Source organism: Enhydra lutris, unplaced genomic scaffold (assembly GCF_002288905.1).
Source record: "Enhydra lutris kenyoni isolate GAN:26980312 unplaced genomic scaffold, ASM228890v2 scaffoldscaffold26, whole genome shotgun sequence".
Classification (NCBI taxonomy): Eukaryota; Metazoa; Chordata; class Mammalia; order Carnivora; family Mustelidae; genus Enhydra; species Enhydra lutris.
Window position 1 is genome coordinate 9724549 of NW_019154110.1, and position 68985 is coordinate 9793533.

A 68985-nucleotide genomic window follows, 5' to 3' on the forward strand; every position below is an offset into this window, starting at 1 on the left:
CAACACCTATTTCACAGGGCTGTCCAGAATATTAAAAGAAATAATGAATATAAAAAACTAAATGTCACTCCTTTGATTAGATTCCTCAGAAGTTTCATATTGGTTTTTTGTTTGTTTGTTTTTTGTTTTTTTTAGGATTTTATTTTTTAAGTAATCTCTACCCCCAGCATGGGGCTTGAGCTCACCACCCAAGGCCAAGAGCCCCATGCTCTTTGGATTGAGCAAGCCAGGCGCCCCTTCCCTATTGATTTTGATTTAGTATCCAACCCCCCTGCCAGGCACACAAGGCTCTTTAAGATATGGCCTCTGTGTACTTCTTTCACTCATCATTTATCACCACTGTCCACCCCTGCACATGCACAGAGTTGCCAGCCAGAACTACTTCCAATTCCTGGCACTTGGCTCTCTTGTAGTCTTTGCAAATACAGCCCTTTCTGCCTGGAGCATGCTGTTCCTGATATACATCCGGGGCCTAATTCCTGCTTTTTCTTCAAAATGTAGTTTAGAAGGTATCTCCTTCACAAAGCCTTCCTTAATACCCTGTCCACCCTTCCTGAGGATTAGATGCTCATACTCTATTTTCAGAGCACCCTCTGCATCCTCTGATTCTAGCACATTCCATAGTTATTGGAATTAAAGGTTTGTACTGTCCCTTTTATGAGACTACAGCTCCTGGAGGGCAGTGGCTATGGTGCTTCCTCTTTCTCTACCTCCAGATCTTCCAGGGCCTGACGTCCTGTAGACCTCAGAAGATGGCAGTGGAGTGAAGATTGCATGCATGCATGAATGAATGAATTGAAGGTACAAACTTCAGGGAGCAATGATGAGCAACACTTTCTGCATTCCATCTTAAAAAAAAAAAAAGATGGGGCGCCTGGGTGGCTCAGTGGGTTAAAGCCTCTGCCTTCGCCTCAGGTCATGATCCCAGGGTCCTGGGATAGAGCCCCGAATCAGGCTCTCTGCTCAGCGGCGAGCCTGCTTCCCCCTCTCTCTCTGTCTGCCTCTCTGCCTACTTGTGATCTCTGTCTGTCAAATAAATGAAAAAAAAAAAAAAAAACCCAATTGTAAAATAAATAAATAAATAAATAAATAAATAAATGAATAAAGAGGAGGAACAATCTAGAAGTTTTCCCCCATCCCTAACCCAATTCTTTCCTGCGATTGCACATGTCTATTGTCTCCTCTTCTGGGTTACCTTTCTCAATGTACATGCTGATTGGCTGAATCATTTTTAGTCATGAAGGAATTTTTATTCCTTTAACCTTGCCTGTTTGGACTTATCTAGAGAGCTCTGTGACCCTCAATATTGTATAATGGAGAGAGATGACCTCATGTCTTTGTTCTGACCCGAAGGTGTTAATTCTGAACTTATCCCTCTACCTCCACCCCCAACTTGCTCCTCCTCCTCTTCCCTACCACAGTGAATGGTACCACTATCTGACCACCCCTCTAAGTGGGAAACTCAGAATTCACTTCTCACTCTCCCCTAGCTCCTCCCTCCCAAACTGGTCACCAGATCTTGTCCAGTCTACTATGCAACTATTTCAAGGCTCTCTTCACTTACTCCATCTCCACAGCTAAAACCTAAGTCCAGGCCATGGTGATCTCTCACCAGAATGATTGCATCGGCCACCCAATTGGTCTCCCTGCTTTTAGGCACCTTTCATCTCCATACATTTTTCATACTGCAGCCTGAAGATGCAAATGTGACTGACCTTCCTTTAAAATCCTCTGGCTTCCCAGTGCCCTCAAGATAAAGCACAAATCCTAATGCACTGTATTTTGCAAGGTATGGATTATTTAGCATTCTACTTTTCTGGCCTCATCTACCATTCTCCCCTGGAGGGTGAACTCCAAACATACAGAATTACTTGTTTTACAGCTAGTTGAAAGCCCTTTACTCCACTTCACTTGGTTTGCTTCCGCTCCTTGCCTCTGGCTTGACTCAGATGTTGCGTCGCCCTCGGGGGTGGGGGAGTGGGGGGATGGGGGGAAGGTCCTTGTGTGCTCTCTGAGCTTTCAGGCCTCATTTCATACTCCAGAGCTCCATCCCACACTAGGCAATGCTGCACAATGGTTAAACCCACAGACAACAGTGTCTGGTTTCTAGGATTCGAATTCCACGTTGGCCATGTACTAGCTGTGCGACCTAGGGCAAGTGAATAATCACGCCCGTAACGTCGGGATAATATTTATTTCATCATTGTGTTGTGAGAATTAAATGAGATGATGTAAGGTGCCTGATAATTAGAGTTGGCCATTACAACAGCACTGAAATCTAAAGCTCGACCTCCCACCCACTATATTCTCAAGGCCGGGTTTGCGTGTGGTTTCGTTTTAATGCAGACGTTTGTTTCAGTATCACCTTGTAGTCTATGTTTTACTTGACAAGGTAGTTAGACCGGGAGGCGATCACGACTTTCGTCCCCGAGCTCGCCGACACCCAACGCCCCCAGGTGGCTCCAGCTGTCTGCAACCAAAGCTGAGCGAACTAGGGCATACCACTCGAAATTTCACGGGAAGAAAGGCCTTTTCTAACCAAATAGTCTGTGTTTATAACCCCTCCCCTCTTTCGCTTCCTAACCTCGAATTCTGTCAGATGCTATAAAAGTCAGAAACAGGGCTCTAATTGGGACGGAAAAAGTAGGCTCAGCCTCCTCCCCCATGCTAATGGCTGCATTGGTACTTTCTCCTCTCGATTCCCTCTCAATAATGGTACCGCCCGCGGGGGGGAGAACAGAGAGGGTTTCTGAAGACCTCAGGGTTCAGAGGCCGGTATTCGTACAGAACCACCCCTCGCGCGCTGGCATGGTGGTACCGTCCACTGTCCTCTGATTGGCTGCGGAGGCCCCGCAGTCGGGCTCAGCCTGCCGCGCCGCGTTCAGTACAGCTTCGGCCGCCGCGCCGCCTGGCTCTCGTATTCCTTGTTGTCGGCGGGCTCTGGGGGCTCCGCGCTGCGGCCGTTAGTCATGTCGGGTAGGTGACTTCTTCAGTGAGCAGCGGCAGCGACGAGAAGGGGCCTGGCGGGGTTGGGCCGTTTTCCCGCCCACCGGAGGGCCCTGAGGGAGAGCCTCCGGCCCTGAGGGAGGCTTGGGGTGGGGGGGCGGCCGTGGCCGCCGCCATGTTGGACTGAAGGGACGCACGCTCCCAACGCTCTCCGACTGCAAATCTCCGCGGGAGCGCTTCGGGCCCCCCCTTTTGACCCTGTCCTTGGAACCTGAGGAGACGTGCGGCTCCCGGGGAGGGTGTGTGAGTTGGGGGGGGCGGAGGCCGATTACGCCATCACGGGGGCGGGGGGAAGCCCGTGATTAGAGCATCCGCCTGAGAGAATCGGTGCTTCTGGTTCTCCGCTCCGCCTCAGATCTTTCAGCGAGGCCTCGGGCCAGTCATCTCGCCGCCTCGTACCTCAGTTTCCCCATCTGTGAAGTGGAGCTGGGCCTTCCTGACTCACCCATTCATCAGGTGGGGGTCTTGACGCTCTGGGAGCCCTTTCAAAGGACGTTGCCTTGCACAAAATCCTACTTACCGTCATTCCCTCTACCGTAACCACCCGGATTCGAGTGGGGGTGTTAGCATGTAATTCAGCTTTCTCCTCACCCTCCTCTTATTTTTCTCCCTTCTCCAGTTATTTATCTCCTATAAGAGCCCTGCAAGTGAGCCTTTTCTGGTCTGGATAGAGTCCTGTAGGTACATGAGTCATTTACCTTAAAGCATACAGGCCAAAGGAAAGGCAATCTTACACGAAACATTTAAAGTGGTAGACAACCCCCCTCCCCCCCGGTGTGGAAGAGTTAAAAAAAAAAAAAAAGGCATCGATCTCTTTAGGTCAGTTTAGGTCCTGCTAATAAACCCGAACATAAAGTCTGGAACACGAATGCTTCCTAGATTTAGCAGTCCTAGCTAACACACAAGGTCCTGTCTGTTGTGGGTACCTTCCAGGCTGCAAAGACCCAGCTATCCACTTGCTAGAAAACATCATGAGAGATCACATTTCATGTGGAAAAGCAGAACATTTCCTTGAAGCCATATGATGGGGATCAAAGGGATGCCTGGCACAGTCTTCTACATTTTTAAAGGGAGGACCTGTTGGTATTAAAAAAAAAAACAAACCGCAAACAACAACCCCCCGCCCCCACCCCCCATCCAGTCTTGTGGAAGGATGGAAATCTGTGACAAAAAGCAAGTAGCAGGCTGAGATGAGGCCAAATTAACAGGACTGGCTGGACAGGAGAATAACTAATATTCCTTAGATTAACCTTAATATTAAGTCTGAATATTGAGTTTTTGTAGGACAGGGCACCTACCTGATGAAAGAGGCTTTTAATTGCACAGGATTTCTCTCTTTAAATATTTAATCCTTGCTCCAAGAAAAAAAAAAGTTTCTTATTCCAAGTAGACATTGGTACATCTTTTACCAGGTACATAATTTGGAATGAAGTCTGGTAAAGCTCCACAGAAGTATGTAGAAGTTTATCCTTAAGAGATGTGTTACCCATCCATGGTTTAAAAAAAAAAAAAAAAATGAAAAGAGTCTCCTACCCTTATGGGGAAATTTACCGTTTCAATGGACATTAAAAACTATTGGCATGTGTTGATTTTTAACATCTTTATTGGTGTAAAACAATGGCTGTTTTTAATAGGACTGCATAGCTTTTATGGAAGATTAAATTTTAGAGGTTACCATTTGTAAAATCCAGGATTTTCAGCTGTCATATTAGTGTGTGAGCTCATTTATCCATTAGTACTGATCTTTGAAGTACCAAGACACTAATTTGTCACTTTGTAAATTAAGTTTTTTAAATATCAAGATTGGCTTTCACATGTGAAAAGGACCTTATTTGATTGTTTCTAAATTTTATGTCCATTAAAGCGAGAATCTTTAAGTTCTGCTTAGTGTTATATAGTGTTTATACATTTTGTAAAATATGTATACAAATATTTTGACTTATGTAAAAATAAGTATTATGCTTTTGACTTTTTTTTTTTTTGGTGAATGTTTCAGTTAATAAATGTAACAGTAAACTCCCCGTAAACAGCTAATTGCATTAACTTTAGTTAAATGCTTAAACATTCCAAACTCAACCACTCCAGATGCCTGACAGCAGACTTACAAACCTAATAAAATAAAAGTGCTTACATAGTCAATAAATAAGTAAAAATTATAAATATTGTAAGTCAAACTCATTCATACGTTGTTTACAAATGTGAATTATCTGACACCTTCAAGTTAGAATCAAATCTAATATCAGTTATACATACAAAAATTAAACTTAAGGTAGTTCTCATTTTGGCAGTATGGCAGTCCAAAATAAATTCAAATCTTCCATCTACAAACATCAGAAATGCAAGAATTTATTTAAAAAAGAGGGAAGGGAAGACCTAACTGCCAGAAATGAAGTAGAAGCCAGCATAGAGCTAGCTTGACAGTTGCCCTGAAGAGGTGGATGTAGGTCTCATCATTTAGAGACTTGGGGTTTTTGTTTGTTTTTTAAGATTTTATTTGAGAGAGTGAGCACAAGGAGGAAGGGAGAGGGAGAAACAGGCCCTCTGCTGAGTAGGGAACCTGACGGGTCTTGTTCCCAGGACTCCAGGATCAAGGCCCTGGGCTGAAGGCACACACTTAACTGACTGAGCCACCCAGGTGCTCTGAAACTTGGGTTTTATTACCCAAGTACCCAAGGAAATGAAGCCTTGAGACTATTAGAGCCAGATAATGGGAACTGAGACCTTACATAAAATCTAGATGTTTAAAAGATTGTCTTCAGTGAAAGAGTGAACTAGGAAAAATCCTTTGTATCAGCATAACAGATAACAAGGAAGCTTGGGTCCTGAGTAAAAAAGTTCTGTCCTGAGAATTTGTAACCTGGGAACTATGCTTCATACAATTTGGGTGTACATTTGGGCTAGTTAATGGAGAGTCCAGGAAAACGTAAGCCAAGAAATTAACATAAAAATTGGTTCTGCGCCTGTAATAACCTTGGGGCTCCTGGTAGAAATGAAAAATCTTTTCTGGGGGGAAATTTCACAGACTAGGTCACAGGAATCTTCTAGAAAAAAATAAGCCTTGCAAAAGGTAGGTTCACGTTAAAAAATTGTAGAACTTGAGGAAACAGTTCACCAAAATGAGAATTTATGGCAAATGGGGTTAGAACCCTAATAGTTAATCTGAAAGCAAGTAAGTTCGACATTACTAAAAACCTAAAGGAAGGAATCAACCCTAAGACCCAAGATGTTAATGAAGAAAGACCATATAGCTTTAAAAAGAACCTAGTATGAAATAGAAACAGTGGTTAAGTTGAATTGCAGACTTAGCAGAAGAAATAATTAGTGAAGTGGAAGACAGATACAGTTACTCACAGTTCAGTTCAGAAGGAGATGAAAAATAAGGTTTAGAAACAGATGGAGAAGTCCTATCATACTTATAGTATGTATGTAATGTCTCCTAAGAAAATGGGCTCAATATTACAGTTGAGATTTTTCCAAAATTGGTAAATATTTTGGGTCAAAAAGCAGTAGTTTGAAACATGAGACATAAAAATCAATTCATACCTAGATACATTGATGTGAAACTGTAGGTTATGAAATCCCAATTACCTACCAGAAGAAAATAGGAAACGGTTAAGTTTGGTAGACTTAAAAGTTCTAAGAAGTTGAAAAAATAATGAAATGATCCTTAGTCTAAAGACTAAGAGTACCACTTTCAGGCCTTTGCCAAAAGAACTAAAATAAAGTAAATCCAGAAAGGAGAAGTAGAATGCAAAAAAACAGTAGAAGGAGCAAACACAGTAAATAAAAGGCAGATATTATTAATAGTATGGAACATTGAAGATTAAAGTGATTACATTTGGAAGTTAAAAGGGAAGCAAAAAGAAGAAAAATTGAATGTTTAACTTCTAAGGCAATATGGGAAAAGAGTAAAGAAAATCTAGTAGGAGGCAGGAAAGGAGTTAAAAGGAAAAAGAAAATCCTAGTAAGTAGAGAAATCTAATAAAGCGCATAGGAATAAATGAAAAGTAGTAGTAGAAATAAGAAAATGCCAATTCAAAGAGTTTCATATTGGGAAAAAAATTGTTCAGAAATGTTATACCTAAAACATAAGATTAAGAGATGTTGGAAGTACCGAGATAGAAAAAGATAAACCAGACAATCAACAACCAAAAGGAAGATTGTTTTGTTATGTTACTAGTCAAAATAAAGTTTGGACCTTTTTAATCATGATATAATGTTAAAAGAGGATTCATCACGGATATATATAAACCTGTACTTTTTTTTTTTTTTAAAGATTTTATTTATTTATTTGTCAGAGAGAGAGAGAGGGAGAGCGAGCGAGCACAGGCAGGCAGAATGGCAGGCAGAGGCAGAGGGAGAAGCAGGCTCCCTGATGAGCAAGGAGCCTGATGTGGGACTCGATCCCAAGACACTGGGATCATGACCTGAGCCGAAGGCAGCTGCTTAACCAACTGAGCCACCCAGGCGTCCCTAAACCTGTACTTTTATGTGCCTAACAATATAGCCTCAGAATATAGAAACCAACAAAATATAAATGACAAGCCTGGTCAAATGGAGTTTTTTTTTAAGCATATCTTTCTGTGTAATTAATAGATGGGGCAGACCAAATGTTAAGAGTATGAATGGTATAACCAACAAGTATCATCTAGAGTTAGAGAGTTCACTCAACATTTAGGGAATATGTAGTTCTTTTCAAGCTCATAAGGGACATTTGTGCAAGTAGAATACTTACCAAGGGGAAAAGCGAGAAACAGCAAATCCTAGTGAGTACCAGGAATAATAGAGAAAATACCTTTTCTGGCTGCAATGGAATATAGTTAGAAAACAGCAGAATCAAAACCCTATACACTTGGAAATGAAAACATTTCTAAATCATGGATTCAGACACAAGGCTCAAGTGTCGAGTACTCCTAATTAGCAGTAGTTTGAAATGCCATAAATAACATTTACAAACTCAACTTCTCTAATGAATATAAGGGCCATACTAACTGGTCAGTATATCTTCTACAGTTTTAAAGTCAGCCAATGAAGGAAGTCAGATTTAAAATTTCAGAGGACCAAAGTGACTGGGTTAAATTATGGACTCTCATACTTAGATTTGAGCCAGGGTCACATGACCTATATGCTGTATACTTATATAATTTTGAGTGAAAGGGAAATAAACAGGTCTTGAACTCCATCCTCAGTGGGAGAACCCCCCCCCAATCCATGCCTTGGAGTATAATTGAAGCTCAAGCTTCATTTATCACCAGGGTACCTTAAGTTTTACTCATACATGCCCCCCCACACTTCATAATCCTTTTCAGTTTCTGATTTAGTTGAAGCGAATTTTCTTTCTCATTTGGTAGTTGTGTCTAATTTGTTTATGGTCCAGTGAGATTCTATGTGCTTTTCATATTTGGTTATTAGTGATAAATCTATGGTCATTTTATCATGGGTGTGGTGGTGATACAATTTTTTCTTCGTTTCAGCCTTATGTTCTTCACATTCATAGAAGTAGTTAGGATTTTAATCAATATTCTTACGATTAAGGATTTTAAAAAATCTTGTTTAGTCTGATTGTAGATCTCTGCTGCAAAAAAGTGGTGAAGCTCATGTCATCTACTTATACTGGCAATGGCAGTGTTTTCATATTGTAGCTTTATGTGAATTGAATGCAGATGTCACTGATTTGATTTCTGGTGGGTTTTCAGAAGAATTGTTTGACAGCAAATGATTTTGTTTCATGTTGGATGAGATTGGGATTAGTGGACAGCAGTTTCAGATGGAGTTATTTTTTGCAGTTTGAAAGAACATTTCATATAAATTGCTCGTATTCATCACTAATAAACTTAGGTCATTCATTTGACTCCAAAAACCCAAAGGATAGGGCCTCTTTAAAAGTTTTTGATACAACTGATGTTTTGAGGTACCGATAAAAGCTCATAATTCAGAGAAAGTTTTTTTTTTTACATTATTTAATTCGTGCCTTCCTTTGTAGTTTTTATTGCCAAAAAGGAAACTGGAAGTAGGTATTGCTGAGTTGGTATACCGATTGGCCAAGTCCCTGAATCCTTAGTAAAGTTGGAGATTAACAACTAACTTAACTGCTTTTACCAAAATCTTCAGCAATCTAGTTGTCGCTGCCGACAGCCAGAGCAGTCCAGTACAGGGAAATGATGTGTATGTTGGGCTGGTAAGGATTTACAAGTCAGTGTAATCCTGGGGATTTATCTTGTCCGAGTGTGTGTCTTTCCCCCTTTTTAGTCTCGATTAGTTTCAGTAGATGCCTTTTTGTGTATAAAGATAACTTGAGTTCTTGTTAAAAGGATGGATTTTTCATTGATTGTTTTATACTGGTTTACTTGGTTCTTGTGACCATTAGGAGCTATTTATAGATTAGTTGTTTTTCAAAGACGTAGTTACTGTAGGCAAATCCTTACACAGTAATTTTAACTAGTTTTCTTTCTGTAGGTAGTTTTATTACATTTTCTTACCAGATTTCATCTGTAAAAGCTAAAGTCAGCTTTTGAGGGAATCATAATTTTAAATAAGATTTAAAATTCTTTTTATGTGTTTTAGATTCTGGAACTTACGGTCAGTCTGGGGGTGAGCAGCAAAGGTAAAGTATACGTACGTTTTACTAACACCATGTAAGAGTAGAACTGAGGGGAAAAAAAGATGAATTTAGTCAAGTGTTCCTTTTGAGATTTGGTATGTGGATTTTTTAGAGTTAAATATTAGCTTGTCAAGGGGGAAAGGCCTGTGTACATATGTACTGAAACATTTTTTCCTTTTTTTAAAAAGTCTGCTTGAATCAGTAAATACAGATGCTCCCTAGAGATTAAAACAAATCTCATAGGTATTTTAAAGCATACTTTCTTTAAGAAATTTGTAAGATGAAACTATTAAAAGGATTTAGACAATTGAACGATATAACAGGTTCTTAGAGAAAGCATTTCAGTTTTTGCTTGTATATAATATGCGATTTTTTTTTCAGAGCAAATTTTCTTTAAGCACTATAATAGAAATGTTTAGCATTTTCAAAAGACTCCTTACCATGCTTACGATAAAAAGAAAAGTCTGATTTTACGTGACTATACATACAATAGGGTTCTCGTAAGTGCCAGAAACACAGCCTTCAACTTACACTATAAATATTTTGGAGCTCAGTGTGAGATATACAGAATAGCATCTCTGGTATCTTCTGTCTTCAGATTTTAAGCTTCATGAATACAAAACTGGTTTGACTTTTCTATTCTTACAGTGTAGTGCTAACTTCACAATAGGCAACAAGCAAATGTTTATTCAGTGAAATATGTTTTATAAAGTTAAATTCTGTTAGCACTTGATAGCTTTAGAATAATAAAAAGGTTTTCTTTTCAAGTATTTTGGGGGGCATATATTCAGAAGTTTGTTTCTGACTTGTTAGAATTTGCATGCTATCAAATGAAAGTTCAGATCTGAGGAAGTTACCTTTATTCAGTCGACAAACTATATGCCAGGCTGTGCTGTGTTACGGGGGGTACAATATATTAAAGGCAGATTTAAGGCAGATGGTAGGAAGAAATTAATCTGTCAAACAGCTAATTTGATTAAAGTGCTGACTTAAACAGTTAATTTTCTGTCTTGGATTTTTAAAAATCATGGGTTTTAGTTCCATGTAGTCACTCTCCACACCTGAGTATAATTCCCTTGAGATTTTCTGGTTCTGTTGAAATTGTATTTGTGTGAGACTGTCAAAGCTAAACTTTTGGTGCTTGCTTAGTATTCAAGAGTCTGGGAGTGATTCATTTATGTCTTAATAGTCTTTGGTCTTCACCTTTCAATTTAGACTCTAAGAGACAGGCAGATCGGCAGTTTTTCAGAAGAGAGGCTTGTGCGGAGTTGAAAGTTGAAACTGAAGATGGTTTTTTTTTTTTTTTTTTTTTTTTAAGCTTTTAAATTCTAACACATCTCTTTCAAGAACTACATTTTTCTTTTACAGTTATTCTTCCTATGGAAATCAAGGGAACCAAGCTTATGGACAAGCACCACAAGTAGGTTAAAATATAAATTGTGCTTTTTGTAAATAATTATTTTTATCTTAAGTAGGTGATGAAACTTGTATTTACCTAAATTTCAGAGCTATTCTGGCTATGGACAAACTACTGATTCCTCATATGGACAGAATTATGGCAGCTACTCCGGCTATGGACAAAGCCAATCAGGTTGGACTGGTTTGTTAAATTTGCTATTTTAGAAATTAAAAAATCAGAGCATTTACTAAATGGTATATCCATTCAATCTTTAGGTTATTCACAATCCTACAGTGGTTATGAGAATCAAAAGCAGAGCTCATATGGCCAGCAGCCTTATAATAACCAGGGACAGCAAAACACGGAATCATCAGGAGGGTAAGGAAAGCAATAATACTGTGTTGGGTAGTGGAAATAACACTTTGGATATTAAATAGACTTCACCATCAAACTAGCTTTACTTTTTTTTTTTTTTCCAGAAAAGTTTTGAAGTATGAATTTCACAGTTCTTTGTTAAGAAGAATATGGAAATTGTCTGCATTGTCATTTGATTCCTATGTGTTATTTGTAATATTGCTATTTAGCTGTTTATGAATACACATTATTTTTAAAGATTTTATTTATTTGGGAGAGAGAGAGCAAGTGAGCTAGCATGAGCAGTGGGAGGGGCAGAGGAAGAAGTAGACTCCCTGCTGAGTAGGGAGCATAATTTGGTACTTGATCCCAGGACCCTGGGATCATGACCTGAGCTGAAGACAGATGTTTAACCGACTGAGCTACCCAGGTGCCCTAAAGCACATGATTTAAATGTTAAAAAAAAATTTGGACCTTTGCTTTATATGTGAGATTAAATAAGAAACTGGGAGAGACTTTTAGTGCTTTCTTTTATTTCCATTTTATTTTTTAGCCATTTTAATATATTACCTTTTCGGGGACAAAAATACTTAAAGAGTGCCAAAACCTATCCACACATTTCAGATACTCTAAATTTGTCTTGTTAACATGGGTGGGTGAATATTTACCAAGAAGTTCATGGGTTTTATAGCTTGCCTTTTTTTTTTTCTTAAATTTTTGTTTGGTTTTATAGTTTTTTTTTAAAGTTTCAGATTTGAGGAGCTTGTTCTTGTTACTAATTTTAGTAATAGCAACTTAATTTTTTAAAATTGCGCTTTACATTTTGTGAAATACTTTTGCATTCTCTAATTGATCCTTAGCCATTATGAGTGTCAGTAATTATCCCCAGTTTGTTGAGGTAAAGAGAAATTAAGATTCTGTAGCCTGTTAAGTTACATAGCTAAAAAATCAGGCAAAAACTGAGATCCCAACAAGTATTCTCTCTATAGTGAAAAAAAATATTCTAAGTGAAATTCAGTTAAATAAAAGCACTGGGGAAAGATTTGTAAGGTCACATTGTCAGTCTTATAGATGTGAGACTGTTTTGAAAAAGTGAGTACACATGTAGAGAATAATTTTCAGAAAGCACGTTACATCAGAAAGATGAATTCTTCAAGCCCTGTTGGTTAGGTTTTTTTTTTTTTTTTAAGATTTTATTTATTTGAGACTGAGATATCAAGTAGGCAGAGGCAGGCAGAGAGAGAGGAGGAAGCAGGCTCCCCACTGAGCAGAGAGCCCGATGCAGGGCTGCATCCCAGGACTCTGGGATCATGACCTGAGCCAAAGGCAGAGGCTTTAACCCACTGAGCCACCCAGGTGCCCCAAGCCCTGTTGGTTAGTTTTAAAGTAAGAAGAATCCTTTTATAAGGATTCATTTTTGGAGGAATAAGGTATAAAGCAGGTATAAATATAAATATAATAATAAACACAAATATAAAAATATAAAATAAATATAAATGCAGGTATCAATGAGGTATACATGCAAAAGAAAAGTGTTAGATTTGGTTTGACAGCCATTTTACTTTTTTAATTTAATTTTTTATTATTTTTAAAATTTGTAAAAATTTACTTATTTGAGAGACAGAATGCATGTGCGTGTGTGCAAGTGGGGAGAGGGGCAGAAAGAGGGGGAGAGGGGCAGAAAGAGGGAGAGAGAATCTCAAGCAGACTCCCCACTGAGCATGGAGCCCGCAACAGGGGCTCCATCCCATGACCCTGAGATGCTTAATCGACTGAGCCACCCAGGTGCCCCTAGTTTTTTTTTTTTTCCCTCTCTTTGACAATTTTAAAGTGAAGCACTAAGGTTCTGACTGTTGATGTGAGACATCAACATGTCTCTCACATCAAAATACTCATGTTGGGGGAACATACTGATCTTTATTACATTGCTCTGGTCACCTGATGCAGAATAAGATGTCACTATTGAGTTATGAGACTTTTTGTTCCCTTTTTAAAAAAGTAAACATTAGAACTCAAATCCAATTAAATGTTCTTTCAACATTCCCATTCTGAGAACATGTAATTAATAGTCCTATTGCTTAGAAATTTCTTCTTGAATTGCCAGAGATAATAAAACAATCTCATTTTTTGGTAGACTAGTTTCAGATAAGAAATGCCATCACAGGGGCGCCTGGGTGGCTCAGTGGGTTAAAGCTTCTGCCTTCAGCTCAGGTCGTGATCCCAGGGTCCTGGGATCGAGCCTCACGTTGGGCTCTCTGCTCAGCATGGAACCTGCTTCCTCCTCTCTCCGCCTGCCTGTCTGCCTACTTGTGATCTCTGTCTGTCAAATAAATAAAATCTTAAAATAAAAATAAAAGTCCGATTTAGTATTGTTACTTTTTTTTGGGTAAGATTGTTTTTTAAGTAATCTCTACCCCCAGTGTGGGGCTCAGACCCACAACTCTTGCGATCAAAGTCTCACGCTCCACCGAGTAAGCCAGCCAGGAGCCCCTTATTACTGTTTTCTGAAATTTATCTTTGAAGATACTTAGAAGAATGTACTATAGGTTCCAAAGATAATTATAAGAAAATGGTACCCAAAATATTACGAGATAACAGTGTTAAAATTAAGTGATAGAGAGCCTTTTAATGTAACTATTAAAAGGACTCAGCACTTGCGGTGCCTGGGTGGCTCAGTTGGTTACACATCTGCCTTTGGCTCAAGTCATGATCCCAGGGTCCTGGGAACGAGCCCTGCATTGGGCTGCCTGCTCAGGGGCAGTCTGCTTCTCCTCCTTCCTCTCCGCCAGCTCGTTCACCCTCTCTCTCAAATAAATAAATCCTTAAAAAAAAAAAAAAAAAAAAAAAAAAAGACTCAGCACTGGTTGTGGTATATTTGTTAAAGAATGAGACATATTACTCTATTTTGTGGCACTTTTAATTTTTTTAAATTCAAGGAGATGGTAAAAGCCATAGTGATATTTTGTTTCACTAATGTTCTCAAAGACGCATGTGGTTTTTCTTAAAATGTGGCACCTCTTCAGTTCTAGTGAATTATTTGAAAGTCACTCCATTGTTCATAAGGAGATTTTGTAGATAAAATAACTAAATGATTTGTACTACGAAGTGATATGAGGGCCGTCTGGGTGGCTCAGTCAATTAAGTGTCCGACTCTTGATTTTGGCTCAGGTCATAATCTCAGGGTCATGAGATTGAGTCCTGTGTTGGGCTCTGTGCTCACTGGGGGAGTCTGCTTGAGATTCTCTCTCCCTCTGCCCCTTCCCTCTCTCTTCTCTCTCTTCTTTCTCTCCCTCTAGTAAATAAATAAATTTTTTTTTAACTTGTATTTTCTTTTCTTTTTTTTTTAAGATTTCATTTATTTATTTGACAGACAGAGATCACACGTAGGCAGAGAGGAAGGCAGAGAGAGAGGGGGAGGCAGGCTCCCTGCTGAGCAGAGAGCCTGATGCGGGGCTCAATCCCAGAACCCTGGGATCATGACCTGAGCCGAAGGCAGAGGCATAACCCACTGAGCCACCCAGGCGCCCCGCAAATAAATAAATCTTAAAAAGAGAAAGAAAAGAGAAAAGAAAGAAGTATTAAATGTGGTCGGGGTCTACCTGGTCTGGCCTTTCAGTCTTAGTCAGTTTACTACAGTGAAACCTAATCCTTCTATAAAATTTCAAATTCTTGATTTCTGTTTAGCCAAGGTGGAAGAGCGCCTTCATATGACCACTCAGACTATGGTCAACAAGATTCGTATGACCATCAGTCAGGCTATGATCAACATCAAGGTTCATATGATGATCAGTCAAATTATGGTCAGCAGCATGATTCCTATAATCAAAATCAGCAGTCCTACCATTCACAAAGGGAGAATTACAGCCACCACACACAAGGTATGGTATATTGACCTATTTTTTCTATTTTCCTCTCATAGAAGTATATTGAATTTTGGATTAAAAGACCTACATAGGATTTCAGCTGTAAAAATTTAGAGTGACTTTGAATATACATGCTTCTCTCTTATGGCCATCAAAGCTAGTTTATTAGATTTCTATTTCTGAACTTCTTAGACTCCCAAATGGTCATGTGGCTTTTTGATGACTGATGACATGAATTTCTTTGTTGTGTCACTTAACTGATCATTTGATAATGCTGTTGCTACCACTTATTTTGATAGTGGTGGTATACTTGATTTAGGGAAATTATGATCCTGTATTAGCTTTCTCACCTCATCTAAGAAGGACCAGCCATTCTTTTACTTGTTGTCTTACAGCGCTTAGAATATACTACTGATACTTAGGAATTGGTTTGTGCCATGGACGTGAATGCTTCAAGGGCACAAGTCTTGTTTTACTCATTTATACCCTCATTGCTTAGTATAGGTCCTGGTTCATAGTAAGTGCTTAATAAATATTTGTTGAATAATTGAATGAATGAATAAGTGAATGAGTAAATGTGGAAGCTCATTCACTGAATATCTTCAGTGAATATAATCACTGAATATGTCCAGTTTGAAAATGCAGTTACTTCTTGTCCATGTTTGATTTACATTTAAGTATTTTTGAGGTGAAGAAATAGAAAAGAAATTTTGGGGGTGAAGAAATTGTAGATTAGGGTTATGCTTTTCATCTAATTATTAAGATTACGTACCTAATATTGTACTGGTATCTCAAACTTCTTCATCACCATCACATCAGCTGGTGATATCCATGTCACCATTTTGCTGTCTGACTATAACAATGGAATTTGACACATATAATTCTCAAACATACTAAGTTTATGTTACAGGAAGCGTTTATCAGAAATGATAATATTTATTCACATATCTATTATTTTTTTTTGTAGATGACCGTCGTGATGTGAGTAGGTATGGAGAAGATAATAGAGGATATGGCGGGTCACAGGGAGGAGGTAGAGGGCGTGGGGGATATGACAAGGATGGAAGAGGTCCTATGACAGGATCAAGGTAAGTATTTAGGTATAGGTGCCTACATTTCTTCTCTCTCTCTTTTTTTATTTTAAAAAAAATTTGTTGTTTTACTTAGCTGGTTTGATTCCAGCATCTGATTTAGTTAAGAGGCTTACGTAGATTATGTTATAGAGAAAGAGGCAGAAATTCAAAATTTCTTTTCAGTCTTAAGATGTCGGTTAATTACCTCAGAATAGGCTATGTTAGCAGTTAGTTTTTGTGGTGTATATTAAACACCAGTGGAGAAAATTCCCCTTTTATGGTTGTGATTAAACCACTTAACTATGTTTTTCCTGCCAGAGCTATAGAGTCTAAACTCCTTTAAAAGATGACTCTGAGAATCCAAGTATATTATATATAAAACATAAAAGGTAAGTTAATTTTAGATTGGAGTGCAGAGAGGCTATTCCTTAATCTTGAATCCCCTTGGGAAGGGACAATATTAGGAGGCCATAGCAGAGTATATAAAGGTGGGGTTGGCAAATGAGAAAGATTTTATGTAAACTACTTTTGTCTTCTTTCTTAAGTAAATAATTATTGAAATAATTAGTGCAATATCCCCTGTCATTGCATATTTTATTCAGACTAAGCTATGGAAAAGATGACTTTTTAATTCAGCTTTTCTTTTCCTCATTGCTATCAGGTTTTGGTACTTAATTTTGGCATATGTTATGAAAGCTGGTTATAAAATTACTTTTAAATATATCTGTAAATTTAGCACTTTGGCCCTAAAAACAAGAATGAAAAAATAACTGACATTTGTTGTCCTCAGTTGAGGTTTGCAGGTTGCAAATTTATGTGTAAAATACACAGTGTTGAAGGATTAATTTGTGTTCCTTGGGAATTGAAATTGTTAGTGGCCTGTTAACTGACGCTTAATAACACATCAGTGCCAGTTTGCTCTTTTGCTCCTTAGGGACTGTCTGTCCCCTGAGGTGACCTGAGCAACAGAACTAGTTACATACAGCACTGTTACTTCTTTAAGTGAGCCAGGAATTTGATCACTGACTTGTGTTTCTCTGTGTTTAGTGTATGGTACTTTGATATTATGGCAAAATTAAAGCCTAAACGTATTTGATGAACTTTTATAACACTGAACATTAAGTCTTTCGATTGATAGCCAAAGTCAGTTTTCAACATTTAAATATATTACTGTATGCTCTTTATTATCAAAGTGAGCAGCCTGCCATCATGTGGATATAAATGAACAATGTAAAGTGACATGGTGCTTACTTTCTACCTAATAGCCTCTTTCCCATCTCAGAATCCCAAACAAAGTAGCTAACAGGTATATTTAATTTTCCGGTTAGTATGTTTTAGATAATTGGCTTTTTTGGAATGCTGTGTTTTATAGTATATCGTAGGTGTGATTTTCTTCATAAGGAAGTTATGTCCTGTACATTATTAATTAGACTATGACAGTGTGTGAGAATGGTAGAAACCCACTTTTCAGGAGGACGAGGGTAGAGAAATCTTTAAAAATGTGTTTTCATCTTTAAGAGATGACTCATCTTAGAGATTTGAGAGGACCTTGAATGAATCTCCTAATAACACAGGGGGGAGCTCTATACCTTAACCATCTTAAGAGTCCCATTTTTTAATAGCTTTCATAACCTTCTTGGCATCATATTTCAGTATAATTTTTGGTGCAAATACTTGATTTGAACCAAAGTTTTTGATTTTCAGATGTTTTTATTTAGCCTTAGAGCCTTTTCACACGCTATCTTTGTGGAAGCACCCTATATGTTAAGTCAAAATGATACTGATCTGGTTCAAGGTAGGACTGGGGGAGGGGGTCTTGCCTAATTGCTGTCACACCCTATTCTACCCCCCCCACCCCCCCGCCCCGGCCAATAAATGGGTTGTTCTTGAAAGGCCTTTTTTAGGAATCCATGTGGATGTTGATTCGATGATTCTGTATTTGGATTGGTAAATTTTTTATGTGAAAGGCCAAGTCGTAAATATTTTAGGCTTTTTGGGCCATATGATTTCTTTTATAACTGCTCATCTCTGCCCTTGTAGCACTGAAGCAGCCATAGACAATATATAAGTAAACATGGTTGTGTTCCAGTAAAACTTCATTTATGGGTATGGAAATTTGAAGTTCATATAATTTTCATATGTCACAATATCCTATTCAAGATGTGCTCTTTAGCTTATTTAAGGGGTAAAGTATTTTGAATTAGAGTAAAAATGCCTAGTTTTAGGACTTTAACACTTGTTTACATTTAAGTACCAAAAATATCCAGACATTTTTTGTTAGTTTTCATCAACACTCCCATTTGTGTTTCTGATCATCTTACTTAAAAAAATTATATCAAGGTTGAAAATGCTCTCAGGGCTGTTTGAAGGAAATCTGGCATTAGTTAGGTTTTTATTTAAAGAAGGGGCTTAGTTTGTGGGTGAGGGTGGGAGACGTGGTAAAGGATGGGACATTTTTAGACTAAGGATGTGTAATTGTTTGGCTGGAGGAAGAATATAGACCAAAAGGAAGCGCTGATTTTACAAATATGGAAGAAAAATGTGTGAAAATTGTAGGGACTATAGGAACCAATGTTTTTCTGTGAAAAAGCAGTTGTAAATAAATAAATAAGATTGAATTTCTAATTGTCATCTAAAATTGATAACTAACCTCCTAGTGGGTTAGAAGTTTAAGGCCATAAGTTCTCTCAGTGTTTTTAACTTCAGCGTTGTGATGAATGCATGACAAAATTGCCAGAACTTTATAGATAACTGTTATTTTTCATGATTAAGTCATCAAGTTATAGAGCTTTTTCAAGGCTTTAATATCTTGAGCCTAAAAAAGTCATTCTGAATTTTGACTGTCTTCTTAGAAGAGTTTTTGACTAGTTCCATTTTAATTGTGCATATGTTCTGGTAATAGTCTAGAATTATCACTGCCCAGTAGAAATGTAATATGGGTCACAAATGTGAGCCACATGTGTAATTTTAAATTTTGTAGTAGGCACATTAAAAGAACATCGGCAGGTAGGAGTGCCTGGGTGGCTCAGTTTGTTGGGTGTCTGCCTTCGGCTCAGATCATGGTCCCGGGGACCTGCATCGGGTTCCCGGCTTGGCAGGAAGCTTGCTTCTCCCTTTGCCTCTGCCTGCTGCCTCCCCTGCTTGTGTGCACGCACTCTCTCTGTCTCTGTCAGATGAATAAATTAAAAAATCCTAAAAACATAGGCAGGTAAAATTAATTTTAATAATACATTTTACTTAATCTAATATGCCCCCAGTATTTTATCATATAATCATTATAAAATTACTGAGATATTGTATATTGCCTTTTTCATACTAAGACTTTGAAATCTTTTTTTTTTTCTTTTTGTATTTTGACTACATCTAAATTTAGATTGTTCACATTTCAAAGGGTCAACAGCAGCATTTGGCTAGTGAATACTGTATTGGACAGGTAGCTCTATAATGAGAGGTTTTGGCTTCTTGAAATGTGGGTAAATGTTGAATCCAGAGAGCCTTTTTACCACACGTACAAGACATGGGAGGAAATAAGACGTAAATACAGCTACTGTTGAGAATGATATTTAAATCCATTGAGTCATTTACATTTGGAATTAATGTTAGTCTTCTTAACATCCAAAAAATTGTAATTTGGATTTACTCTGAAAATGCAAGCATAGCACAGTTTGTTTTTTTTTAACTAATCTTTTCTAATTTTTAGGTAAGTCTCTTTTTCTCTCTAGATAATGGATTTTCTGAAACAAAGGTTCCTGTATTGTCCTTTTACTATTTGGCAATCTAAGTCTTTCAGTAGATATATTTAGATTTTCTTTTAAATGAAAGATTCAAAGTAGAAATTCTGTCTGAAGAACTTTTTCTTGGCAAACACCTGAAATTAAATGACCATCACATTAAATGACTGTCTTCTCCTCTACATATGTGATACTGTAACAATGAAAGAACCCTCAGTCTACCTTGGGGTAGGCTGCTTATTGTGGTTTTGAACTTGGGACAATTTCTGTAGTTGAGTCAAGAATATATAGTTGGTTTTTTTACGCAGGGGACACTCAGCCATACAGTGGAGGATGTTAATCTCTAAATACCTCTACTACTTCACCTTCAGATGACCTTACTTCTGGAATTCTTTTGTGTACAAGTTTGCTGCTTTTTCTGGAAGACATTATTGTGGCAACGTCTTGACCCAGATGTTCCCATATCTTCATTGACTTAATTGGCTAGTGAAGCCTCAATTTGGCTTATGGAAAAAGGACTTGTAACCTGCTACAGGTTTGAAAGATTCTTAACCACAGACCCATCTTTTGTTAAATACTTAATATTGACTACTACTTGAGGTTTATTTAGTGTATTTAATATAATAAATTTGCTTATAAGGGATTGTAATTACTAGTTAATATGGGATTTCTTAATAAGAGAAGAGAAAAAGTTTGAAACATTTGAATTTGAAAGAAAGCTTCACCTATAATCCTAGGATTGTAGATCATCTAGACTGGTGCTTCTCAATCTTTATATATGAATTCCTTGGTTATCTTATTAAAATGCAGATTCTGATTTAGTAGATAAGAGGTGAGGCCTACGATCCTGGATCCTGCTTTTCTGGGATGCTCTCAGGCTCTGCCTGGACCACCCTTTGAGTAGCAGGGATGTATACCCTTACTGTGAAGGAGGAAACTGAAGCCTAGGGAGAATTACTGACATGTCCAAATTTTCGAGATTGATTAGCAGTACTAAAGACTATACCCTGAGTCTCTTAGTTTGAAGACTAGTACTTTTTCAAATGCACTGTGAGGTTTACATGTTTATGCCCATTGTGTTGAAATCTTCAGCTGCCATATTTTCAAAGGAAATGCTCAATGAAGGTGATTTAAGTTAAAATGTCATTATATGGAGAAATAGGAAATAACAAACCTATTTAAATATCATTTGTTTTATATAGCACTTTTATTTTGCAGTGGTATGTCCTTTTCTTATTGTTCAAAGTTATATTGATGGCCAGAGTAGAAAATACAGGAATTAGCTGATGTATGTAGTTGGGTATTTTCTCTCCACTGTGGCCAGATAAACAGTTTGGTACTTTGTTTAAGATGACAGTAAAATAAATAAGAGGTATCTTTTCCAGCACAAAAATTTCCTATTTAAAGAATCTACTTTATCCTGCGGACTTTAACCTCCTGACAGAATTGTGGGCTTAATATTTTCACTGGTTCTTTCCTCCTTTTTTTTTTTTTTTTTTTTGAGTTCTCGTGGTCATCTTTGAAGAAACCTAAGATATCTTGGTTTCTGATAACAAGATTTTTAGCAGATTAATCTCAAGAACTCTGTTGGCTTTCCTTAAAAGAGTTAAGCAGTGATACACAGGTCAATTAGAAGTGTAGGAAGGGCTTGGTTCTGAAAGAGGGATCTTAGAGACTCAATAGGAGACTATATGTATATAAAGGACCTGAGCACTGTATTGTCTGCATAGTCTTGAAATAGCCTTATTCTCCTTAGAGTCTTCCTGGAAATTAAATAAAATTAATAACAAATTAAGGTGCTTGTGTCTATACCTAAACTGGTTGCATGGGGAGATTTTACATCAAGGTAGTAGAATAGACTTATAAAAGAAGACTGCTTTCTCATTGAGTTAGAGCATTTTTTTCTCAGGATGTTTCAGAAAAGCCATCTGTCTAGAGGCTGGAGGGGCAGTGTTACCATTACAGGAAAGGCTTTTAAGCATTGGAGAGACCTTAGTGTGTTGGATTAGTTTCTTGGATGATAGTAGATGATGATTAATGGTAGTAGCATACTAGATGTCACCATCTGGAAACTGGTTGTTTTTATTTCCATGACAGTGTGTGAACCTTAGTGGCTTCCTTAGTTCACGCAAGAGAGACAAGCTTTTAATGTATGAGATTTCAACAGTTTCTTGGTGAGAGAGATCTCAGATTTCTTACATAGCTTTCATGCATACAAGGACCATTGTCAGTGGAAATTTGCCAGGTAGTCATTTTCTTGTGGGCAGCTGTGATGCTGGAGTGTGTTACATTCTGTTCTGTTGCATGGTCTGCTGATCGGTGTACAGAGCATTTGGCAGCATGAATCTCAGTAGCTCTGATATGAAGAGATCTCGTATATTATAGTGGGTATAGTGTAGGAGTTATGCTCTCTTTTAGTGCTCATTTTATCAGATTTCTGAATGATTTGAGATTAAGACTACTTTCAGGCTCACTTTCGTGTATATTTATACCTCACTTTTTTTCTTCATCTCATAAAACCCACAATTTGGTATCATAATAGAATATACTACTGAAGTCTTTACCTCCCATTCTATCAGAATCTTAGTCCTTTTCCTTTTTCCTCATATTTAAAAAAATAATCCCCCTTGGAAAGAATATTTGCTCCAGTTTAGCATTCTTCATTCTGTGCCTCCAGCTTTTAAGTTATGGTATGAATAGTATCCCTTTGGCTTGGGGTTGGGAAGATTTTAAAATAAGAGTATGTGAGATACATTCTGTAGTAAGCTTGAAAAGGCAACCTTGTGGAAATAGATCCTTGGGAAGACACTGAGGTGGAAACAACATTTTGGAGTCTATGAAATGGAATTTACTGGAAAGTTAGAGGTGCTACTGTTTCCCTAGGCACTCTACTTGTGACAGTTAAGTGTAGATTGAGCCCAGGGCTCAGCACATTAGAGACTTAAGGAAGAAATCATTTCTTCAATTTTTCCTCTGCAGTGGTGGTGACCGCGGTGGCTTCAAAAATTTTGGTGGTAAGTGCTGAGTATCCCAAAATGTTTCAGTGGAAATGCTATATAAATCTAAAAGCCACCAATATCCCGCAGACGCAGTTCTAAGCCCTTTCTTACTCTGTTGAGGCTGGTGTGTGTTGTGTGCTTTAAAAAAAAAAAATATATATATATATATATATACATAAATATATCAAAGAAAACATTAAAAAGCCAAAGTTGATCTCAAACAGTCCAATGGGTTTCTACACAGTGAATTTGCATGAAAGAGTCTGTGGTGACCGTTGAATGAGACTTTCACTGGATTTGACAATACATTTATTAATAAAGGCAGCTGACATGGTGTTGTTAAATTATTAGGGTTTTCCAATCAGCCTTCACAACCAGAGCTTAACAAAAGTGATACTAGCATAATGCCAAAGTGGTGGGTACCGTCTGGGACAAATTTAAGGAAATAATTGACTTTCATCTTGATTTCTAAACTTAGTAAAACTTAATTTATATATTTACTTTGTAAATCTGTGATGGTTGACTTTCAAGGATTTTGGAAGTATTGGCTTTCATGCCTTGGTTTTTATTACTATTTTTTCGTGATTTCTAATGAGTTGCCTTAAATAGCTTTTTTTTTTTCTTTTTCTTTTCTTTTCCCTTAGGTCACAGGGATTATGGACCCAGACCAGATGCTGGTAAGGTTTATGGTAGTTTGTGACTTTGCCATTAAATATTTGGTTAGTTTTCCAGTTTTTCAAGAAAAAAGTGTCTGTGTTGGAGGAGTTGGGGCAGGAGGAAGATTTAATTTGATAGTGTTTCCAGAATTAGGAAGCTTCACTTCTAAAAACATAGAAAGAAAAATTCAGGGAAATTGGAAAGTGTGCTGGGGAAAATTGCTATTGTGGTTTCCTATGCTCTGCTTTTTCTTTTATGAAGAAATACTCAATCTTGTATTCTAATTAACATTACTTATTTAAATACTACAGATCAAATTTGAGAGAGTTGGTATCATTGGGAATTTGAAGTAGAAAAACTGTTTAAGAAAATATTACATCAGATTGCTAGTCTGCTTAGTGGGCCTAAGAAACTTGAATTCATACATGGGGAGTATTATCTTACTCTGGGCAGAGGTCACTGATTTCGTGTGGCTTTTATTTTTAAATGAAATTCAAAGCTATCTGGAGCCTTTTGGAAGTTATAATTTAAATATTAAAAATCTATTTGAGGCAAAAAATTTTAATACGTATTGAAATCAGACTTTTGTTTTTATTAAGATGCCAAAATATTCTATATGGATGGCAATTTCTGAATTATCTCTTGATGGACTGAACTTTTGTACATCTTTCTTACTTTGTTGTACTAATCCAAAAGTGTGCGTGTAAGGTAAGGTGTCTGTCAAGGAGCCCTTACCCTCTGGTATATACAGGGCTTATTGCAATGATTGGGAAACCAGTAGTTGTGCTTGGCTTGCTTGGAGGTCCAGAGTGTCAGATTTGGGGAATTTTCTACTGGAGAGCCTTAGAAGTACTGATTAGCCATAAAGTGTTAAAGCTCTCCAAAGAAAGGAATGCTAATTAATACTGTCTTCATCTATTCATGAGCTTCAGCCCTGTATCTGAATGTAAAGAGGAAGATTTCTAAGATCTCCTTTAACTGGTCTGTATTTCACATAGTGTGGACTTGATCTACTTTAAATGAAGTTTGGTTGTCAGGATTGATCTACTACCAGATAACTATGGTGACCACTTCGCATGTTGATAGATTTTTTGTATATTGGTCCTTTTTTCTTTTGGTCATAGAAGTAGTTGAATATTGGACAATAAATTATTGCTCTTGATTACTGAACAGGATGTAGTAAGACCAAGGAATATGTATAATTAACCATGATTTTTTTCCCCTTAGATTCAGAATCTGATAATTCAGATAACAACACGATCTTTGTGCAAGGACTTGGGGAGGGTGTGTCTACAGATCAAGTGGGGGAGTTCTTTAAACAAATAGGAATTATCAAGGTGAGTAGAAAGTGTGGCTTATGTTGAAAATCTCATAATTATTAACATTCTAGTTACGCTACATAGATTACATAAGATTATGTCTCTTAAAATTCCCTGATACACATGCCCAACCATGTCTGTAGGTCTTTTGCTAAATTTGCTAAATACACGAAAATTTTATTCCTTGCTTGTTTATCTTCCCACAGCCTTCTACTTTAACTTTCAGTCTTGGGCTTTAGAAATAGTCTCTGCCTAGCTCCTAAAAATTGTGAGAACCAAACGAGGTTGTGAGAACATTTTAGTAGATTCCAAAAGGCCATTATATGCAGACTGTATTACATATTAGCCCAATACATGATGCTCTGTTTCATAACTGTATTGTTTATTGTATACTTAATGTGTCTCATGCACCATTTGTTTCATGCATATATTGCTCCTCTCTCTTTAACTTAGAAAGCAGCAGTTAGTGTTAGTAGATTGTAGCATTTGCCTGAAATCAGTTTGCATTTGTCCTTGTTTTGATGACTGTGGATTACTCATTTACCCATGACATGTAAAAAATTCACACCGTTCTGAAAAGTAAACGTTCTTATTTATCTTCCACTCCCACCCCAGCGAGCTGCAGGGTGTATCCCTTGGTAGTAATCTGTTAATTTGCCTGGTGTACATTCTTCCTGACTCTTTTTTATGCTTTACAAGGTATATATTTATATGAAGCATTATCTACATTTTTTTTGTGGGTTTAAAGAAATTATACATAGATAAAACAGTATACATTACAATACAATATACATAAAGTATCATTTTCATAGCGTGGGTTTTACTTAGTATATCTTAAGAGAGTTTTCCTTTTCAGAACCTATAAATAACTTAATTTTTATATTAGGTACGTACTATTTATAGTATGGATATGTGAATTCCTTTAAAAAAATCTTAATTTTTATGGTTTATGATCACTTTTTTAAAAAAAGCTATTACCATCTTGTTTGTTCCTCAGACAAATAAGAAGACGGGAAAACCAATGATCAATCTGTATACAGACAAGGACACAGGGAAGCCAAAAGGAGAGGCAACAGTGTCATTTGATGACCCTCCTTCAGCTAAGGCAGCCATTGACTGGTTTGATGGTATATCTACTCATACTGTTTCAGTATGCAGTTTGGATAAATGTTTTCTAGTCTTAAAGTCAAAATATATTCTGGTAGACTGGTTATTTTCGTGTTTACTTTTGTGGATATTTTATTAAAAATAAAGGCCAGAATTTTTACATACCTTCAGAAATGAGGTAGATGAGCTCTCTCCTTGTCTCCAATATTTCCTTATTATTCTACCTTGTGCTTAAAGCCACCCTGATGGAGATTTAGAGGGTTGGCATGCTTAACTGTCTTCTTTGTAAATTTAGATTAATTTCCCTTCAAATACGAAGTTAATACATATTTGGAATAAATATTAAGACTTTTTTCCCCTGAAAACAAAATGTCGGAAAGTAGAAGAAAACAGTAAAGCATCCATAGTACTCTACTCAGAAATAATCATTGAAGATATTTTTTATTAAATTTAATTTCACTCTTTTAAAAGCATTTTTAAAAGTTTGTCATTATACTCCAAATGTAGTTTTGTCTCATGCTTTTTTCACTTAACATTTTAATAGTCATTTCCCCATGTTATTAGAAATTCATTGTTTTGTACTCTAATAAAAACCAACACTTGTTGCATGTTTACTATGGTTTACAGGCTAGACATAGTTCTAGAAGATGTATATCCATTAATTCAGTTTGATCCTCACAGTAACCCTATGAGACATACACTCTATTATTACTATTTTTAGATGTTAAAACTGAGGCAGAGAGAAGCTGTATAATTTCTAGGATCATAGCATAACTGGCACAGTCAGGATTCAAACTCAGGCAGTCTGCATCCACAGTCTCTAAAGGACTTAACCGTGCTAGATTAGATTGATAGATACCTGAGGTCCCTCTGGTTCTGAGATTATTGTACCTCTATCCTTTAAAATTTAATTGCATTACCTTACTTCTGCAGAAATGAGATTGTGATACTCTGTCCTCACCTTCATATTCTTTCCTTTTTTCTTTAATCTTTCCGGCTTTATCACTTTGCTCTGAAGGCTAGATCCATTCTTCCTCACTTTTCTGTGTTTTTTATAGTTTGGTAAATTAAAAAGCAATCTCTTTTGCTCATATGTTCAAAAATAATTGTGCTTTTTTTGCCCACGGCATATGAGCCCCTTAAACCTAACTCAATAGTTCAGGTCATTCTATAGCTTTGAAAATACTGATCCATGAGTGGCTTCCTAGGTCCTACTGTGTGATACTCTGGAATGTTGTCGGCCATAATAATAGGGGCTTTGATTAGGGAGCTGAGTCCCTTGGAATTGTGACCATTTTATGAATCTTCTTGTTTAATGTAAAGTAAAAAGATTAATTTCTGTCTCTAAGGCCCTGGGCTGCAGAATATAGGTGTGCGTGCATATGTGTAAGTAATCACATATGCTTTCATTTTTCTGACATGTATTACTTTTAAAGATACTACTTGCATATAGTAAAAGAATTTCAAACTATACCAGAAGTGGAGAGTAAAAAATGAGCTTTCTTTCTACCTTTGACCCCCAGTAATCTCTTTTCCCCTCCAGAGAGTTGAGCATAATCGGCGGTGTATATATAGCATGTATGTGCATGTAAAGGCACACATTCAGTCCCTCTATACAGCCGAAGTGGTGACATACTATACACATTGTGCTGCACTTCGCTCTTTCCATATACAAATACTAGATGTTGGGGGTTTTTGCTTAGTAAGAAGTAACTGTCCCAGTGACAGATCTGCTCTATTCAGTAGATTGTATCATGTTTGAGCACTGTTACCTTGAACACTGGGAACACTGTTGTGTTTGAATTTGTGTGAGGATATCAATTATTGCTCTAAAACTAAAAATTTCCAAGATAGTTTATATTTTTGTTGAGAGGTAGAGATGTGGAGTAGCATTTCTTTAAGACTCTTCTTTTTTCATCTTAGGAAAAGAATTCCATGGCAACATCATTAAAGTGTCCTTTGCTACCAGAAGACCTGAATTCATGAGAGGAGGTGGAAGTGGAGGTGGGCGACGAGGTAAGACACTTGTTGCTCACAGGCCTGGATATTGTACCAAGGGTTTGAAATTTGAGTCCATGTTCTGTCTCTGTTGTGTATACTACTACCTTTTTGTCCCCCTAGGTTTTTTTCCTTCTATCTTAAAGCAAGAGTGGGTACTGAAAGGAGATTGGGTAAATAGGGTGTCATAATAGTTAAGAAAGTAGTTGGAAGAAAGTTCTGGAAATCCCTTGGGAAGCTTTGTGGCAGTTTGTTATTTACCTGGAGATCAGTAGGTGATTGTTTAAATGATACCTAATTAGGTAATCTGACCAGTTTGTAAGTTTCCTGATACAGTTGTTGCCACTTTGTTCATTTCTACTGTGTTTAATTCCTTAAATTTAAAACATGTCTTCCTACCTTTATCACTGAGATTCTCAAACCAAGGAGAGTATTATAATAGAAAGTGGACTTTGAAGTTTTTTAGGGCATTATTTGCACTGTAATAGGTGCCTGGGCTCTTTTCCCACATTTCTTGGATTTACTAAGTAAAGCTTCAAATGAAAGAATCAGAGTTCTATCTACCCTAGGGCTTAATTTTGGGGGCAGCCACCCAGTTATTGATGGTTACTTGCTCTTAATTCTTTCATCTGGTGCTTTTCCTCTGCTGGTAAAGTTGGTTGCTGATTTTTCTCTCCCACCCTTCTTGACCCTAGGCCGTGGAGGATATAGAGGTCGTGGAGGCTTTCAGGGAAGAGGTGGAGACCCCAAAAGTGGGGACTGGGTTTGCCCTAATCCGTAAGTATACTGTTTACTCTGGTAGTAGTAGAGTTGGGATTGGGATTGGAGGATGCAAGAGGGGGTTCTGATTCAGTTGGAAACTATTGAACATTTTTATTTTCCCCCTCTCTCAGATCGTGTGGAAATATGAACTTTGCTCGAAGGAATTCCTGCAACCAGTGTAATGAGCCCAGACCAGAGGACTCTCGTCCCTCGGGAGGAGGTGGGTTGCCTTTTGATAGCATCTACATGGCATTTATCTTCTGACTAGCATTAAGGGTGGTTTACATTATCCTGTTGGCCTCACTGGTTTGCATCTCTACTTTGCAGACTTCCGGGGAAGAGGCTATGGTGGAGAGAGGGGCTATAGAGGTCGTGGGGGCAGAGGCGGAGACCGAGGCGGCTATGGAGGAGACAGGAGCGGCGGCGGCTACGGAGGAGACAGAAGTGGCGGTGGCGGCTACGGAGGAGATAGAAGTGGGGGCGGCTATGGTGGAGACAGAAGTGGGGGTGGCTATGGTGGGGACCGAGGAGGTGGTTACGGTGGGGACCGAGGAGGCGGCTATGGAGGAGATCGAGGCGGCGGTTACGGTGGAGACCGAGGAGGCGGCTATGGTGGAGACCGAGGAGGAGGTTATGGAGGAGACCGAGGCGGCGGCTATGGGGGAGACCGAGGAGGTGGCTACGGTGGAGACCGAGGCGGCTATGGAGGAGACCGCAGTGGGGGGGGCTATGGAGGAGACCGCGGTGGCGGTGGGGGCTACGGTGGAGACCGAAGTGGCGGCTATGGAGGTGACAGGAGTGGGGGCGGCTATGGAGGAGACCGAGGCGGCTATGGAGGCAAAATGGGAGGAAGGTGAGTATTAGAATGTACTTGTTAACCTTTTAATCTCACTGCTTTTAGGGTTTTTGTCACATTTTCTTAAGGTTCAGTTTTTTGGAACTCGAATTTTTCATTGGAAACTCTCTCAGTGAGAATGGAGAAGATTCTTTTAGTTTCCTGTTTAGAAATTTCTAAAACTCGTTTCGGAAATTCTGTTTCACAGATCTTTATATTGGTGTGTGTGTATTGTGCTATTCTTCCTCATGGCTAAAGATAATTGAGAGTGAGAGATAATTTGAAATTGTATGTAAATCAGAGGTTATTAATCTGAGGGGGAGTACACCTTTCAGAGGGGTGTGTTTTCTGAAATCCTGTGTGTTGTGTCACCTTGTAGTTGTTTCTCTGGAGATTGTGGTAATATCTTTTCCAGATGAAAATCGCTGATAGTACTGACGGGAGTGTGTTGTGCATGTGAATGGTGTAGAGGCAGAAAAAGTTGAATCTCCAGTGATGGTGAAAGAACTTCAGTTATTATACTAAGTATCTGTATGCTAGAGGCAGTATAGGGTAGTGAGAATTAGTAGAGCATGTGGTTAAGAGCATGGAGTTTCAGAGGCAAGACTTTTCTGGGTTCAAATTCTGGCTCCACCGTTCACTTAACTCTGTGACTTTAGGCAAGTTACTTTGGAGCATCAGTGTTCTCATCTATAAAATGGGGCCAGTAATACCTCCTTCATGGAGTTGTATTAGATTACTATGCTATGACAGTTCCTGGCCCATGGTAAGCACTCTGTAATTAACTATTAGTAATTACTATCTTTTAAACACTTCTTACCGTTCGGCAAATCCTGTTGAAGTGTCTGTATTCTTTTTTTTTTTTTTAAAGGAATGAGGACTTCTTCTTCTTCTTTTTTTTTTTTTTTTTAAATAAAGATTTTACTTATTTATTTGACAGAGATCCCAAGTAGGCAGAGAGGCAGGCAGAGAGAGAGGAGGAAGCAGGCTCCCTGCTGAACAGAGAGCCCAATACGGGGCTCGATCCCAAGACCTTGGGATAATGACCTGAGCTGAAGGCAGAGGCTTTAACCCACTGAGCCACCCAGGTGCCTGAAGTGTCTGTATTCTTTAGTTCTAGTTTAGTTCTAGTTCTTCTTGCAACCCCGTGAGGTAGATGTATTTCCCATTTTATGGAATAAGAAACACTGAGTAACTTTTCCAAGGTCACACAGTAAGTGGCAGACCCAGAATTCTTACATTAAATTGCTTGCCTAATTCTGTTATGGCACTCTTCTGTTTAGAGAGCTGGAATTGGCACAGTCTCTGACCTCCTGAAACACCACAGTGCTTTGGAATCCTTATTCTAGAAGGGAAGTTTTTAAGAGAATGATAGCAAAAAACTTCTAGGAATTCTGTGGGTCTTAAAGCTGATAAATTAGACATTTATTAAGCACCTTCTAAGAGTAGAGAAATAAATTAGGTATGGTGTCATTGTTACAGAAATTGACAAATTGACACCAGTTACCAGCACCCTGAGGAAATGTATGATGCTCCCCCTTGGTACAAAATTAGAATTTAGTCTGGCTCTTTATTTTTCATTCCTAGAAACGACTACAGAAATGATCAGCGCAACCGACCATACTGATGACTGTTTTGAATGTTCCTTTGTCTCTGACATGATCCATAGTGAAATTGCCAGAGTTTTGCCTGCTGCTTTCCTCGTGGCCTCTTCTTGGGTAGTGAAATTAAGTGACATTTGGATTTTTATTTGGGTGGGAGGGCTGGGACAGTTTTTCTTTTAGAAATGTCCATTAAAATTTCCCCGTTTAGTTTCCAACCTCCTTTCCAACCCTTGAAGCTAAGTGCGTTGTAAAATATTGCCAAAATGGAAAGTGTTTTGTATTACTGCAATAAAGGCTGCTTGTTTTGTGGACTTTTGTACATTAGTGCATTGTTCTGTCACACTCAGGATTCAGTTACAACAGACTCTAACCCTAAAGAATTAAGCAGTGCATTGTTTCATGAACTGAAAATGTTACTTTCAACAATACTGAGCTCCTACTCTGTTTAGAATAGTAGTTTGCAAGAATGAGTGCATGTCAGAATTACCTGAGGAGGTTTTCAAAATTAGAGATTCCTAGGCCTCACCCTAGGTCTAATTCATCAGAACTTGTTAAGTGTGGGCAGCTAGGCCTAGGAATCTATATCAAGCTTACCAGTTGGTTTTGACACAGTTGGTTTAATTGCAGTTTACAGTTGTGAACCATTTATTTAGGCAGTGTTCTAGATGCTAGGAATGTGAAGTCTAAGGGCAAGTTAGGAAGAGTAAGGATTTGACAAGCCAGGGTCCAGACACCAGTGTGCACGGTATGTTAAAGAACTCTCTCCATCCTTACCAAGGATGAGGCATTGTACAAGATGCTGGAAATGTTGCCCATCAAGCAGACAGACAGTATAAGGACTGACAATACTCCAGTAAGAATAAGTACAAGGTGCTTTGAAGGCTGATTGGTAGAACACAATCTAGTCAGTTGGGGTCAAGAAGGCTTGCTAAGTCTTGAGGTAAGAGTGCTAATTGGCCAAGTACGAAGGCTAGGTGAGGAAATGGTGTTCCCAGCAGAAAACGATATGAGCAAGTAAGTCAGGAGGTAAGAGAGTGAAGAACAAGCCCTGTGTTTGGGAATTGTATATAGTGTTTGTGATTAGGAGGAGGAGTTCAGGGAGGGGCCTGCAAAAGGTAAGACTGGAGAGGTAAGCAAGCTTGGTGAGAAGGTCCTTCCATTTCATTTTTCCCCTGCCTCCAAATAGGGAGTCACTAAAAGATTTTAACCAGGGGCGTGGCCTGACCTGAGTGGTGTCAACTAAAGGATTCCTATGGCTGCCTGTGGAGACGCTGGACTGGAGACAGAATGGTAATCCAGGTGAGCGAGATCCTGGTCTGAGCTCAAAGACTGGACAAGGAGGAGAGAACTAATTTGATTTGAGAAATGAGGGAGGGACATTTGACAGGATTTGGCTGGATGTCAGAAATTGTGGGGAGAGAAGTCAGGTTTCTGGTCTGGTAATTGGTAGATGTGTTGCTCCCTTAAATAGACACTGGGAGAAGGAACAGGTTTGGGAACGAATGAGGGGAGTGATTTCAGTAGGCAGCTGGGTGTGCAAATCTGCATCTTAGAAAATGGCATTCAACATGATGCACCCTGATTTTTTTCCTTTACTATTTTCTCCTTTGATGGTTTCCCTACTTGACCTTCACATGTTGGAAGTTTCTTAAGGCTTGTTCTGATCACCTTTGTCTTTTATTTATACCCATTTTTATCCTGGAGGAACTCATTCAGACTGTGGCTTTAAATACCATCTCATACAGTGATGACTGCCAAATTTAAGTCTGTAACCTTGACCTCTGCCCTTAATCTGGATTATATTCACCTTCCTACTTGACCTAGTCTGGTTTTTTTTTAAAGATTTTATTTATTTGAGGGGGTACCTGGGTGGCTCAGTGGGTTAAAGCCAGGTCATGATCTCAGGGTCCTGATACCGAGCCCCGCATCGGGCTCTCTGCTCAGCCGGAAGCCTGCTTCCTCCTCTCTCTGCCTGCCTCTCTGCCTACTTGTGATCTCTTTCTCTCTGTCCAATAAATAAATAAAATCTTAAAGGAAAAAGATGTTATTTATTTGAGAGAGTATGAGAGAGAGAGAGAGAGCATGTGTGTGCTTAAGTAGGGGGTGGGGTCAGAGGGAGAAGCAGACTCCCCTTGAGCAGGGAGCTGGACATGTGGCTTCATCCTAGGACTCCAGGATTATAACCTGAGCTGGTGCCAGACACTTAACCAGCTGAGCCACCCAGGTGCTCCTCTAGTTTACCTTTTCATTAGTATGTATTGAACAGAACATTTTTTTTTTTTATTCTTTTGGTCACTCTGCTGGGACTAAACAAAACTTTTGATCTCCCTCTCCAGATCCGTTTCTCTTTTCCTAGGCTTCCTCATCTCAGTAAATGTCTTCACTGTCCTCCCAGACCAGACAGAAACTTTTAGAGTTTACACTTCATTTCTCTTTCATTAGTCCTACCTGCAGCTCTTTTTAATTTTATCTCCAAAGTATATCCCAAAACCATCTTTATATTTTTGGTTACAATCCTGGTACGAACTATAATCATCTCTCTTCTGTATAGTTGCAAAGCCCATTAATAGGTCCCCACGACACAATCTTGTTCCTCTAAAGTCTGTTTTTACCATAGCAGCCAAATGATACTCTAAAGATGTGAATGACTGTGTTGTGCCTTTCATTGACTTTTTTTTAAAAATATTTTATTTATTTATTTGACAGACAGAGATCACAAGTAGGCAGAGAGAGAGAGAGAGGAGGAAGCAGGCTCCCTGCAGAGCAGAGAGCCCGATGTGGGGCTCGATCCCAGGACCCTGGGATCATGACCTGAGCCAAAGGCAGAGGCTTTAACCCACTGAGCCACCCAGGCATCCCGACTTTTTTTTTTTTTTAAAGTATTCTCCATGCCCAATGTGGGACTTAAATCATGACCCTGAGATTGAGAGTCACTGCTCTACCAACTGAGCCAGCCGGGCACCGTATTGACTTGTACTACATGTAGGCTATAAATTCCTTACCCTGGGTTGCAAAGCCCTTATGATCTGGCCTCTGTCTCCCTCTCCCACCTTATTATGTAACATTTATCCATACTTACCTTGCTTTAACCACATTGGTCATAATTCTTGATGGTACCAAATATGCTTCTGCTTCAGTATCTTTGCTTAGGCTTGTCTAGGATTCTCCTTCCTCAAATATTCACATGGCCGACTACTTTTCACTGTAATTTTGGGTCAGATTCCACCTCCTGTCTCTGGCCTTCCTATTTAAAACACTGCCTCTCTCTGGTGACTCTCCTGTCTCCTCTTAAAATGTCATCACAGTATCTATCACTATTTGAGGTGACCTTTTTGTGGTTGCCAGTTTCTCTTTTCTCCATTAGAATATAATCTCTAGGAAAGTAGGGAAACTTATCTGTTTTTCACTGTTCTACCCTACTGCCTAGAACAGTGTTCGGCTCAGAATAGGTACTCGAATATTGACTAAATGAGTCTGTTAGAGATACAGATTTGAGATTAATGAGAGCCACTAATCTATAAATGGTAAAGTACCGAGGGGATATAATAATAGTAAGACTGTCTATAGAGTACTGCTTCACCATCCAAGCTGTATACTGGAATTAGTGAGAAGGTTTTTGAAAACACAAGGATGCTGGGTTCCACTCTAAGACAGTGAAATCTGTTAGGCCTGGGAATTAAAAAAATAAATAAAAATAAATTCTCAGTTGATTTTAAAGGTTTGGTAGACAGTATATAGGGAGAAGAGCTTAGACCTGGACCCTGAGAAATGCTAATATTTGAGGTAATAGAAGAGGATCACGAGAGTAGAGACTGGGAATGTCTGGTGAGGTGTTGGTAGTACCCAAGAGAAGAGTGGATTTTAAGGAGGGAGAAGCTAGTGGTTTTGAGTGCTCAAGTCAGGCCAAGTCATACAAAGGTTAGAAAGCATTCATATTTAGTGATACGGAGGTTGTAAATTACCTCACCACGGGGATTCTCAACCTTGGCACTACTGACGTTTCAACTGGATAATTCTTGCTGTGGGGGCTGCCCTGTGCATTGTAGGATGTTTAGCAGCATCCCTGGCCTCTATCAGAAGACACCAGTAGCAGCCCCCAGTTGTAACAGTTAAAAATGTCTCCCAGCATTGCCAAGTGTCCTTTTGGGGGCAAAATTGCCCCTTTCTAGAACCACTGCCTTAGCAAAAACTTTTTTTTTTTTTTTTAAGATTTTATTTATTCATTTGACAGATCACAAGCAGGCAGAGAGAGAGAGAGGAGGAAGCAGGCTCCCTGCTGAGCAGAGAGCCTGTTGCAGGGCTCGATCCTAGGACCCTGAGATCATGACCTGAGCCAAAGGCAGAGGCTTAACCCACTGAGCCACCCAGGTGCCCTGCAAAAGCCTTTTTGATGGAGAGTTGAATTGTGAACACAAACTGAAGTGGGATGGTGAATAATAAAAAGAGAAATGGAGACCAGTAATATGGTCAACTAAGAATCTTTATTATGAAGGATGGTTAGAGGTGGGATGAATTAAGAGGAGGCATCTAATCTAGGCAGGGATATGGGTTTGTGAGAGATTATTTTTAAGGTGGGTATTAAGCATGTTTATACACTCCTTGCAAGGAGATGGGGATAATTAATATTCACATCCCTTGAATGAATGGTGGCCAGAACATTAGCGAAGGATATGCCTTAGAAGAAGAGAATGCCTCTTGCGTTATGACAAAGGAGGTAAGGATAGTTGCAGATGGTGATAATAATGGTAGCAGACGATTAATTCCTCTTGGGAGGTTACCATGTGCCAGGCACTGTTAGAAGCAATCTGCGTGTTAACTAAGTCTCACAACAGTGCTGTGAACCAAGGAGGTATAGGAAACACTTTGGAGAAGAGGTGAATGGTTTAAATGATTTTGACTGCCACTTGGAAGGGGCTTTTCAGAGGGTCCAGTGAGGAAGAGAGGCACCAAGAGGCTAAGCAACTTGCCTAGGATCACATCTCTAGTGCGTGGCAGAGTCAGGATCCTAATCCAAGGATCTGGACTTGTGCTCTTTACTATGTCTAAGGATTTTTATAACAGAGGTGGTTAGGTCCATCCAATGTCTTTTTCCCTCCTGAGTATAGTAAAGTATGATGGTCTGCTGAGAGTTGCAGAATATGATAGAGTTTGAAGAGACTGTAGTGTGAGGATAGCAGGGAAGGCTTGAAACAACGATTGTAGGAAGTAGGAAAGTATTATGATTAGGAACCCATAAAATTGCCAGACAACAATAAAAGCTCGATTAACATGGGGGCAAGTGTTTTGTGGGTACAGTCGGTGTGGATATGTGATTTTTCTCCATCTTTAATCAGCCACCTGTTTTTAGGAACAGAGGCAGTTCGATTCAGGGTTAGGGATTTTGCTAGTCAGATACTAGTAAAAATTTCAAATTAGTCTCATACTTAGTAGAGAATGAGAAGAGTGAGGATAGTGGTTGATGGATGAAGTCCAGGCTGATTAGGAAAAAAAGTTAATGAAGAATGTAGCAATGTCAAGAGCCTAGTGTTATTGATGAGATTCAAAGAACTGGCACTGGGGATAAAAAGGCTGGATAGATAGCTTTGGGTCCTAAAGTAGATGTTCAGGATGAAGTAATTCTCGGGGATGTTAGGAGCTATATGTGGCCATGGAAGTGGGTGGCTGAGTGAATGGAAAGGAGAAACCTTTGTAGTTGAGATCAAGAACTGAGGAGATGGGGTGGTAGATGGTTGTTACCATGATGGTGAAAGCAAGACTAAGGTTCAGGTGATGAATGAAAGAAAATAGAAAAGTGGACCAGAGGGTGGGATAACTGGAGAGCCAAGACCCTCAGAAGCAGTGATTTTTATGTGAAGGTGCAGGACAATGGTGACATTGAAAGGAATGGAGGAGGATGAACAACACCTAAGACTTTGGTTCAAGGGAGAGAGCCAGATTTCACTTATAGCATGGACATGGATGAGAATGTTGGAAGAGGAGGAGGGTGTATATGGCTTTTGTTGTCATCGTTTCTGCTGCCATCAGAGGGTGCATTCAGAGGTTTCATTAGCAAGAAGGTGGTGGGGATCTTACGTATTTTGGATGGTGTCCAAAGAGCAATACCAACAGACCCTGTTGGCTGAAAGAAGTGGGCATTTCAGGCTTCAGAGAGAAACTGGCCACAGCTTGGATTAATGAAGCATGTTTGTCAGGGTGTTGCATCTCCGTGGCTTTGGTACTGGGGATGCTCTAGTCCATTGCTGGTGTACTGGATGGTGGGTGCTCTCTGCAGAGCTTTATGTCAGTGCTGTTTTAAATCTTCTGATGAGGATTGGTGAGATCAGGATTGAGGTGTTGAGCAGAGACTGCTACCTGGTCAAGTAGTAAGACCATCCTCTAGGGGCGCCTGGGTCGCTTAGTGGGTTAATAAGCCTCTGCCTTCAGCTCAGGTCATGGTCTCAGGGTCCTGGGATCGAGCCCCGCATCGGGCTCTCTGCTCAGCGGGGAGCCTGCTTCCCCCACCCCCCACCTGCCTCTCTGCCTACTTGTGATCTCTCTCTCCATCAAATAAATAAAATCTTTTAAAAAAGGACAATTCTCTAGAGAGCTAGAAATATGGAGGAGCAGCAGCAGAGGTTGGAGGTCTGTGGGCAGGATTTTGCCGGAGTTGAGAGCCTTAATTAGGTAGTAAGCCTTTGTTTGTACCCATAGGCTGTTAAGGCCCAGGGAAATTGCGGTTAGATTGCTCATTGGCCCAAAGGTACAGAGTGGGCAAGAGAGGAGGATCATTTTTGCCATTTTTGGTCTTTGTGCCACACTAGTGGAGGCAACTAGTTTTGCATATAATCCAGGATAGTGAAACTACTCCTCTGGTTTTTATTTAGAACTCTCTGAGGCAAAACATGCATCTGAAAGTGGTGGGATAGGTAGGGAGATAACATCAGAGTGACACTCTGTGTCACTGTCACTTTGTTATCTGTGTTGAATTCAGATAACTGGACCACTCTAGAACCTGGAGTGTGGGGAAATGGAAAGGTGCATCCGTTTTACTTTGCCCTTTCTCTGCTTAATCAGAAGAAGTTGACCTCACCGTAGATCACTTCAATCAGATTGGGGGAATTAATTGGGCTGGCAGGACGTTTTTAACCTCTGGTGGTCACAGGGTCACATGACAACACTGAAGAAAAGAGAAAAGCACCTCACATTTGAGTACTTACTATGTGATACTAGGCACTCTTAGGATTTGTTATTGTTTACTCCTCAGAGGAGCTCTCTGAAGTAGTATGCATTATTCTCATCTTATTATAGGTGAGGAAACAAAGATTAACTTGTCCAAAGTCAAAGTTCAAAAAAGTGATGGTCATGGTCTCAAGGTCCTGGGATTTAGACATCAGATTTTCCTGACTCCACAAAGTCTGGGTTTTTTCTTTTTGATGGAGGATGTAGATTGTTGGGATTGGTGTACCAGGTCCTACTGGCAAAGGGAAACAGGACTTTAGAACAAACATGGGAGAAACAAGAAGTTTTTGAGAGTAAATAGGGCCTGTCTCAGCATGGTCCTGAGGGAGGCAGAAAGCAGGTGGTGACGAGACCGAGATGGTTGGTCTTGAGTATAGCCTCGTTACCTCCTGACCACTGGGAAGTGGTGGAGAGGGGCGGCAAGTTAGGAGGAAATGGTCCAAGAGCCAAGCTTTCCAGGATTTTCTCCTACTTTTCCTTCTATAGCCCACTCTGGGCAGAGGCTTATTAAATTCTGGGCATAAACAAGGGCTTGATTTAGGGAGGCAGGTTGGCTACTGGAGCAGCTCTGTCTCTTTCCCTTTGTGAAAAGGACATGTGGCTGAGTGAATTAATACTCAACCAGGAGAGAGGAGACCTGAGTTTCTGTGCAGCCCCTGACAAGGACCAGCAGTAATAGGTAGAGTGACACTCATTTATTCATGCAAGATAGGTATAGATTGTTTTCTCAAGGGAGCCTGAGAAGCATCCTTGGGGAGAGAGTGGGGACTTGGTCCGAAGAACTGACCTATTGGGAGGTTTTAGCAAGGATCCGGAGCTGCTTCCTTATCCTTGGTACCCAGGGCCCTGTGGCTGGTGCCCTGTGTTTTGGTTTAGAGAAACAGGGTGGGAAGGCAGAGCCTTTCTGGGCACTCAACTTTTTCTGTTGGTCTGGTGTGGCTCTGGACTTCGCAATAAACAAGGGGTTCAGCTGTGCAAGTCGGAAGTCTTGGATAGTTAACTCTTCTGGGTTCTCAGGCTCTTTCCGAAACCTCGTAGGCCCTTCCTCCTCACTAGTCTTAAGTGCCTCATATTCACAGAGAACCTTGTTCTTCAGCTTGTTTTGGATCCAGGGATCAATTGAGGCCAAGAGAGTTAATGTTTCTTGAAGCTGCATTGAAACAAAGGTCCTGTGGCTGGCTCACTTCAGGCCAAGTTTGGGAGCGGAGGGGGCACCTCAGGGAGGGGGGAGTGCTCTGGCCACAGGCCACTCTGTCCCCAAGGAATGAAGTCAAGGGATAGTGTGAGGCTCATTCCCCTTTCCTCCCTCCTGACAGACAACAAGTGGTGGGGATGGGTGGGAGAGGCCTCTAGAGGAGGGGTAGAGAAGCAGAAGAGGTGGGCGGGAATGCCTTACACTTTTCTTCACAGCCTGGCTCTTTTCTGTGTCTAGCATGTCCAGGAGCAAGTGGTACACTTGTGGGCTGCGGATCCCCAGGACGCCCTGGCAGAGGCGAATGAGAGTAACTAGGCAGCCTAGGAACATGCCCCATCAGTGCTCTTTTCCATTCTAGTCCCCTCTGATGACCCTGTGGCCTGGAGAGAAGGGGCACTACGGCTCCCCAGCCGAGGTACCCCATTCTTCCCCTTTTGCGGCCACTGCATTGGGTTCCAGTGCATACTGTTCACCAGGAAGAATCAAGACTAAGCAACGCCTCTCATACCCATCTCCTGTCCTTTATTCCACCTACCTCTTGTCCTGAAAAAGAGGTTACTCCTGAATTCCTGGTAGGGCTGGATTTCTAAAATAAGCAAACCTCCCCAAACTTTATAGCCCTTTCTGCCCCCGAGTAATTGTGCTCACGTGCCTGCTCCCCTGCCATCAACACATGTGGTTGGAGGAGCAGGGCTGGCCTTACCAAAGAGATGACTGCCTCCTGGCGTGCAGTGGCATTTGAGTTCATCAGTTGCCTGTGTAGAAGGGAATAAGTGTGTTTTCCAATTAGAGGGGAGGGGAGGAGGGCTGGTTGTTCCTTCTCGAAGCCCAGAATGAGTCAGGCCTAAGGCCAATGTGTGGTGCTAATTTTATTAATTGCTCCTTCTTGTTACTTGGGTCAGGAAGGGAGCTAGGAAGGGAAAGGCAGGAACTGCAATTTGCCAGGAGGCACTGAATGACAATTAGAACTCACATCTGTCCAGAACTCTACCTTTTACAGATCCCTTTCACATTCTCGTATTTTATAGGAACCCTGAGTGGTAGGTATTATCAGCCCCTTTTTACAGACAAAGAAAATCCCAGGGGTCAACGAGTGAGTTGGCCAGGGGCATGGGCAAGTGAGAAATAAGAATTAGGATTAGATTTTCAGCTCTCTCTGACCCTCTTCCAGAGCCTAGGATTTGGCTCCGGCAGCTCCCAGCGCAAGCCACTCACGCCTCCACCAAATTCATCATTGTAGGCTTCATCTTGAGCTCTTCCACAATTTCAGCCACAGCCTGCCTCATAGCCTGAAGGAGGATTAAGGTGGGACAACAGAGAAAAGGAATGCGGGAGTGTACCTTCAAGTGCTCACAAACCTTTACCGAACCTTGACCTTGGGCTGCATGTGGTTCTTGCCTTGAACTCATCCGGTAGGGGAAGCAGACCAGTGAGTAGGCAGTCACACTATTGTCGTCTTACAACTGAACTAACTATAGAGTGAACATAAGAGATCTCAGTCTGGGTACCAGCAAGATTTGCTGGAAGAAGTGATGCCTCAGCTGAATCCTGGAGGGTGAAAGGCAGTTAACCAGCAGAGGGCTGGGAGCAGAGTGGTTTTTGGGCAGAGTGGAGGGCATGTACCAAAGCTTAAGAGGCAGGAGAGAGCACACAGAGGTTAGGGAACAGAAAATATTTGTTTGGCTAGGTGACCACACTGAGACTCTTCAAAGTGGGGCACTCAGGTATTACACTGGGATAACAGGTATAAATGAGGACAGGATCATTTTAAGCTTAACTGGTACGTGGCCCTGAGCAGGAGTGGGGAGAGATGAAGCTAGAGAGGGAAGCAGGCCTTGAAGGGCAATGTAAGCCTTCCTGAGGGCATTGGGGAATTACTGAAAAGTATCATGCAGAGGTGAGACACAATCTGATGTACATTTCAGAAAAATGTCTTTAGAAGTTCTGTGGCTGGTTCTGTAACAAGGTACAATAAAGATGAAAGCAGAGGAGCACAGAGGAAGGCAGGGTTCATTCTGTTGGAGGTGGTTTGGGAAAGGTTCCCATAGGAGGCGTTTGGACTGGCCTTGCGGGAGCCTTGTGGGAGCCATGTTACTGTGACAGGCAGGAGGAGGAAGGAGGAGTGAATAAATAGCACGAGGCAGTTTTTCACTTCAGAGGGAGGGAGGGATGACTTGGCACTTTTCACTGAGAGAACTGCCTGAGCAAAGGCAAGGTGGCTTGAAAACATGGGCCCCATTAGGGGAATGGGAACAGGGAGTGCATTAGTGCCTTAGAATGAATATGATACTTTGTGGGGCAGTGTGGTGGGAGCCAAGCCAGCAGAGGTCTTCAGAGAAGGGAAAGGAGGTGGGTTTGGGCTGTCTGGGTTTGGGAACTTTGGTCTCACTTACAAGGAAAGGTTCATTATACGTCTTCCTCCAGAGCAGGTTAAATGTGAATCCCTCCAGCCCTTGCGCCTGGATCTTTTCCAGCCCAACGGTCTGGAGCATCTGGGTGGCTTCAAAGCGGTGCTGAGGGTAGGTGGAAGGATAGACTCTCTTCCTCATCCCTCACCCCGTGCTAGTGCTGGAGAAGAAAGGGTCCTCGGCAGTCTGAGAGCTTACCTCGAGGACAGGAGAATAGCACAGCTGGTCTAGGATGGCTCTGGTGACTGTGGCCGTGTGTACGTGCATCATCTTGACCAGCATCCTGAGTGCCTGTGGGGGGCAGGCAATGTAGGTTGGGGTGAACAGGGCCAAGAGGTATCTGGACAGCCAGGGAAGCTTGAGGGCTGAGCCTAAAACTCATGGGGAACAGATGGGGTCCATTCTCCTCCCTCTTTGCCTTTTGAGTGAGAAAATAAGTTCATGTATGCACATACGTGCACATTTATAAATGAATACTCATACAAATCAAATATATACAGACACATGTACACCTACGTCTTTGTGACCCCATACTCGTGCATATACATATTCACAGACACACAGAGGGCCCCACAAATGCCCCCCCACTGAAGCTTCATTTCTCTGGTTGAGTAGGACGAGGTCCAGGCTGTACCAAAGTCAGCACCAGCCTCTGGTTCCCCAGCGATCCCCAGGGAGCCCAGCCTCCTGCCCCTCACACCTTCATCTGCTGCATTTTAGACCCTTGGCTCAGGCAGTGCAGCAAGAACTCCTGGGCTGTGCTGCTGCAGGGCCTCAGGAAACCCAAGCACAGGGCTGCCTCCACAGCTGCTTTGTTCGATGACTTATTTATCAGCATCTGCAACACAGGTACCAACTTCTCTTCATCCCCGACTTGAGTTCTCTGAGGCAGACAAGGAGTGAAATGGGCAGGGGGACTATGTTTTCAGCCGGCCTTTGTTAAGAGGGCCATTCACTGCTGCTTTCAGAGCACAGTCCCTCCTCCTCATGTCCTCAGATTATTTCACCCACTTCCCCTTATTTGTGCTGCCCTCCACTTGCTCCTAGGGCGTATCCCCTCGTTTCTCTAGGACTTTATCTTGTGGATGGATGAGTGTCGCTCTCCTCAACACTTCTGCTGCCTTAATTCCTGACATTTAAAAAAATACACGTCACTGGGAGCCTGGGTGGCTGAGTGGGTTAAGCCTCTGCCTTCAGCTCAGGTCATGATCCCAGGGTCCTGGGATCGAGCCCCACATCGGGCTCTCTGCTCAGCGGGGAGCCTGCTTCCTCCTCTCTCTGCCTGCCTCTCTGCCTACTTGTGATCTCTGTCTGTCAAATAAATAAATAAAATCTTAAAAAAAATACACGTCATTGATCCTACTCCTGTTCTCCAGTAGTCTTGTTCTTGTCCTCCATTCTATGTCAGCCATTAGTTTTCACAGGTTTTTATCATTATCCGTGACTGTGACTTCTCCTCAATCTCCATTTCATGGACCCCACTCTCTAACCATCACCTCCTATCTTTCCAACTCACCTGCCGTCGCCATTAATTGTTGGACTCTGCAAGGATTAACAGTCCACGGAGCACCTTTTCATTGCTCCTCATTTTCTTCCTTCTCTACCCAGCTTAAACTCCGTGATCGCCTGCTTGCCTCACTCCTTTACCTCCTCTTGCTTCATTGTAGTCAACCCTCCACTTACTCTGTGCCTGCACTTCCTGGAGAAGAGCACACGGTCCTGATAACTGATCTTGCTTTAAGTGTGTGAACAGAAAGCGCATGTAGACTCTTAGTGCTACTAGTAACCATACTGTTTTTCCCTGGGCAATTCTTTTTCCCACCCTCCTGATTCAACACCCTGTCCTCTGGAACCTCCAACACTTAATTCCTCCTCCATTCTTAACTCTCAGCTGATGATCTTGCTTCCTGCTTCACTGAGCAAATACAAGCAACTGGAAGAGAAGTTCCAGAGGCACCAACCACCATTTCTGTCCAACACCTGCACCCATAGAGTTCTTCCCTCCACTTATGACTACAGACTCTGTCTGTCTAAAGTCAGTCTTTCCATTTGTATGTTAGAGCTTATCTCTTCTCACCTAATCACAACTCTTTCTTCAAAGTTATCATTTTTTTAACTACTGGACCATAGAAACATGCCATTATTTTTCTTTTTTTTCCCCTAAAATCCACCCCTGGTGCCAGCTACAGCCCTTGCCAGCAAAACTTGAAAAGTTGTCCATCCTTGCCATCTCTAATTTCTTTCCTCCTGTTCACTCTTAAACTCCTTCTGTCAGACCTACAACCCCATGACCCCACCAAAATTGTTAAGATAATCAAGGATTCCTGCACTGTTAATCTATGCATCAGTTCTTAGTCCTTATATTATTTGATGTAGTTGATTCGATTCCTTTCCTTGACATATGTTCTTCACTTGATTTTCAGAATTCCATACTCTTGGGTTGTCTTCCTACCTAATGGTCAGCTGTCATTATTTTTTAATTTTTTTTAAAAGATTTTATTTATCCATTTGACAGAGATCACAAGTAGGCAGAGAGGCAGGCAGAGAGAGAGGGGGAAGCAGGCTCCCTGCTGAACAGAGAGCCCGATGCGGGGCTCGATCCCAGGACCCCAAGACCATAACCCAAGCTGAAGGCAGAGGCTTTAACCCACTGAGCTACCCAGGCCCCCCAGTATAAATTATTTCTTAAGTCTCAGTTTTATTCTTTTCAATTTCTTAACTGGGTATATCCCTTCTCTCTGTTTCAGACAAGGGCTTACCAGTATCAATTCTAGCTGTATCTTTAGGGCAACTGTAGTGAAGGGATACAATCTTGATTCATGCAGCTGTGCCACTGGGACACAGCTCTGAAGAAAGAATATGTCTGCCTTTCTCTTCTTTCTGCTCACACCCTCTTCATTGTATCCCTGACACATACCAGTCTGCTTCTAACAACCGTCTCCTTGAGCTCTTAATATTCGATGCCCCAAGACTTCATACTTGGTCCTTAGTGATCTCATCTAATTGAATGATTTTAAAATGCTGTGTATATGCCAACAACTCATAAATTCCTTTCTCTGGTTCAGACTTATAAACTCGAAATTGTACATACAACTCTACCTGCTGTCTCCCTTGGAGGTCCAGTAGATGTCTCAAACATAACTTGTCCAAGCCTGGACTTCTGCTATTACCTCCAAACCTGTTCTGCTTTCAAGAACATCTTAGTTGGCTTCATCCTTCTTTCCTCATTGTCTTTTGTAGTGGCTTCAACCTGTCAAGAGTTTTACTAATCCCACTGCAACCACCGAGGTCCATGCCACCATTATATCTCCCCAGGATTGCTTCAGTAGCCCCTAATTGATCTTTCTGCTTCTACCTGATGCCCTTACCCCCACCTCCCATCTTTTCTCAGCAAAGGAAACCTTTTGAAATATAAGTTAGATTATGTCACTGCTTTGCTCCTTACTTCATGCAGTACTTCAAGTCCAGGTACTTGAAGTCGTCCAGAAAGCAATGATATAGTAATGATTTAGTCTAGTAGATCTTAGTCAATCCAGATTGAGTCTCCTGTTAACTACTTTGACCTTCCTTCATTTTCTACTACTTTCTCTATTTCCACTCCACTGCAGCCACACTGGCCTGCATGCTCCTGCCTTAGAGCCTTTACACTGATTGGCCCTTCTGCCGGGAATCCCTTCTCTCAGATATCTGCAAGGCTAACACCTTCAGCTTTTTCATGTCTTTGCTCAAGCCTTCCCTCCCTTCTGTGTTTAAAACTGCAGCCTAGTCCCATCCCCATTTGGCATTCTTGATCATCCTCACCCTGCTACCTAATTTTTCCACTGTACCTGTCACCTCTAACATACCATATAATTAAGTTTTCTGGTTATTATATGTCTCCCCAACAGGAAAGTAAACTCCACAAGAGCAGGGGATCTTAGTCTGTTGGGTTCCCTGGTGTATCTTAAGGGCCTGGGACAGTGCCTGGCATGTGACAGCTGTTTAATACATATTTGTTGAGTAAATGGATGAATGAGGACTTCTATTTCACATGGAGCAGTGATGGGGTCCAAGTAAGGGGACCCTAAAGGGGAAAAAATCTGAGTAGTGTCGCAGACTCTCTTGATCCCTTTCCCCTCTTTTTTTTTTTTTTTAAGATTTTATTTATTTATTTGACAGAGATCGCAAGTAGGCAGAGAGGCAGGCAGAGAGAGAGGAGGAAGCAGGCTCCCCGCTGAGCAGAGAGTCCGATGCGGGGCTCGATCCCAGGACCCTGGGATCATGACCTGAGTGGAAGGCAGAGGCTTTAACCCACTGAGCCACCCAGGCACCCCTCTCTTTCCCCTCTTGAGAGAGGTTTTTTCTTTAGTAGGTTATTTTAAGGATGATAATGGTTACCATTTAAAAAGCACAGGCATTGAACGAGGTGCTTTATGTACATTATCTCATTTAATCTCCTCAACAATGCTATAATTACTATCCATTTCATTTGTTAAATGTTCTTGAGTTGAAATATAGTTAACGTAGTGTTGTATTCGTATAGTATAGTTAATATACAGTTAATATACAGTGTTCAGTTTCAATTTAGTGATTTAGCAGTTCTGTATATTACTCACTGCTCATCATGATGAGTGTGACTCTCTCCATTTTGGAAATGAATGAACTGCGGCTCCGAAAGCCGGCTTCTCAGGGGTTGTGTGACTCCTCCGTGGCCATGCCAGTGCTTCTATTCAGGGAAGCTGTTCCACAGGGAACTCCACAAGGACCGTGTCTTCTCCCATCAAGGCTAGGAGCTAGGTTACCTTCTCCCTGACCTAATGCAGCCAGCACCATCAATTACCTTGTCCTACCTGCCCTAGTTACTGACTCTCCTCCCAATCACCTTGTCTTTGGGGACAGCAGCCCAGGAGTTCAGAGCCGCTCGTAGCCCTGTCAGAGAATCCATCATTCGCCCCTCATTTTTTCCCTTCAGCTGTGTGATGAGAACCTGGATCACGTGCTTCTGCAGGCAACCTGGACAAGGGAGGGTCCTCAGGTCAGGGCAGAGCCTCAGGGATATTCCTCTCTGCCAGGATCCATTTGACTCCACTGTGCCCTAAAGACAGAAGTTCTGTGTACTGGATCCTGAGGTGTTGCCTGTTCTCCCAGGACACTAGTGAAGCTGGCTGAGCGTGGCTGCAGTTCCAGGGCCCAACCCCTCCCTCCTAATCTCTTCTCCCTTTCACCCCACTTTCCTCTCTCTGCCCACAGTACTGAGGCGAGTTCCCAGATCCTGCCAAATGCTAGGTAGAAGTGGGTATCCTTACCCAAAGGGGAAAGGGGCTACACTGCTTCCTTTTTCACTTTCCCCCACTCCCCTCCCAGAGAGGGGACATACTCACCCAGCATGGCCAGGCTTCGACAGGCCTCATACTTCACTTTCTCTGGACCAGTATGGGCCTGATTTAAGAGGCAGGTAGTGGAGATATGCCGTATGGTGATGGAATGTCAGAGCATTAAGAATCATCTCAGCTTAACTTTTCATTTACCAGTGAGGAAACCGAGGTCTAGAGAGTGACCTGTCTATGCTCAAACACAGGACAACAGGCAGGATGATGCAATGGAAGGAAAACAACTCGGGAGTAAGACTTCTGTTCAGATCCCTATCTTGTCTCTAGTAGCCATGTGACCTTGGGCAAGTCACTTGGCTCACTTTCAGAGTTTCCATTTTATTATTAGAAAAAATGCAGATACCTCTGCCTTTTCCTAATCTGTAATATTTAAATGAGAATATGGATAAAAACGCATGTTCCCCATTATAAATTGGCCTATAAGCACAGGGCATTGATTCGGTTAAGGTAGAGAATGAACTCAGTCCCAGTTCTTTTCTGCTTTTTAATTGAGGGTCTTTTCTGTTAGACAGAGGGGACCTGCAGATTCCCCTAGCCCCACCAAGCTGCCCTTCAAGGAAGCCAAGGGCATGAGATGGGGCACGCTGTCCACCGGCAGCTCTCTCCTCACTGCAGCTGACCCAGCATCCTTGCACCCTGGTGAGCCTTGTCTGTGCCCCTGTGCCCAGGCTCAGCATACCTCAGACCCTGTTTCCTCCTCTCACGTGCTCCATGCAGCCCCAGACTCACCACCTGCCATAGTGCCTCCATGACAAGCTTGTCACTGACGCCAAGGCGTCCCAGAGCCTGCAAGAACAGGGGTGGAAGAAAGGGAAGAGAGCTCAGACACCACCCCCATCAGTTACATCCTCTGGACACAGCTGGAGTTTTGTCTTAGAATACTGTCTCCCCACCTGCCCTCCCTAAGCATCTTTCTACTTCCCAGCTCAACCAACTCCTACCTGTGGCCATGTTCCACCACCCTTGCCACTTCTCACCTGTGCTGCATAGAACTGCTCCTGCTCTCTGGGAGATTCCAGGCTTTTTGTGAGTTCCTGCCCACCCAAGGGAGCCAGGAGAGAGGAAGAAAGGGATTAATGTAGTTGCAGAACTTCAAACGGAGAGGAGCTCATCCAATCCCTTTTCGTTTCCTCCCTCCATTTTGTAGGCAGGGACTGAGGGCTGAAGGATAATGTGAGCCCAAGGTAAGGGCACCCACAGAAAGGAAGTCTCCCCATTCTCCCTCCCACCGTGGTCCCTGACCTTTAATCTTTGCCACTTCAGGGAGTTCCCAGTAGGGTCCGAGGGCTTGGATCCTGCCTGAGATTTTACAGTCAGCTTGCTCATAGGGAGATGGAATTTTTGGATGGGCGTGCCCTCTTTGAGTTGCCTGTGTGAGAAATTGCATAGGCCAGCCTTGGTCCCCTTGTTTCCTCCTTCGCACTTCACAGACTTTCCTCTGCCCTTGGTCCTCAGCCCAGCTCAGAGATGGGAGGAAGACAGATGCTCCTCCTCCTACCCCAGGCTCCTCTCTGGGATCTGTAAGCTGATTTGTCCCGCCCCTTATCCCACTCCTTCCTTCTCCTTCCTCTCTTTCCTAGAAGGTATGAAGGGTCTGGGGAATAGGGAGGGGCAAAGCACACCTAGGGTGATCTCTCATTTTCCGCAACATTTTCTGGGCTTCCCGTTCCTGTCGCTGATCATACAGAGTGTGCCAGTGTGTGTAGATCTCAGGCTTCTTGAAGTAGCAATAAGGCACTGAATGTGGTTTGCTTGGGTGCTGCCTCCAGCACTCTGGACTGGGGGGAAACTCTTCCTTTGGCATCTGAGGGGGTGGGAATGGCAGAGCAGGGGCAGAGGATATTCCTCAGCCAGGAAAAGGACCAGGATAAAACGGGACTAGGTGAGAGGGACGCCCTTTAGTCTCTCATCTCAGCTAGAGTCAGAGACCTCCTATCCATTGTGTGACTTGGGCAAGTGACTTCACCCACCAAAATCTCAGTCTTCTCATCTGCAGAATGGAGCTAATAATCCTTGTTCTTTCTGTACCCCTTGTTGCATAGAACAAATGAGTAAAAGGTTGTGGAGCCCTTGTTGATCTGTAAACCAATCTGAGCACACCCTTTGGCTATTTGAGGAGCTCAAAGCACTTTGAAAAGGCCATCTGGGCAAGGAGATGAAAAGGCAAAGGGTGAGGGAGATGTGGAATGAAGAGGGGAAAAGACAGGCTACTGCCCCTTCATTCAGGCGTGCAGCAGATACTTAGGGAGTACCTACTGAGTGCCAACCCCTGTGCTAGGTGCTGGGGAGGCAGTCATCATCCCTGCCTTCGTGGAACTTAATAGTTTACTTGGAAAAGCAGAATTTCCTTAAACAACCTCTCTTAAACGGTCATGAAACTGCAGCTCTGATTGTAGTGGAGGGCGGTGGGTGGCTCAGGGGACTTTCTCTCTGCAGATATGGCTAGAATTTACTCCTATCTCTTCTCCAGCCTTTGTCAGAGTCAGTTCTCTGAGCAACAAGCAAGAGGGGCTTCAGCCAGTGGTTTCCAGTGTGGTGATTGAGAAGCTCATAGTCAAGGTTGTCAGGTGATTGCCATGACTTCAGAAAGTGGAGTGCAGACTCAGAATGAGAAGGGTTGTCAGATTTAGTGAAAACGAAGCAAATTAAAAAAAAAACAAACAGGATGTCCAGGTAAATTTAGATTTTAGGTATTGGATACGATATTTGGGACATATTTATACAAAAACATTATTTATCTGAAATTTCAAATTTAGTTGGGGACCCAGTATTCTGTCTGGCAAATCTATGAGGATCCCTGCGTCAATGAATAAAAATGACTCCTTTTTAAGCACTGCCTGCATAGCCTGAGCCTTACAGATAGTATCTCATAGCAACTCCACAAATGGAACCTGTGACCGAGGAAGATCCTGCGGCTCAGGGAGGGGAAGTGACTCGTCCAAGGTCACACAGGAATTAGCAGCAGCCCCAGCGATGAGCGTAAGTGTTCTGTGACCTGGCCTTAAAGGAAAGGGGCAGTTTGCTGCTCCTCCCACTTCAACAAAGCTCCCCTGGGGGGCAAAAGTTAGAGGTCTTACCTGGTAGCAGGACAAGGGCAGGTGAACAGGAGCCATGACTTTTCTGAGTTCTGTGGTACAAATGGTGGGCTAAGAATCATCCATTCAGGCATTCATTTATTCAGCATTTAGTGAATGGTGCATGTTAGAATTATTTGGGGGAACTTTTAACCTGCCTTGGCCCTACATCAGACTAATTGAATCTGATGTTCTGGGGATAGGGCCTAGGCCTTTCAGAAAGCTCCCCAGATGATTCTAATGTGCAGCTGATGGTGAAAACCAGTGGTCTTGTTCAGTGGTTCTCAGACTTGAGTGTGCTGTAGAATCACCTGGAGAGCTTCTTAAAACCAATTTCTGGCACTCATTCTGAGTAGAGTCAGTAGCTCTATGGTGGGGGCTGGGGATTTGGAAGATACTGATACTGCTTGTCCTGGGACCCCACTTTGAGAACCATGGATCTAGCTGGTGAGACAGAATTGTTTACTAGTGATTGACAAAGGGAGACAAATGTGAGGTTAGAGGCACAGGTGGTACAGATGAGGCCCCTAACCTGCCTGGGAGGATCAGGGAAGGTTCCCCAGAGGCTCAGTTTAATCCACCTGGGGATTAGCCCGATAGATAAGGGGGAAGAGCCTTAGGCACAGGGAAAACTTCTTTCAAAGACTGGGAGGTGGGGAGTTGGGTAGAGAACAGGGTGCACATGTGGGAACAGAAGCTGGGAAGACAGATGTCCCATCTTTGAGGGTCCTGGAGCTTACCTTGAAGGCCATGGGGAGCCACCAAGTGTCCAGTGGCCTGCCCTCACCCTTCCTGTGGATTTGCTGAACTCACCAGACCCCTATCTTGGGAGAGGGAGACAGAGAGCTTTTCTTTTCAGGCCGCACCCCTGACTCTGTTCCTGTCTATTCCAGCCTCACCTTTGGTCCTTTCTGGGTATTCCAGCCATGGGTACTTGAACATCGACCTGGAGATAGCAAAGATATCAGCTGATTTTTCGTAGGCCATACTCCTCTTCTCCTGGTGGGACCACAGGGAACCCAGGCAATACAAGGCTGTTGGGAGTGTGGGGGCACAGCGGGGGGAGACCTGTCCTCTGTGGGACAAGAGGGACTGGTGAGGGGCTGGGGCATCTGTGGGTAGAAGCGTCCAAGTGTTGAGCAACCAGATCTCCTAGGTAAATAGAAGACTCCGGTTCCATTCTTGAGCCCCACCCCCGCCAGGTCCCACCCCCGGAGTCTCCAGCCTGTGGCCTTGAGCTAGTCACTTGACCTCTGAGAGCTTCAGTTTCCTCATCTGAAAAGTGGGAAAGTCATGCCTGTCTGGGAGCCAGAGGGACTGTGGTGAGGCAAGGCACATCAGCCCATGGGAAGGGCACAGGTGGTTCTTAGGATTAGTCATCAGGAAAATGGCAGGAGTGGGGAAGTCCCGTTTATACACATATCTCCCTCTTTAGGAGCAAGAGACTGAGCTCTTCTCTATGTGGTGAGGAGCTGCCTTCCATCTCTCCTACTTTTGCATATGCTGTGCCCTCTACCTGCAGGCCTTTCCTACCTGCTAAACTCTCTCCAATCTTTCAAACTTCATTTAAAAGTTATCTCATCTCTGATGTCTCTTTTCTCCCCCAGGCACCCTGACTCACCCCCTTCAGTGGTGTCACCACCCGCCCCCGCCCCCCGCCCCCCGCCAACTCCTACTCCCAACGTGACCACAGTCTTTTGAACAGTTGCTTCCTTTCGGTATTAATCATAAGTTTAATCTGCCTGAAGTTAAAGATTGTGGCTTGTGGCTCATCTCTCATTCTCCCCTCCAACCTCCTATGCCTGGCCTAGTGCCTGGCACACAGCAGTGAGCTCGCTGTGGCAAGAAAACCTGGTGGGCCGTCAGGCCATCAGACTCAACATCATCAGTAAACCAACACATACCCTGATGTGCTGCCCTGAGAAACACAGTGTCACCCTGTGGTGTCCCCGCCAGAAATGTTTAACCTGAGTCGAATTATGAGGAAAACAACCAGCCAGATCCAAACTAGGGAACATTCTATAAAGATTGATCTGAACTCCTAATAAAATACTTGAAGACACACACACACACACACACACACACACACACACACAGCATCTGCTAAAGAACGCTTAAAAGACAGGACAGTTAAATTCGATATGTAGCTAATTACTTAATGCTTGTGAGGAAGGAGGGTTCCTGAGGAGGCAAACAAACCAGGAGCCAGCTTGGTAACTGCATGGAGAATTTTAATGGGAAGCTGATTTCTCACATTGTGCCAGTCAGTGCTTCCCAGCGAGGGGCTGAGAGAGGAGCTGTGGCCACAGGACTTTACCGAAGGAGCCCAGTTTTCCTCCTTTCTTCGCCTCCCGAGGTAGGCTGACTTCCTTTCTGATTGCAGAGCTAGGACCAACTAGTTGAGGGGCTTCGGGTACACAAGGCAGAGCCTCAGGAGCCCTTGGGAGCTTTAGGTGGAGGAGGCTTTTATAGCTGCTGCTGGGTGAGGGGATCTGTGCCCTCCCAGGGGGAAGTGGGAGTAGGGGTTTGGGGGGAGTTTCCCAAGCTGGTTAGGACAAGAACAAGAAGCACTAGGGAAGTTTGCATGAGTTCAGGTTGAGATGCCCTCCATCCTAACTCATCTCCAAAGAGTTGATGTGGTCCCGCACCCATTTCTTCTGTGGGTTGGCACACACTTGGCGGTGCTTCCGGGTGACAAAGCTGTGGGAGAAGAGGAAAGGATGAGACCTGGTCAGCACTCGGACAGCCATTTTTGGGAATGAGGTGGACTGAGCCACAAAGGGATGATGACGATGGTACTGGGGTGGGGCACCCTCGGAGCTCTGTATGGCTTGATTTGTAGCTTTTAAGGAAAGGATATTTCGTCTTCTGTTGGGTTGTAGGGCTCCAAGCTAAAAGCAGATCTGTGTGTATTTTAACTCCCACACAAACCCGTGCAGCCTGAAGAGGTAAGGGCATGCAGAGCCTGAGGAGTCCAGGGTTGAGCTGGTCAACTACTAGCTTTTTCTCAATTTCAGACCCTGTGCCAGGTGCTCAAGATGTGAGAAAAAGAGGTGTCTTCTAGGAACGGAGTCATGGTTGAATAGGTGAGAGATAAGAATTGCTAAAAAGGCCAAACATGCGATTGGGCTCTAGATAACGCAGTAGACACCCGGGATACACTCAACAAATGAATACATCTAAGTGTGTGTTTGTGTGGATGACAGAAGGACATGACCCTGAGTCTTGATTTCATTATTCATGCGTGGATTCACCCTGGCAAATCACTTAGGGCCTCCGAATCTATTTGTTTGCCTCTGAAATATAGGTAGAAATAATTCCTACTTTGCACTGTTCTTGTGAGACTCACAATGAGATAGTATTGTGGACTTCTGGAAAATACCACGCATGTATTGGAATGTTGTGGGATTCTTCTTTAGGAGGGATCAGAGGAACATAACACCAAAGGTCCTGGTGCTGGGCATGAGCGCTCAGAGAGGTCAGTGGCCCCGAGGTATAGCCATGGTCAAAGCACTTCTGCCAATTACTGGGCTGGCATGCGGAGGCCTCTGGGAGGTCGAGGCCTTATCTCCACAGGTGTTGATGGCAAGGTTGGAGGGGCTCAGTTCAGCTGCCTGCCCCACCTGTCTGCTGGGAGACCCTTTCTATCTAGGCGAGACTGTAGGCCTAGAGCAGTGCTGTCCGTTAACACATTACTTTGGGACCAGGCCTGTCTACTTGGACCTTTCTCCTTTTGTCTTCTTTAAGGATGTTTTCAGGCACCTTAACAGCCCAGATGTTTTCACACAAAGTGAAGACTTATGTCGTCTGGTGACCATGAGGCTTTCTTGGTTTCTTCTAAAGTTCTATCCTGGATAGTGTTTGTGCTCCAGGAAGCTGCCTTCCCTTTTCTGAGACTCTGAGCCTCTTGGCCATCTCTCTTCCTTCCGTTCTAGTGTGCAGAGGAGAGAAAGGGAGCAGGAGGAGTATGCTGGGCTCTCATGCCTCCTAGTGTTAGTTTGCTTATTTGGGGTTGGCGAGGGAGCTTCAGACCAAGCCCCTGCCCTTGTTCAAGCCACGAGTCAGACAGGAAATCCTACAGACTTGCTATCCTCTCTTCTCGGCCCCCTCAGCCTGTGGCCAGGAAATCAAAAGGGCAGGAAACTAGTATCTGGGTTGAGGGTTTCTCAGGCCTCCATTTCCTCCTGAAGAATGTGAGACTGAGGAACAACCTCTCCTGGTTAAGCTTCTCTCCCTACCCCCATTTTGGGGACCCCTTATGTGCCTGACTTCCCTCCTGCCTCTCTTCCTGCCTGTTCTCTTGGGAGCAGCCTCCTCGGCTTGCCCCTTGAGCGCTGGTGTTCTCAGAATTGCTGCCCTTTTCTGTGTATTTCTTCCGAGTCTCTGACCCTTGGTCTGGCACAGGGCGGGCGCCTAATAGGTGTTTATCGAGTGAGTTAGTGAATGAACTGCTTTCGCTCAGGTTTTACCTGTCACTTCTGTGTGTATAACAGCACATTTGGAGAAGGAGGAGGAGAAGTTAACACTTATCAGGCTGTATGCTAAGATATATTCCAACTTCATGTTTCATTTCCTTGTTCTCCCTTTGACTCCATTTCACAGATGGAGAAATGGAGGCTCAGAGGGGTTAGCTGCTTGTTGGCTCCGAGCTCCTGCAGCTGCCAACAGGCACAGCTGGGATTCTAACCTAGGCTGACTAGCTCTGGAGCCAGCGCTCACCAAGACTCTGCTAAAGATTGCCACTCTCGTCTCAGGAGACCCTTTCCTCCTATCAAAGAATGTCCTATCTCCAGCCTCTTCTCACGCTCCCTGCTGGACATCGCTGCAGGGTTTTTGTGCTGGTGCTTGGGCTCTCTCCTCTTTCAACAGCTCTTCCTTGAGACTTGGGGAAGAGGGGAGTCCGTACTTCTCCAGCCATCTGGGTAGAAACCTAAGTATCCCTTAACCCCCTCTCGTCCTTGTTCCTGACCTCCTCACCTGCCAGGGCTTGCTGACTCCTCCTGTGATGGTTTCCTACCCTGTCTCTCCTTCCCTTCCCCTTCAGGTCCTGATGAGCCTCAATACCACTCACTTGGGTAACCGTAACAGCCTCTTAACTGAATCTGACTTTCTAGGCTTTCCCTGTGCCAGCTCCTCTCACTCGCTCCAACACTTTTGCATCCTCGTGTGGACATTCGAGACCCTCCTTGCTTTTCTACATGGGAACGCTGCCTCAACCAAAGGATAGTCCTGGCAGCATTCGCTTGGCCTAATGTCCCTGGTCCCTTGGGCTTTTCTTGAACACCTGTTGCAGCAATGGTTCCCTCACCTCTGAGGCTGGATGTGCTCCCTCTCTTTTTGTAATGTTTCTTTGTGCAAGGGTTGCTCTAGTCGTTTTTTTGTTGTTTTTTTTTAAAGATTTTATTTATTTATTTGACAGGCGGAGATCACAAGTAGGCAGAGAGGCAGGCAGAGAGAGAGGAAAAAGCAGGCTCCCCGCGGAGCAGAGAGCCCGATGTGGGGTTCGATCCCAGGACCCTGGGATCATGACCTGAACCGAAAGCAGAGGCTTTAATCCACTGAGCCACCCAGGTGCCCCTGCTCTAGTCGTTTTGTATTTGTCTTTTCCTTGTATCAGACTGTGAGTCCAATAGGGCAGGGATGGTGGTTTATTCATCTCTATCTGCCCGTAACAGGTACTCAAATAAGACTTTTTTTCTCTTGAAAAATACTTACTTTCAGAGATAAAATGGGTAGTTAAGTAAGAAGTAGTTAAGATAAAAGTTAAAATTACCACTCTCCTTTGAAGGACTCACCAGAATGAAAGCCAATTCTGAATACCTATAGCTTTGCAAGTGTCCCAGGAATTTTTGGATTAAAAAAAACTTTGTGGAATGCCTGGGTGGCTCTGTCAGTTAAATGTCTGCCTTTGGCTCAGGTCATGATCCCAGGGTTCTGGGATTGAGCCCTGCATTGGACTCCCTGCTTAGTGGGGATCCTGCTTCTCCCTCTGCCTGCCATTCCCCCTGCTTGTGCTCTCTCTCTTTCTCTTTCTCTCCCTCTCCACAAATCTTAAAAAAAAAGACCTTACCATTAGATAGGAAACTTCATGATTACCCCCATTTTCACTTTTTAAGTCTCTATCTTAAATTTCTTAAGCAATTATCGCTGTTGACCTTTCTGTAGTAGAAAGAGGAGGCTCCAAGAATAGGCTCTGTCCCTACTGTGCAACTCACCAAACCTCTCTGGGTCTCAGATTCATTATCTAAAACGTGGAGAGAGTTACACATACCTGTAAGGGTTGTTGTGCTGAAATTTAGGTATAAGTAAGGCATTTGATAGAGTGTAGGCACTTTCTAGGTAGTAGACTGTTAATTTTTTCAAATGCATTAGTTTGCATATTTAAAAGAATCTCCTGTCATTGTTTCCTCACCAATTGATCATTTTCTTTTAAATACACTTGGCTGTATCTAGGTCCCTGAGCTCTCCTCCTTAGATCTTCTGAGGTTATAGGTGGATTCAGTAGGGTGTGGGATATGGGGGAATGTGGGGTTCTTAATTGGAAAGAGATGATTGTGTCGATCTTTTCTCCATGCAGGGGAATTGTAGGTCATATTACAGTGAAAGTCATACTCATAAAGATCAGAGACCTGACCCAGTCCGTCAGAGTGGGGAGAACAGCCCCGGGAACTGCTTTTCTAATTTTCTATGTGATAGTGGGTGGTGGGGGAATCTGAAGTTACAGAGGGGGGAACTATGGCTACCTGAGCAGCTGGAAGATGGATAGGAGTGGATAGGGTACCCTCTTAGAGGGCTCCTGGGGGGACTGGCTCTGGGATAAAAAGTGTCCCTTACTCACCGCCCCCCCCACCCTCCCACCCTCCAGGGTCCACAGGTCTAGGACTCACACGACCGCTGGCATGGAGCACTTGCTGCTGGTGTAGAAATACTCCTGGATGTGGGTGAAGGGTAGTCGGCTGGAGATGTAGGCAAAGCAGCAGGGGGTGGTGTCCGAGGCATCTGGGAGGAGAAAGCAAGGAGACACCTGTATTCATTGCCATTACTCACGGGGTACTGTGCTGGGTACATTATCTTGGATAAGTCGACTGTTATCTTCCTTTGGCTGAAACTGAAGCTCAGAGAGGTAAAGTCACTTGGCCATGGAAACACAGTAACAGAGTGGGGGATTCTAAAAGAGGACTGAGAAGATCTCTGCAACCCATCCTCTAATCCTTGAGCCTTACTTGTATCTTTCTACACCATAACCCTTTGCTTTTGGTTCTATGGATATGCCAGGCTTCCTCCTAGCTCGTCTTGGGCCCTTTGCCCTTATTCTTGCCCACCTGGGATCCTCGATGGATTCAGAACTTTGTTTCTTTGAGACCTATGGTGGGTTGGGAGGAGGCTTCCAAAACTCAGATTTCATGGCTCAGCCTCAACCCCTAAGAGGGACCTGAGGATGTGTATTGCATCCTGGGAGCAAGGCATCCTGGCTGAGACATGGTAAGAAGGGCTCTGAACAGAGAAGGAGGACTTTTTGTTGGTCATTTAATTCAGGATGACACTGGAAAGTATCCGCTGCCACTTCCCAGTAGAGTAAGAGTGTTTAAAAGCCAGATAGAACTTTGAACACCAGTTTCCCCACTTCCTAGCTGTGTGACCTCAGGCAAGTTACTTGACTTCTCTGGGCCCCTGTTTCTCCATCTGAAAGTCAAGCTCAGCCACTCTAAGAGTGGTGGCAAGTATTAGATGACATGGTACATGCAGAGCAGTCAGCATAATACTTGATCCATTCAAGGCTTTAAAAAAAATCCTCTCCCAGGGTGCCTGGGTGACTCAGTCGCTTAAGTGTCCCACTGGTGATTTCAGCTCAGGTCATGATCTTGAGGTGGTGGGATTGAGCTCTGTGTCAGACTCTTTGCTCAGTAAGAGTCTGCTGGAGACTTTCTCTTTTCCTCTCTCTTGGCCCCTCCCCACCACTCTCTCCCTACCTCCCTCTCAAATATATCTTAAAAAAATAAAAAGTTAAAAAGTTAAAATCCTCTCCCAAGCCCCACTTTTTCCATCTATGAAATGGGTAGAATAAGACTGTCCCAACCTTAGAGGTTTCTTAGAAACACTGCTGGTGATAGGCATGAGTTAGCTGTGTTTCGAGGTCCATCTAGGCTGCCTCTGCCTGCTAACATCCCCAGCATCGGTCCACACTCACTCCCTGAAAGGCTTGGGTGTAGATCCTGAGGACAGAAAAATTGAGCAGAGAGGGTCCCTGCCATGAAGTGGCTTTGAGATCTCTTGGGACAGCTGGACATCTAGGCAAAGCAATATATAGGAATGTAAATTATCAGGTTCAGACAGCGTAAATGCTGCAGCTGAAAGGAGGGCAAAGTCTGGGCCAGTGTGAGGGTCTGGCTCCAGGCTGCAGTGGTCGGGACCTGACTTACATGGGGAGGCAGAGGCAGGAGCGCAGAAGGCGGCAGTGGCAAGGAGGACTGCAAAGGTAGCTGCGGAGACCTTCATGGTACCTGCGGGTGGAGGCTGCGTGAGAGCCACCAGCTGTCTCAGGAACCTCTGTGGGGATCTTCTGAAGCTGAGGCTGGCCCTTTTATAGAGTCAGGCCAGTAGAAGGGGCGCCCCCCCCAAGGGGAGTTTCCAAAACAGCAGCCCCGTACTGCTTGGTATCATAAGTGAAATTGCAGAAAACGGAAAAGAAAACTGAAATAGGTTCCGGAAATTTGAGTCTCTCTTTCTCTCTCTCCTCCTCACCGCCTCTGATCCAGAGTGAGCTCATCTGTTCCTTCTTTGCCGTCCAGAAGAGCTAATACAGGCACGGGTGGTGGAAAACCTCTTCCTCTGATGGCATCTTCAGCTTCCTCTTTTGGGGCAAGGGTGCTTATCAGAGGTCCAGAGGCTGCTTCCCTGGGGGTGGTGGGGGCAGTTAGGATGGATTAGAAATAAACTGAGTGTTTATTTGGTCGCTTTCAACCACATGTGTTACAGATCCGTATTTCCCCTCTCATCAACGGAAGGGGGGGTTCTCTGACATCTAGCCCCCAAAGGAGGTGAGAACACCCACCCTAGGGTGCCAGCCACTATTCTAAAGATCTTACAGGTCGGCTCATGTACTATTATTATGCTCATTTTCCCCATTTTACAGATGAAGAAATTCAGCAATTGCTGGGATCCCATCTCATTTCTAAGATCTTGGATACAAAAGTTACAGAATTTGAAAGCTGCAGAGGACCCTAGGGATCATTTCTCCCATGTTCTTCAATTGCAGAGGAGGAAACTGAGGCCCAGAGAGTAGAAATGACTTGCTAAGAACACACAGCAAATGAACAGTGGAATCAGAATCCGCTTCAGTGCCCTGTCCACTCAGTTTACCTACCATGAAAATGCTCATGGTTGAGGACATCCTTGAACTGAACCCATGTGGTGGTCTTGATTAGAGACAAGGTCCCTACTCCATTCCAAAGACTTGGGTTCAGTAAATCTTCATCCATTCCCTTTTTTTTTTTTTTTTTTTTAAGATTATCATTTATTTTTGAGAGAGCGAGCATGAGCTGGAGGAGCAAAGGGAGAACCAGACTTTTTCCAGAGCAGGGAGCCTGGTGCAGGACTCGATCCGAGGACCCTGAGATCATGACCTGAGCTGAAGGCCGACGCTTAACCGACTGAGCTACCCAGGCGCCCTCTTCATCCATTCCTATTTGGATACTTCAGAATACTGACAGTTTTGCCTGGGCTGGGCTGAGGTTGACATCTGAATTATCTAAGAGAAAATTGTCTAGCAACAGTGGCAAGAGCAAACAAATTAAAAAAAAATGTAACTTTCAAAAAATATAATCTTATACCAAGAACGTTTTCTTGCTAACTCTTGTGACCTATGTAACTTGGGGTCTGAGGGTGACTGAATCACCCAGACTGGGAAGACCTTATCTCATTTCTCCTCACGGTGACTTTGAGGAAGGGTGGTTATTCTCATTTCATAGAAAAGGTCAGTAAGGTCCTCAGGGTCACATGGCTGATCAGTGGGATTGCACCGAGGTGCTTCTGATGACCAGGCTCAAGCCTTTTCCACTGAGTCACCTCAGTCAGGCAGTTAACGGTGTTACTGCATCCTGTCTAGGTGCCGGCTGCGGCCCTAAGCCTGTCCTAGGAAGCCTCTCCTCCCCGCCTCGTGACTCATTCACCCATTTACAATAGAAACGCAGTTTTGAAAGCCATGGCCATTTCATTTAAATAAACACATGGCAGGCACTTTTGAAACCATCTGTCCACACAGTAATGGTTTGCCTGCTTTAACTGTTTCCCTCACACAGTCCCCCAAATTACTAAACATGTGGAAGGCCGTGTACCTGGTGGTCAAGAGCAGGGGCTTTGGTGTTTTCCCCATTTATTAGACAGCCTTTCGCCAGGTACTTAATCTCTCTGGCTTCGGTTCCCTCATCTCTAATGCAGTGGTAATAATAATGCCCCCCCCAACAGCTGTTGAGACAGTTAAGTTCCTATAAAAGTGTTCGTGTGTAAAGCTCTTAGTACCATGCCTGATGCGTGTTAGGTACTTAATAACGTTAGTGATCATTATCATGTTATTATAATGGCAGTCCCTTTAGGGATATTCTATACTTCAGGCTTTTCAGCCATCTAGATCAGACTCCCAGTTAACATGGGTTAGTGAGCTGTGTCACAAAAAGTGTTGGTTTTTAAGCAGGTGGGTCGGTTAGGCGTAGGTTAAGTGACTTGCTGAGGTCGCATAGCCTGCGGTGGTAGAACTCGACATTGAACCCAAGTCTGTCTGGGTTTATAGACTTTCTACCACCCTGCATTGTTTCTAGAGAAATCCTGAAGCTTCTCCTAAGGTTCAGGTTTTCCATGTGAGCTCTATTTCTGTTTCCTTTCTCTGATCTCAGTTTCCCTCTTTGAGGAAGAAAGCAAAGTATTTTCCTGGACACGAAGTATGCTGAGTTGGGACCCTAGCTGAGTTACGAAGTGAGATGGACCCACGTGATGCTCATCCTTAAGTCCTGGTGAACTTCCTGCTGTAAGTGTGTGTGTGGAAGTGGGAGTGGGGGTAGGTAGGATGGTGGTGTTGCTGAGCAGGAAGAGGCAATGGGTATTTCAGGAGTATGTTTCATCCCTTCTGGTGGTTCCAGTGGACTGTGGGGACAAGAGAGGGGGAAGACCCTGCTCGTAATTCCATTTCTACCTCTCACTACCTCCTGTGCAAACTCTGGTCTGGACTCATGGAATTAGTAGTGTGTTCTCTGGTTCTCAGGTATTGCTTCCATGAGGAAATCAAGGTGCGGGTTCAATGAATGGCAACTATCCTTATGATTCGCCCAGCCTTTCATGTCCCTGAAAACGGGGGACACCTGTCTGTGTGACCCATGCATGGGTGGTCAAGAGGACCAAGGAGAGTAATGACGGTGGACATGCTTAGGAGACTGTAAGGGGAGGTAGAAACATCACGAAGCCCTCTCTGTCCTTCCCCCACCCCCCACCAGTGTGTTTGGTCTACACCCACTCAGTCGGTCCTTGTTCACCTGCAAACTACTCCTGGGAGTTGCTGTGAGCCAGACTCTGTTGTAGGTGCTGCAGATGCCAGGTGAGCAAGTCAGCCACCTGCCCCCTGCAGTGTGTGTGCACGCGCGCGCGCGTGTGTGTGTATGCTGTGTGTGTGTGTGTGTGGTTTGTGTGTATGTGTGTGTGTGTGTGGTCAGAGCACTGGACAGTGACAAGTGAAAATAGCCTCCTTTATCGTGAGTCACCTTTGCACTGGTCTGGTCTTTACTCTCTGGACAAAGTAACAATATCTTGTGGTTTTTCTTTTCTAGTTGCTTTTTGTATTCTCCCCGTGCTTTCCATCAAAATCTTGGACATGATAGATGCTAAGTTCACGCTGGTTTAATCTGAGTAACTTCCTGTAGCATCTCAAGTCAGTACATGGGCTCTTTGGAGTCGGACTCCTAGGTTTGCACGCGGCTGTATTACTTCTCAGTGCCGACCTCCAGCAGGATGCTCACCTTCTCTGGGCCTCAGTTTCGTCTGTGAAGTGAGAGATTGCTTCCAGCCTGTTGTGGGCAACAGAGCCCTTTAAGAATCTGGTGAGAGGGGCGCCTGGGTGGCTCAGTCTTTAAGCGTCTGCCTTTGGCTCAGGTCATGATCCCCAGGGTCCTGGGATTGAGCCCCACATTGGGCTCCCTGCTTGGCAGGAAGCCTGCTTCTCCCCCTCCCACTACCCCTGCTGGTGTTTCTGCTCTCGCTGTGTCTCTCTGGCAAATAAATAAATAAAATCTTAAAAAAAAAATCTGATGAGAGCTGTGAATGCTTTCGAGGCCTACACAGACATACGTAGTTTTGCGTGTATGAGGTTCAAGAGACCCAGCAGGCTCATTGACAGGCCTCTTGAATTCACAGGGCTGGTTGTCATCAGCTCCCCTCCCACCCCCGGATGTGAGTCCATTCCTTGCTAGAGCTAGACACACACTCTTTCCAGCCTAGGGCAGGCCCTCCCTCGCCCTCCTGGCCCAGTCTCCCTTCTCCTCTTTTATTCCTTCCCTGAGCTCAGCTGGCTGCCTGCCCAGCCTCACACTGTGATGTTAGGAAACTGAAGACAGGCAAAGAAAGCCAAACCTCATGCCCTCTGGGCTCCAAAGCTTTGCTCAGACCTGGAGTTCCCCTCACGATCGATCATGTGGGCAGTGGCTCTGTTTTTTCTGGCTGCTTTTTAAAAAAAGGCCCAAAGCAGGGAAAGTCCCTCCATTCTCTAGGAATCCCAGTCTGAGCCCCAAGAGAAGCCTGAGGCCAAGTTGTTTCCTCCCGAGGAGCCCTGATTTTCTCCGTCTGCAAATTGGGAGAGCTGCTCCCCTGCTGCGTCCCTCCACCTGTCCTTGTTTACAAATATGAGTATTTCTCCCAAGAGCCAGCTAGCTGCTCTCTCACCCGTGTGTCCGCAGGGCCCTGCCTGGGGTGGGTACTCTGGCCGGGCTGTTGGAGGGTCTGAAGGGGCAGCCACACGGAGGAATTGCCCAGCGGGGGAGGGGAGCAGGATTCGAACCCCTACCCAGGACTCTTTCTGCCGCACCCTGCCTTTCGTTTTGGTCTGATCTGTTCTTTCGGTGCCATTCTATCCTGCACCTTCCCCCTGCCCCATGCACCTCCTGTGCATTTCACCAGGTGAGGGGTATGAACTGTGACAATTTTTTTTTTTTTAATAGTTTCAACCACATTCGGGCTGGAGTGCCTCCCCGCACGCTTCTCGCCTTCACCACATGGGACAGCTGCCTGAGTACACCCGCTTGTTTTCAGCAGCCTGTGGGGTGTTTGTTGATATGCTCACCGCCTCAGGTTACTGGAGGAGCCCACCACAGGATGCCTCGGGGAGGGGGCAGCCCTGGGAGTGGGGCCCAGGGAGAAGCATCAGTTCTTACAGATTTGCTGAGTGCTAGCTGATCTCAGGTGCTACTCCTCCTGATGCTTGGGAGTCTGTTTTATGGTTCTGTTTCCCCCAGCATGTTTGTCAGAAGCAGCCATTTTCTTTGCGCCTACTCCCAGAACACGACCGCCCCCTCCTTTCCACTGTCCCCCACCCCCACGGGAAAGCCTGGTGAAGAAGAACAAACTTGGGGTAGCAATCAGACAGATGACTTCCTCTCTGTATGTCTTTGGACAAGTTATTAACTCTTCCACAATCTTGGTTTCCCTTCTGAAAATGGGACAAAGAATACCCAGCTCTGAGGATGCCTCAGGATTAAAAGACAATCGCTCAACTGCCCAGCACCATTTGTGGCACAAGCAGATATGGGGATCACAGTTCCTTCCCTTTCTTCCTCCAAGTGTCCAGGCTCCAGGGCTTCTCCACTCCACGTCTCCCCATCCCTCCTCACCGAGTAGGGGTGTCCATCTCAACTCAGTGTTAAGGGACATGGGGGCAGGTGAGGGGGAGTTGACCATATTTTCCATTAGTTATTAGACACCGTGTTGGACACGTTAGGCATTATTTCACTTATTAGGAAGAAAATATGTTGAAAATGGTGATGACTCAGGCCTGCCCGAAGCTTTCTCACCCTCTGTGCCTTGGACTTCAGAGACTCAGCCTCCATGCTCTGTCCTTCACTGGATTTCTCTCTCTCACTCCAAACTTGGCTGTGGGGTGACATATGGCCCCCTCTTCCCTTCCTGGTGGTGCCCACAGCCAGCATGCAGACCCTTTCTCAAAGAGTTTCACAGACAGGCTTACAAAGGAAATGACACAAGTTTCAGAATCTTACAGGACTCTTGTGGTTGTGGTCTAGATTCTGCCCCTTTTTGGAGCTGGCCTTGGGAAGCCCCTTCTTGCCCTGCATCCATTCTCAGGGATGGGGGTCCCCAGTCTCTTGCTTCTCCTCTACATTGCTTCCCCAAACTCCTCTACCAGCCCTGTTCCCCCACTCCCCACCCCACCCCAGCACAGGGGCCTGCAGAACATTCAGGTTACCATAGGGGCCTTAGAACTTCCTGAGACATTGACATTTTTGAGGACATCTAGCCTGGGTGAGGAAGTCCCCTTGGGGAATTTCCTCAAAATGGAATTTGGAAATTCTACATCTTAGTCATTCCTCACAGAGGCAGCTTTCACGAAGCAGTGAAAACAGCAAGGGACTGGGAATTAGGACCTGAGTTTGAGTCCCACCCCAGCCCAAAACCTTTTTTAGCCCAGTGATTTTAGGGAATCACTTTCCCTTTGTGGGCCTCAGTTTCCTTATCTAGGAAATGGAGGTATGACAGTCTTATTTCAGAAGGCTTTCTCAGTCAAAAGATAGAAGACTAAAGGAGGACTTTGGGGGTAGGTGTCCTGTTGCCCCTAAAACCGGTTCACATCACCTCCCCCCATAGGCAAGATGGAAGGGTCATCATGCCTCCTCTCCCTCCCATCCTTCCAAGGCCTGGGACTCAACACTTGGTCCGTCAAGTCCTTCCCCAGGCAGTGCTGCATTTATCCACGTGCTTACCACTCTGCCCTTTGACTCCCCCACGTTCTCATCTCTTTCCATTCCTCCACCTATCCATCTACTCTTCCACTCATTCATCTCCGATCTGTGCCATTTAAAATTCATTGTAAGTACAGAAAACAACTTTGGCTCATGTAAGCAGGAAGGTAATATGCCGGGGCATAATGTTGAGTGGCTTGTAGAATGGATAGAGCATTGGCGAGCCTGACTTGGAAAAAGAGTATTAGGAAACCAGAAAAGCTCTGGATGTTTGGGTAGTAGGTATTACTGACTGTCTCATCAGGGTACCACTTTTGAAATAAGTGTACTCCAGCCATTCTTCCTATACACATCCCCATCTACTAAGGATTCACAGACCTCGGGGAGAGAGGATGACCAGCAAGCTTGTGTCATTTTCTTGCTTCTTGGCTGGGAGAAGATAGAGAACCTGGTTTGCAGTACCGCTGAGACTGCATACCCTGGGAGAGAAGTAATTCCGTGAAAGGATGTCAAAGTGATATTTGGAAGGGGTAACGGATGCCGGGTAGAAAAGTGAAAATAATCAAAGAAACAAATTCAACCAATACTCCACCCACACATCATCCATCTGCCCACCCATCCACCCTTCTGTCCTTTCAGCCAACTGAGCAATGCACCTTTGTTGAGGACCCATCCCACTCCCCAGGCCATGCCAGGCATTTAGATGTAATGCAAAGCCACGCATCAGAAACACCCAAGAGTCTCCTTAGAAGGATGCATCTGTGAAGCTAGAACAAAGATGAGGATCCAGGGAAAGGAATTTATGTACATCCATGTATTGCAGGGTCCCAAACAACATTGCTGGGGGCACAGGGACTCATTCTGGTTGTGGGCAGTTAAGGGATGGGTTTTGTGGGGGCTTCATCCACCAGGAGATTGCTTATTGTGAGGACAGAACAGTGTGTGGCCAGATTAGACACCAGAAAACCTGGGTCCACCTCTAGTCTCTGTTCTTCCAGAACAGTAGAAAGGTCATAGCCCCTTTTCCTTATCTATGACATGGGAGGAATGAATGTAAGACTTCCTGCCTTGCCTAAACCAGAGAACTGCTGGGGAGGGCAAATGAGTTAAAGGATGCAAAGGAACTTTCTAAGTACAGGGGCAGAGCACTGTTCTCACCATGCTTGCTTCTATTTCCAGAGTGACTGACGATACCACCCACGACTCATGGGTGACTCTCGCTTCTTTTACGCCCTCACTGTCCACTACCAAGCAGTAACCATGGAGAGAGTCCGTTGAGTTTTTCAGTTCCTTAGTCTGATGGATGAACGTCCACCCCAGAGAAGTGGAAAATCAAGGCTCCAAGTAAGCTGGGCCCCAAGTAAGCTGGAAACACCAGCTGGGGGAGTGTGTATGTGTGGGAATAGGTCCTGGTTTCCTGTGGGTGGGAATGAAATGACAAGTGGAAGCCCAAACCATGTGGGTGGCCCAATTATTTTCAGCTCACAGTGGGAAGGAGCTGGGTTCAAGTCAGCACAGGAGACAATAGCTGTGACCAGTGGGGGAAGCATGCATGGGCTGGGGGAATGGGCCCTGGACTGACGGGGTTCTAGGCCAGAACTCTGGGTGAGGCATGTCAACTCTCTGAGCATGTTTTCTTATCTGTAAAATGGGGTGGCTTGCCTGCAGGGAGCAGCCTGTTGGTGGTGCTGGCTCATCTTTGTCACTTGCTGTCCTAGGATGAATGTCTGGGCCAGGCACGGGCTTCCCTGTCTGCCCCTCAGCTCCTCTCTTCCAGCTGAAAGTCTTTTCCCCATATAAAAATCACTCCCTGTGCTGTCTTTCATTGGCAGTGGATGACACATGGCTACAGCCTTTATGGAGGGAGAGAAGTTGGCAAAATCTATTCAACACCTAAAAGCACATGTTGTATTTAATAAGCTCTCTCTAGCAATCCCACATCTAGGGATCTATCTTACACATAGACTCGCATGTACAACGTGAGTACAAGATATTCACGGTTTGATAGTAATGAAGATTAGAGACAATCTCATTGGCCATCAGTAAAGGATTGATTAATTCTGGCACTTCCATATACTGGAATGTCAGGCAGCTGCTAAAAAGAGTGAAGCAGCTCCCTACATGCAGAAATGGAATGGTCTCTAAGATACACTAAGTAAAAGAAGCAAGGGACAGAATGGCTTATGTAGTATGCCACGCATATGGAAAAACAAAACATAAGACTCAGCTATGCTTATAAATGCCTAGATGCAAACTGCTAACAGTTACTTTCCTTTCTGGTTGGGAAGGATAATGGGAAGGCAGCGGGGGAACAGGGGTAAGAGGCAGACCTCTTTTTTATTGTCTATTTTTTGTATCTTTAGAATTTTATATCATGTGAATTTCTGATCTATTTGTAGTCATCTGACAGGCAGTGCCCAGATGTCTGGGGAAAATTTCCATGGAGTTTCCAGTCCCAGACTTAGAGCTTCTTTTATCCCTCAGTCCAGTGAGAGTACCAGTCCTCTCCGTGGGGTTCTCTGAGGTTGACTCACCCAGGGGGTTCTCTCTGTACCAGCCTCACTCCAAGCCCCAGGACACCCTTTAGGGAAGTGGGTTTTAGAATCACATGTTGACACTGAAAATACCTTATGTGCCTTTCACCAAAGGGGGTGACATTCTTGCACTGTGGAAGCTCAAGGAACTCCATCTTGCTAGAGGGTTCCCTCCCCTGGGAAGTGGGCTGACTGCTACAGAACTGAGGGGACAGAGGAGAGGAGATGAACTCATTGTACAGAATGTTTGGCATGCAGTGGGTGCTCAGGAAATGGTCGCAGTGAAGTGAGGTCACTTCAACCAGCTGAACCCCTTACCGTGAAACAGGGAAGAAACAGTAATGGTTGGAACCAGGCTCTTTTTAGCAAACACTGGTGGGCTCCCTGGGCTTGGCCCCTTGGCCAGTAAAGGTAGAAAAGGTATAGTGCCTGTCTGCCAGGGGTGTATGTTGATCAGATAGATGGTCTGGGAGAACCTCACGTTTGCAGCTTGGGAGAGAGAGAGCCTGTCTGCAGAAATGAGGTCTGGAGACAGTGAGGTCTGCCCCAAGGTGACCATTTGTCATTAGGACTTGGCACTGGGGTTTGCAGTGGGGGCTCTCTTGCCAGAGAAGAGGCTGACTTTGGGAGGAGCCGTGGTTGTGGAGGAAGGGGCCTCGGACCAGTAGGGACCCTCAGAGCAGCCTCCCCCACTGTCAAAGGTTCACACCTCCTGTCTCCACAGGAATTGTTCTGAGGATGGGTTCATCTCCCAGCTGTGGATACCTAGCTCTTTCTCCCAGGATAAGCAGTGGTGGGGAGCACAGGCCTTTAGATTAAGGCAAGCCCGGGGCTAAATTCTTGCCTGGTTGTTGATTCACTCAGTGACTGTTACTCAACGTCGCTGTCTTGGTTTCCTGTTTGTGAAATGGTGGTAATAATATTACCTACC

At 43.3% G+C, this 68985-nt stretch overlaps 3 protein-coding genes across 3 annotated transcripts; 1 reads left to right on the forward strand and 2 right to left on the reverse strand.

The window, feature by feature from the left end:
- Nucleotides 1-2864: 2864 nt before the first annotated feature.
- LOC111151305 (TATA-box binding protein associated factor 15) lies at nt 2865-31627 on the forward strand. The gene is made up of 16 exons (XM_022509198.1): nt 2865-2976; nt 9571-9610; nt 10976-11027; nt 11114-11198; nt 11282-11384; nt 15045-15238; nt 16191-16311; nt 23007-23041; nt 23671-23703; nt 24911-25020; nt 26000-26129; nt 28033-28125; nt 28803-28884; nt 29001-29089; nt 29197-29722; nt 31292-31627. The coding sequence occupies exons 1-16, from the start codon at nt 2970-2972 to the stop codon at nt 31329-31331; spliced, it is 1740 nt and encodes a 579-aa protein (XP_022364906.1). The 5' UTR covers nt 2865-2969; the 3' UTR covers nt 31332-31627.
- A 7686-nt stretch (nt 31628-39313) lies between these two features.
- On the reverse strand, nt 39314-51559 carry LOC111151821 (HEAT repeat containing 9). The gene is made up of 15 exons (XM_022510036.1): nt 51472-51559; nt 50576-50625; nt 49121-49302; nt 48741-48867; nt 48476-48532; nt 48228-48284; nt 47490-47547; nt 46991-47121; nt 42830-43012; nt 42328-42420; nt 42115-42234; nt 40937-41010; nt 40425-40476; nt 39923-40009; nt 39314-39676 (listed from the first exon to the last, which is right to left on the reverse strand). Exons 1-15 carry the CDS (start codon nt 51557-51559, stop codon nt 39314-39316), a joined length of 1722 nt encoding a protein of 573 aa, XP_022365744.1.
- A 1227-nt stretch (nt 51560-52786) lies between these two features.
- Nucleotides 52787-59310, reverse strand: LOC111151516 (C-C motif chemokine ligand 5). Its single transcript, XM_022509554.1, has 3 exons — nt 58993-59310; nt 57460-57571; nt 52787-53272 (listed from the first exon to the last, which is right to left on the reverse strand). Exons 1-3 carry the CDS (start codon nt 59066-59068, stop codon nt 53185-53187), a joined length of 276 nt encoding a protein of 91 aa, XP_022365262.1. The 5' UTR covers nt 59069-59310; the 3' UTR covers nt 52787-53184.
- Nucleotides 59311-68985: the final 9675 nt, after the last annotated feature.

Coding starts and splice junctions, on each gene's coding strand:
- LOC111151305 (XM_022509198.1), top strand. Junction 28,126..28,802: donor AAGTGGAGGTGGGCGACGAG/GTAAGACACTTG, acceptor TCTTGACCCTAG/GCCGTGGAGGATATAGAGGT. Junction 28,885..29,000: donor GACTGGGTTTGCCCTAATCC/GTAAGTATACTG, acceptor CCCCTCTCTCAG/ATCGTGTGGAAATATGAACT.
- LOC111151821 (XM_022510036.1), bottom strand. CDS start 51,559: ATGGCCTACGAAAAATCAGCTGATATCTTTGCTATCTCCAGGTCGATG. Junction 48,533..48,740: donor TGAAGTGGCAAAGATTAAAG/GTCAGGGACCAC, acceptor TTGGGTGGGCAG/GAACTCACAAAAAGCCTGGA. Junction 47,122..47,489: donor TCGAAGCCTGGCCATGCTGG/GTGAGTATGTCC, acceptor TCCCTTGTCCAG/GTTGCCTGCAGAAGCACGTG.
- LOC111151516 (XM_022509554.1), bottom strand. CDS start 59,068: ATGAAGGTCTCCGCAGCTACCTTTGCAGTCCTCCTTGCCACTGCCGCC. Junction 57,572..58,992: donor TCCTGCCTCTGCCTCCCCAT/GTAAGTCAGGTC, acceptor TTCTCCTCCCAG/ATGCCTCGGACACCACCCCC. Junction 53,273..57,459: donor TGCTCCATGCCAGCGGTCGT/GTGAGTCCTAGA, acceptor CTTCTCCCACAG/CTTTGTCACCCGGAAGCACC.